The 58,653-nt window shown below is 37.9% G+C and overlaps 4 protein-coding genes and 1 long non-coding RNA gene across 5 annotated transcripts; 2 read left to right on the top strand and 3 right to left on the bottom strand.

Annotated features, from left to right (window-relative positions):
• Positions 1-4,808: 4,808 nt before the first annotated feature.
• LOC140138974 (uncharacterized) lies at positions 4,809-6,686 on the bottom strand. The gene is made up of 2 exons (XM_072160755.1): positions 6,163-6,686; positions 4,809-4,991 (listed from the first exon to the last, which is right to left on the bottom strand). Exons 1-2 carry the CDS (start codon positions 6,550-6,552, stop codon positions 4,809-4,811), a joined length of 573 nt encoding a protein of 190 aa, XP_072016856.1. The 5' UTR covers positions 6,553-6,686.
• An 11,996-nt stretch (positions 6,687-18,682) lies between these two features.
• On the bottom strand, positions 18,683-25,469 carry LOC140139882 (uncharacterized). The gene is made up of 3 exons (XM_072161644.1): positions 25,328-25,469; positions 23,610-23,756; positions 18,683-23,200 (listed from the first exon to the last, which is right to left on the bottom strand). The coding sequence occupies exons 1-3, from the start codon at positions 25,436-25,438 to the stop codon at positions 18,803-18,805; spliced, it is 4,656 nt and encodes a 1,551-aa protein (XP_072017745.1). The 5' UTR covers positions 25,439-25,469; the 3' UTR covers positions 18,683-18,802.
• Positions 25,470-25,935: 466 nt separating this feature from the next.
• Positions 25,936-28,272, top strand: LOC140139883 (uncharacterized). Its single transcript, XM_072161645.1, has 2 exons — positions 25,936-27,525; positions 28,208-28,272. Exons 1-2 carry the CDS (start codon positions 26,134-26,136, stop codon positions 28,214-28,216), a joined length of 1,401 nt encoding a protein of 466 aa, XP_072017746.1. The 5' UTR covers positions 25,936-26,133; the 3' UTR covers positions 28,217-28,272.
• Positions 28,273-28,344: 72 nt separating this feature from the next.
• On the top strand, positions 28,345-32,652 carry LOC140139884 (uncharacterized). The gene is made up of 2 exons (XM_072161646.1): positions 28,345-29,177; positions 30,128-32,652. The coding sequence occupies exons 1-2, from the start codon at positions 28,597-28,599 to the stop codon at positions 30,873-30,875; spliced, it is 1,329 nt and encodes a 442-aa protein (XP_072017747.1). The 5' UTR covers positions 28,345-28,596; the 3' UTR covers positions 30,876-32,652.
• A 142-nt stretch (positions 32,653-32,794) lies between these two features.
• LOC140139369 (uncharacterized) lies at positions 32,795-41,910 on the bottom strand. The gene is made up of 3 exons (XR_011857097.1): positions 41,539-41,910; positions 35,491-35,632; positions 32,795-33,057 (listed from the first exon to the last, which is right to left on the bottom strand). It is a non-coding gene; the product is annotated as an uncharacterized lncRNA (long non-coding RNA).
• Positions 41,911-58,653: the final 16,743 nt, after the last annotated feature.

Below are 58,653 nucleotides of genomic sequence, written 5' to 3'. Positions count from 1 at the left end.
GGACCTTTAATTGTTTTTGATATTTAAACACTAGGAGAAAAATAATTAAATTACGATGATTTTGACACAAGCAGGAGTGGGAGAGACCAGATTTTAATGTTTCTAGATATTTTTTTTTAACTTCCACGTTTTTTTCTACACATGTTGCATACTAAAATATGTATGGTTTAAATAATTTCAGATTTGTTTAGCTGTTACAGACCCTCTGTTCGCCAAAAACAGATATTTTTTCCAGACACACTCTCAGTCCTGGTCAAGTATGTCCATGTTCATTTTTGCAGTAAATTGAATCAATTTGAAGTCGGTGCGAAGGTAATGGCGGGTTTTATCCACAATGATTGTGTTTAATAACCATTGGTCACAGCAAATACAAGTATACAACTTGTAAATTCAGGTTTTTTCTTATAAAACACTAATAATGAATGAAATTTGGTGAAAAATGTTAAAATATTGCTATTATATACAATTCTGAAACTATATAGTCCGTCAACTCAGAATTACAAAGTAAATCTGTGGCATCTGGAATGGATGCTTTACGTCACACATGTTTTGCATGTTAAAGATGTGACACTTAAAGTGCTTTGTGCGCTCGCCAAGTACAAGTTGGCGCGCAAAGAAGCATTTACACACTATGCATTGTGCCGAAATAATTATTCTCATACCTCTAATTTCCTAAGTCTATTTACTTTGTACTTGGTTGACGGACTTAAGGCATCTTTATATAATTATAATGGCTTACTTTTATAACAAGTTCATTTTTGTAAGGTCTACTCTTATTTCTTATTATCACTTCATCATGGAAGAATCCTAATGTTTATGAAAATATCAGGCAACACAATCAAGTAGGCTTAGAAAATATGTGCATTTTATCAACATTTATTTTGAGATTCTCAGCTCGGTAAAAAAGCACCAAGAGTGACCACAGGTTGGTTTAAATTCTTATGGTACTTTTTAAGGCCACTGGCCCCATATTTATTGTCAAGTATTCATACCAAAGTGTATATTCAATGTATAGCCATTAACATTTCTCTTACGTGTATCTATGCCAAACATACCAAAGTGTACATTCTTTAACATTTCTCTTATCTATTTATAGCATTTTATAAAACTTTTTTTGTATTTTCAAATAAAAGAAAGTGTATAACAATTAACATTGTGACACCGACTGGTTCTGCTTGTCATTTGTTTAAAGCCATAATATAACATATGCCAAGGAGGACACCCTTAATATTTTTCAAAATTGTTTTTTTACACGGTTATATTGTACTTGCCAACATACCCTGCAAAAAATCAAGACCTAGGTGCTGTAGTTTTGTCAAAATCCGAGATTCTGATAAAACGTAGGAACCATCATTTTATTATTATGATGATGGAAATATTTAATGTTCGTAACACAGTACGCACATGGTGTGTGGGACCGTGATCTACACAACAAAGGATCGTACCATAATACATAAATACAACCGAAGGAGTGTCTAGCTTAGTTGTTCGGCTCAACAGTATCTGGACAGTAAAAGCTAACATTTCATGGCAAGAAAATACTGATCCATTTTGTATGAAAATGTTATAATATGGCTTTAAGTTGTTTAAAAATGAAAATATTGATGTACTCTTTTTTTTCTTTTTGTTATTTTTTGTTCCCCAGTCAAAATCCTATGTTTAGCCGAAAAATATCAATTTTGGCTCGCATATATCATAGTGGTGTCATTGCTGTCATATTTTGGTAATTTTGGTTCATTGTTGCACATCATTAGGGAACAACCCAAAAATATATATAATGATGTACGGTACTATAAACGAAAGTGCTTTTTTTAATAAGTTAATTGGACATTTTGACCACTCCCCTCCCCCCTTTGATAGAAGATGTCATCAAACTTGGTTTGTTCCAGTATTTATTAGCATATACGACATTTAGTACTGTATAGCAGGAAATCTTCACAGGGGTTGAACAGGCAGCCACAAATTCTAACCCCTGAAGTATTTACTACACATAGTACTTAATGTGAATATATTTGGGAATGCAAATTGAACACCCACTAAACTGTCCAGAATTGATAAAATCACTAAAAAATTAACCCAGCAAAAATATACAGTATTTATGTTAATAGTGCATACAGAGAAGGGCTGTTACAAGTGTTACAAAAAGAATTGCCTTGAAAAATGAGGTTTAAAATTGAAGCTATGATTCTGATCACAGATCCTGGATCTGATTTACCTTTCATCATGGATTATATATTATTGGAGGCAGCGCTGGAGGGAATCAAACCCATAACATCCATTCCATACTCTAATTTCTCTTTTTATTTAAACACTTGAGAATAATAATTTTGGGTGATATTATGTGTGGAGTTGTGAATTAGCCCACAAAAAAGTTGCTTGTTTGTAACTTGTACACACAACCTCTCCAAGATGGTTGGTCTTTTTCAAATTGGATCATTTTCAAAAGGTACACAAAATTTTAGTTTAATAAAAGCACCTAAATAGGTGTGAGAATTGTGACACATTAAGGGCATGATCACATCAGGCACTTTTGATGTAGGGACGTGGAGTCGACCCTACATCGAAACCACTTCCCCGTGTAGTGTGAACACAAAGTAAGTGGATTCGACCCTACATCAACAATGTGGATCGAAACTACCTGGTTGAGGTAGTTTCACCCTAGGAGGTGGGTTAAATTTAAGTAATGTGAACAGCGATAATGTGGAGTCGATCCAGATCGACTCCACATATACCGAAGTGGCCATGGTCGTCTGCGGGCGAAATGGTGAACGCCAATGGAACAAAACGAACTGTATTCACTGGGAATTGACTTCATGACATTTACATGCTAAAAATATTTCAGTCCACAGCATGCTCAACATAAGCTTACATAAATTACTTGTTTTACGAGTAGACAGGCCGTGTTACGGGCAACCCCAAATAAATGGCTTATGGTTCTGTATTCGGCGTTTTAAATCGCTTCTCTGGGGTGATGGCTTTACGAAATTTGGTATCTATGCTGCGTGGTAACGGCGCTTTACTTCCGGGTCGTTCTGACATCCGGGTATGTGGATTCGCTCCACTTACGTCATAAATAACCCACTTTCGATGTAGATTAGCTTGGTAGTGTGAATGCGAACTCAATGTGGATTCGATGTGGATCGACACCACTTCACTACCTAGGTACGAACCCACAGTGTGTAATGTGAACACGCCCTAAGTGTCACTTCATTCAGTAATTGTTATTTTATAACAGTTGACAAAAAAGTGTTACATGTAATATTATCAGGGGTGTGAGTGACCACAGATAAAAATTTCTGAAAAAGTTTGAAATTTGGAAAGCTCATTATACTTTTGTACAGAGGAAGTGCAGAAAAAGAGATAAAAATAAAGATCAAATAGTCTGAATTCAGATTTTAATCTGAACTCTCACACCCCTGTATTATAACATTTTCTTGTGAATACAATTCAGGATGTCAAAATTCTGATATTCCCAAAAATAAAATAAAAACAAACAGGTCGGTATTTGTACAGTTAAAACCTTTCCCCATGTGTACAAGATTAAGAGACAAGTGAAAAGTGAGGACAAAACATTTTTATCTTAAATGGCCTTATTTTTTTGGCGAGACCTGGATATCATAAGCAGCAAAAAGTCCTGATCTTAACACTTGCAGCTCCAGAGTTATGTTTTTCAAGAGTTCATTTTGAGTTTCCAAGTGTCTATTTTGTGTATCCATCCTTTGTAGTTTTTGTCTCTGGTACTCCGTCATGTCGTGATTGATGTTTAATTGTGTGGTTTTTCGTTTTTTATTGATCAACTTCTTTCTCGCTGTGAAATTGTAATTTGCTGGTGACGGAAAGTTTTTAAGACTTTGCTTTTGCTGTGACTCTGCCGGTGCTGTTGATGACAGTGCTGTAGATGACAGTGCTGTAAATGACAGTGCCGTTGATGACAAAGATGCTGCTGATGTTGCTATACTTTGAGGTTGTACTGTTGTCCGTTGTTCTGTTGATGTTACTTGCACTTTTATCTGAAAAAAAAAAAAAATCACCCAAAAATCACATAATCAACATCAAAACAATTTACGATTAATTCCTGCACTTACAAAACAAAAATAATTAAACCAGTGATTTTCATCACTAAAAGCGACACCTTCACATGTTTAAAAGATAGAACATTGACATCTGTTGATAGACCAGTCAGACTAGGAAATATTTTGTGTCCTTTTATAACTGAATTTCTTTTACCAGGGCATTCAAGAACCTAAAAAAGGGAGGGGTGATGACCAATAAGAACTACTTGATCACTACTGCTAACCAAAATTGCATTATAAATTTAACATTTTTACAATGTGTTGTCATTTGCTGACAAGTGCATTAGTTTCCAAAAATATTTACTTTTTGCAGACAAATGAAATCTAGGTATGGGTCTCACAGTGGCAAAGCTATGGCCCCCCGTGGTATGCTGGCTGCCCTGATATGTAAGATTTGTAGCCCTTTCTTGTACATAATACTTTTTCCCACCTTAAAAGTTGGATTGCCCCCCCACACTCCCTTTGCCTACCCTCTAAAAAATTCCTGGCTCACCCATACCCTCTAGATATGTGCACATAGTTACTTATGGAACAGGTGCCTGGTCATGTTAACATCTCTAAACGTTCGTTCATGATTCACTGAGTTGCGTTACCCGCATTGCAGTCTCTTCCTAAAATACTGCACTGCAGTTTTGCAATAAAAGTTATTTTGACAAGATTTGCAGTGGGTTGCGGCAGAAAATGATCAGTAACACAACACAGATGCAGTGAAGCATGAACAGACCTTAACTGTATCTAGACAAAAAGCATCTTGTTTATTTCTTTCAAACTTACTCTTTGTTCTGGAACGGTCTTGCCTGGAATAACTGTAATTGGTATTGACACCATATCATTCCCATGCTGTCCATTGGTCTCTTCGCCTTCAGTCATTATTTCTATATCATCCAGGACATCAGCTCCATCAGACACATGTGCATTCTGTACATTCAATCAAAAATAAATATTTACAACAAAATCAAAATTGAAATTAAAGAATGTGTCCGAGTCTGTACAATGTGTGGTACATATCCGAGTCTGTGTTTTTGTATAAAAACAGCCGCTAAATCGGCAGACTGATGAAGAACCTATCCTAGCCGAAAACTTTATTGGCATGGCACAGATCCGATCTGTGCAAGACTTGTTGAGAAGTCTAGCCAAGAATTTGCTCACCGATAGCATCACATTCTTTCTAGGCTAGAGACCATTGCATTCAAAATCTAGTCGGATTTGCTGAAGCATGACACCATGTTAAAGCAATGGAAGTTCAGAAGTAACCACTGTCGATCACGACAGGCGATTGCATCAAAAATGTTGTTGAAATTACACTTCAGCAAAATTTTAGACTGTCCAAATTAAGCAAATCTTGCTCTAAAAGATACATTTGACTCATTGAAATAATTTTCATCCAAATTTCAACATTAACAGAATAAATAACCTCCGGTGCAAAAAATTGCACTGCTGTCCGACCGAAAAACCAAAGCACTCTAAAGTCTTATTCAGATTCCCTTTTACAAATTAAGCGTACTGCTAGCCGTCCAGCGCGTATTATTTGCACACGGTCCAATGCACACGCTTGACATCGCGCGCGTATACGCGATGGTTAAGCTGTCAAATGAAATCTGAATAAGACTTTAGCATCGAATGCGTAACTATCGTGTGCAAATTCGCGTAATGCAAGACTAATAAAACCTGCCAACTACTAGCTCGTTCACGTAGCGGTTTCGTTGTCCCACTGGCCTACTACTAAACGTAGATTGCCTGGCGATCGGAGTGTTATCGTCAGAGCACCTCGGACTAGCCAACTACATGCATGGTCATGGCCTGGGCAAAGTCATGGTCTTTTGGAATTTGCAGGAAATAGCTTTTCTGGAGCATTCCACAATATCCAAGAGAGCTGTTTATTTAGACTTGAGAATAGAATGTGAGCGGAGAATGGTCAACTAAGGACTGGAGCTGGATCTGGATCTGAATGCTGTACTCCGATTAAGCAGGACAAGCCTACATCACATCAGAGGGAGCTAAAAATAACTCTCCTATATCAGAGAGCAGTTGAGAGTGATTGCTCTCTCCTCAAAAGGCAGTTCCTGTAGAAGAAGAGAGTGTGACCTACCTGTGACTGTGAGTCCCGTGAGTGTGGTATTGCTGCAGCCGCTTGATCATCATTGGGTATGTTGGAACACTCGAACACTATTTGCTCTGTTGTAATCATGTTCTGTTCTGTCTCTGCTGAGTCAGACATGTCAGAGTCTTGTTGTCTTTGCTCCACCTTTGCTATTATCGGTATTCGAGCTTTGACCCCATTCCTGGTAGAGACCGTTTTAGATTCCGGATTCGGCCGATGTAAGTCATGGAGTTGACAATGTCGCTTCACACTACGTAAGCTTAACCCCCAACGATTGCCGTATTTCTGGACGAGATGTTCAAAAACTTGTTGACGGGTTTTATTTTCGTCTAAAACGAGTTTTGCAATTTCATCATGAAAAACGTTTAGTGCTGTCATTCTTGCTTATTGAGTATCTGATTTGTTCCTTAAGCTTGTGAAGATATCGCCGTATCTCGTATTCGAACGAGTTAGTGGAGCCGAATTTTGCACCCTTGACACTGCGTTATATACCAATGTCAACACACAACATTAAAAATATTGTGAATAATAATTAGATGACATCACGTATAGGTTGCAACTGCGTACGGTACCTTGGCTGCGTGCGTACACAGAATCAATCATTTATATATTTATATATTTATTTATTTAGTTAGTTAGTTAGTTAGTTAGTTAGTTAGTTAGTTAGTTAGTTAGTTAGTTAGTTAGTTAGTTAGTTAGTTAGTTAGTTAGTTAGTTAGTTAGTTAGTTAGTTAGTTAGTTAGTTAGTTAGTTTTATTTATTTTTTATTTTTTTTTAAATTTATTTATTTATTTATTGATTGATTGATTGATTTATTTACCGTATTTATTTATTTATTTATTTATTTATTTATTTATTTAATACGCTCACCTGTAATGGGTTTGAGCACTTTTAATTCCAAAGTTAGTCACCTGAAAAATAATACTTATATTTATTTATTTATTTATTTATTTATTTATTTATTTATTTATTTATTTATTTATTTATTTATTTATTTATTTATTTATTTATTTAAGCATGTCATAAAATAAAAATTAATAGATTGTTCCGGTAGGCTAGCCAGGAGGAGTCAGGAGCGCGAACACATTTATTTATTTATTTATTTATTTATTATTTATAATAATATGACGGCCCAGGGTTTATGTTTGTACGATAGGGTAGATACCGGTAGGTAAATAAAGGAACTGAGAAAGACTAAGAAAAAAGACAGAAAGACTAAGAAATAAAGAAGGAAAGAAAGACTAAGGGGTGGCATTTTCTTCGGGTGGGGGTTCCCAAATATACTGGGGTCATACAATTTTGGAATAATAGGCGGGGTCATACAATTTTGAGGACCAAAATGTAGGAAGTCACAAGATGACCACAGATAGTGTGTTTATTTTATTCAAAAAGACTTTCATTTTAGCCTGTTGAAAGGGTAAGGTGGGTCATAAAATGTTTTGTTACCGAAATTTACTTTTTTGTAAATTTGGGACCCTCCCCCTCCTCCGAAGAAAATGCCAGCCCCTAAGAAAAGAAAGAAATAAAGACTAAGAAAAAAAGGAAAGAAAAGAGGAAAGAAGAACTTGAGAAAAGAGAAGAGAAAAGACTAAAGGCTAAGAAAAAAAAAAAAGAAGGAATGAAAGACTAAGAAAGGATGAAAGAAAGAAAAATAAAAGAGAAAAGAAAAGAACGAAAGAAACAAAGAAAGGAGCGGAGAAAGAAAGTGAAGGAAGAAACAAATAATTCATAAATTAATCAAAGAAACTGAAGAGTAGGTCTGAAAGACATCACATCAGCTTGAGTATCTCAATAAAAATTCTACGATTGCCTATACTATACCAGCTTATACCAAACTTTGCCCCTCCCCTGTTTTTTCTCAGACATTATAGCCATAACGTTACGATCTTTTAATTACCTAGGTGGGTTTACACCCACCTAGGTATTGGATTCCAGATTTTCTTCCGCTGGCAACAGAGACTCATCTATCAGGGCACAGTTCTTGAACCCCAATATATTTGTATATTCATTGAATAACCTTTGACAAATCAGAGTCTATGGACAAATTTGGGTACAAAAAAACTCATACTCTGTAACAAATTCAAAATGCTATGTCACTTGCACATATAATCATGGAAGTATACTATATAGTGAGCATGGTCAGAACAGAGATCAAAAGTAGAATCAGACTTGCAGCTGGAAGTTGATTCCCAATTGGGTAATAAAACCACAGCTTGCTGCAACTCTAATTTCACTGACCTCCAAGCAGGTGATGTCAGCCACTTACTCCGATTTCACCATTCAGAAGTTCACTGTTGTTGTGGATATTATAATGTGCAGATGATGAGCATTGATCATGTTGAGCTAGGTACTGTTTTGCTATCCAATCTTTCTTCTTTCTTCTTCTTTCTGACAATAACTTCAAATTGCTTCTCCTCCTACATGTTACATATACACCCTACAATTATGTCACTTGCACCACACAGACCCTAGAAAGTTTTATATACCTCATATATAGATTCCTGTCATCTGATTGGTTGAAAGTGCAGTCATTGAATTAACTATGCCCGCAAAATGAACTATGGACCGGTCCATGGAAATGAACTATGGACCGGTCACGTGCGTCACGATCAAACTGCGCGTTTTCCCAGCGTAAAATGATATTACGCACGCGTTAACGTTTTCACGCGCTATTACGCAGAAATCGCAGATTGTAATCTGTGTGCCGTTCGCATTGAAACTATTAATTTCTTTTCCCAAAATCGATGCTTTTAACCAAACAGATGACAAGAATCTTAAGATTTGGTATATAAAACAAATATTGACTGCTTTTTATTCGGGGCATGGTTAAAATTATAGGCCCTCGGTGATCTCAAAACCATGACTATGTCCTCGGCTACGCCTCGGGACATAGTAATGGTTTTGAGATCACCTTGGGCCTATAATTTTAACCATGCCCCTCATAGCAGTCAATATTTGTATACTATGGTCTGTGCTTGCACATATGTATCGGCTATATCCAGTGGCCATAGGGTCTAAACAGAATTGAGGTCAAAGGTCATTAAGAGGGCATTTCCGGTATTTAACCAAATACCTTCAAAATGCTTCTTCTGTCACATATTATATCATGATATAGTACAATGATGTCGTTTGCATAAATGCATTGGCTATACCACACGCCTATAACTTGCATACAGAATTGGGGTCAAAGGTCATTAAGGGGGTAAAATCTTACAATTGTATTATCTGGATATCTGTAAGGGGTGTGGGGCTCAAACTCGGTGACGACAAATCTCATGACCAGGGGAACGTTTTGCAGGGGTCAGGTCAAAGGTCATGCAGAGGTGAAATTTGAGAAATGCATTTCCTGCAAGGAGTACGGGGCTCAAACTTGGTGACAACAAACTTAATGATCAGGGGAACATTTTGGAACACTTTGCAGGGGTCGGTCAAAGGTTATCTGGGGTTAAATCTTAGGATTCACTTTCTGGATACCTGTAAGGGGTATGGGACTCAAATTCAGTGACAACAAATCTCATGACCAGGGAACATTATGCAGGGGTCAGGTCAAAGGTCATATAGAGGTCAAATCTTAAAATGTCTTTTCTGGACATCTGTAAGGGGTACGGGACTCAAACTCAGTGACAACAAACTTGATGACCACAGAAACATTTTGAACATTTTGCAGGTCAAAGGTCATCTGGGGTCAAATTTTAAAATTGCATTTTCTGGACATCCGTAAGGAAGGGACTCAAACTCGGTGACAACAAACGTCATGACCAGGGGAACATTTTTGGAACATTTTGCAGGGGTCAGATACCTCCACAACACCAACACGCCCCACCTAGGTTTGTGGTCTATGACCAACATTTGCCACTAGTTTAAATTTGATTCTAATAAACCAAACGAAAAGAGACCCTCGCAAGGATGAAATAATGAAGAGGCCCAAAACCAAAGCCTATACTTTGGGATCATCAGTGAGTCATAGTGCATGCAATAATTGATTTCAGTTTATATGCTCTACAATATCGTGCAAATCATGTTATATTTGGCAGATGAATACTACTTTATAGAGTGCTAAATATCTATGGAGGCATTGCAACAGTAGGCCTACCCTCAATTTAGTAGTAAAAGGTCATTGAACTTTGCACAGAGGGTCAAGTTCAAAATTACTCGGACCTATTCAAAACTCACACCACCGTGATCCACTGGTGGGCCTAATAAGGATTAAGAAAAAGTATAGTTTGACCTATCTATGATGTAGGCCTAGGGTTTATGGAGTTTTTTCCCCTGCTGGGGGCGAAAATGAAATTTGCTCTGATTTTGATGAAACTGGTCTCAAGTTATTTGTCTGGAATTGCAAAAATCAGAAAAAGGATAGTTTGAAGTTGAATGCTTTCTTATCCAGGTAACGCAACACTATGTCAAGGTCAAATTGATTCCGATTGAACTCAATCGCCACTCAATAGGTATTGTTGATTTTGATGTTAATAAGGAAACGAAACATCCTACATAGCATAAACTATTGGTTTTCTGATCTATCATGGAAAGGCCAATAATTTGGGATCATTTTCACCAAAATTAAAGCATTTATCTGACGTCATAATGTTACTTTTTGCTCATAACTCCATAACCGTACATCGTAGATAGGTCAAACTATACTTTTCTGAATCCTCATGACAAGAGAAATACATTGCTTGTGTTTTTAACCAAGTCCGAGACTTTTGATAAATATCAGTAAATTTGGAGTAGCATAAAGCGTAACTATGATCGACTATGACATTCGGAACATACAATCACTGAGGATTTCAATATAGGGCCTATTACGGTGTACCATCTCCGCCAGTTTCCTTTTTAATTTCCCTTTTTTTTAATTTCCCTTTTTTTTTAATATCCCTTTTTTTTAATTTCCCTTTTTTAATTTCCCCTTTTTTTTTTAATTTCCCCTTTTAAAAATAAATAAATTTGTGCCCCCACCCCCCTACACCACTCCACGCCATACATTTCACATTTCCCCAAGTAAAATTAAATTTGGCAGAGGCGGGGTTCGAACTCACGGCGCACGGCTTTGGATACTCTATGGGCCTAACGCCTTAGACCACTCGGCCACTTGTCTTATTGTTATGCATTTGAAACTTATTTGAACATATGATCGCAACTTCAACATAGGCCTACCACGTGACAAGCAAAGGCAGAAAACGTACCATATTTTGGAATTTTATTTGCCTAAAAACATTAATGTGTATTAATAGCGCTCAATTGTTGAGAAATCCGACAATAAACATGATAAATGGGCAACTATTATACATGCACAATACATTATCGATTTGAACGCGCTAGGCCGCATGGCCGCACCGGCTGCACGTGCTATAATACTCCTATAAATATACCGGGCATCTTTTCAGTCACCGTACTAGGCCCTATGTCACAGGGGAAGTTGCCCAAAGTGGTCCAGAATTGTCAAAATAGTATAAAGTTATTCCAAGTTTCACAAACTTGCTTAAAACTTCCTCGAAATTGCGGTAAGTTGCACAAAGTTGCTTTTTAAGTTTCTCAAAATCACGTAAAGTTATTCAAAATTTTACAAAATTGCTTAACATTTTCTCAAAATTGCTTAAAGTTGCTGAAAAGATGCTCAAAAGTTTTCAAAATTACTCAAAATTGCTTCAACTCCCGCGCAAGCTGCGTAAAGTGAGCGCGAATTCTATCAAATTGTCAAAAATTTTCCAGTGCAGCACAAATAGGTCATGCAACCTCACGCACTTTTGGGGAACTTTACGTAACATTAAAAAATGTTGCAAAATTTCGGACATTTTTGGAGAATTTTGACACCTTTGGGCAACTTCCCCTGTGACATGTGGCCTCATACTCCCTCTGTTTGTTAGCTTCCTGGGACTTATGCGATTAATAAACTGGTAGATTCTAAAATCAGAATTGTTCAGTATTGAAGTGCTTATATAATGACATTATGATGTTGCATTCAATATTACTATACCTCATAAATATTTATTAGGTAATCCAGACATCTAATTGGTTAATAACGCCAGCGTCCGAGTACGGTATTTTGACTACTTCCCCGCGCCTGTGCAATTACTCGCACGCGGGGAAGTAGTAAAGGGGGCGCAGCACTAATTCAGCGCCCCATAGGATAACGTGTGATTTCGGCCTACTTCAAGCGCCATTTCTGGCGTCCCTGCAATACTTGGCAAAATAAATTTGGTATCAAATTAAAGCTCTGTTTCTCTAGATTCCAAAACTTTTGTCGGCATATATCGATGACCATTGACTTTTTTCGCTAATTTGCGGTGCAAAAAAAAAGAGCTAAAAATATGCTAAACTCACCACTCACATTTCAAAATCGGGTTTTCTCTTAATCCGCCACAGAGAATTGCTTTTGAGATCAATTGTTCAGTTTTTATCTGCATGTTATCATTAAAGACACTTGTCGAATTCATATGAGCCGATATTGAGTGATTTAAAGTGAACATGTCGGTAGATATGGTCGCTGCAATCTCATATTCACTATGGACTATATTAGCCGAATTTCGTTGTTACATAAAATGCGGAGTGATTTAGTGTTGCGCCCTCTTATAAGGTGTTAAAAGTTTTCAAAATCCACATTTATTACTCATTAAGTAAACTAGAGAAAATTTGAAGCTCAACACCGAAGATTTCATGGCTCTGCGACATTCCGTTCAAGAGAAATGATGTTTTAAAGATCAGTGCCGAAATGCCGAAAATCGAATATTTCGACTTTTCCTCCAATATGCGAAAGTTTATACAAAACTCACAAAATTAGTGACAGACGACAATTTGAGCACGTCTTTGAACCAAGATTAATTTCTTTTCTAGATTATCAGTGTTGCCATTTTCTTTTGGAAAACATTTATTACTGAGTCTCAAGTATAAATACCCCCCCCCGTTCCAGTAGTAACAATTGCGATCTTTTTGAGTAGGCCTACTGAATATTCAGCAAAACGGCTTCATGCAGATTAACAATGTCTATTAACCTTAAAATCCATTTATGAACCTTTTGAGGATTTTTGGACGCATTTCTTGACTTTGAAGGCGCCTACTCGGCCAATAAAGTGTTTTTTCCAATAATTTTTCATGAGGATGACTTTTTGTAATATTTGTTTATCATCATGATGGAAATAGAACACATTTTGTGAAGCGCGTCTCTTATTTTGCGCGAAGAATGTAAAAGGAACGCGTTCATAATGACGGCCGTTACAAGGGGCGCAGCACTAATTCAGCGCCCCATAGGATAACGTGTGATTTCGGCCTACTTCAAGCGCCATTTCTGGCGTCCCTGCAATACTTGGCAAAATAAATTTGGTATCAAATTAAAGCTCTGTTTCTCTAGATTCCAAAACTTTTGTCGGCATATATCGATGACCATTGACTTTTTTCGCTAATTTGCGGTGCAAAAAAAGAGCTAAAAATATGCTAAACTCACCACTCACATTTCAAAATCGGGTTTTCTCTTAATCCGCCACAGAGAATTGCTTTTGAGATCAATTGTTCAGTTTTTATCTGCATGTTATCATTAAAGACACTTGTCGAATTCATATGAGCCGATATTGAGTGATTTAAAGTGAACATGTCGGTAGATATGGTCGCTGCAATCTCATATTCACTATGGACTATATTAGCCGAATTTTGTTGTTACATAAAATGCGGAGTGATTTAGTGTTGCGCCCTCTAAAACCTTCCGCACCCTACTACCACACGGTGTCTCGACCCCGCGAGTCACCGTTCCTTCAGACGTAACATTATCTACACAGTGGCGATTCTGTAGACGCGTTTATAGTGAAAATGGCATCTGCTGCAGTTATTTTGTCGAGATTACTGATGGATAATATCACGCGAATTTGGCATTTTATGAAACAAAATGCTATTTATGGAATGTTAAAAAGAAAATTAGAATAATATACGTCAAAATGTAAATTGATTGAACAAAAATCCTCCAATAAAATCAGGTAAGCAAAATATTAAGCTTATTTACCATGCTGGCCGGCACATTGACTGGTGTGTTGTTGACTTTTGTTTGAACGATTTTACCGTGATAGTGAAAATATTTATGAGGTATAGTAAAACAAATACAACATGTTCCATTTCGGGAAGTATTCAAAACTACTGGTCCCTCGGTGTTGGATGATTTGACTACTTCCCTCCGCTGACGCGTCGGGAAGTAGTCAAATCATCCAACACCTCGGGACCAGTAGTTTTGACTACTTCCCCTCAAAACATGTTGTATTTGTATAATATAAGCCTACGTAGGCCTATACTTTACCCCGGGACTTTACCTTTACTGTCACTATTATAATTATATAAACTTTTTCATAACCATTTTATACTAGTATTTGGATGTAATAAATATCAGTATAATTTCGAGTTCAACTGAATGCTTTCATCATGATTAATATAAACATGTTTTATTTATCAAAAATCGACTATGGCATAGTCTAGGACCTACGTAAAATTTACATAAAATTTTTACCATCAATAGAGTGTTAATTTTGACTAAAGTCAGAAAATATTTTGGCGTATATAAAATTGAAATAAAATTCTCTGCCTTGATTTATTTGTTTTGTTTATGTATTTATTTAACAATTACCGGTAATTGATTATTTGCTTATTTATGTGTTTATTTATCAATCAATGAATTCTTTTATTTATTAATTGATCAATTAATGATTTATTTTATTTATATTTATTTCTTTATTTAATCGTTTTCATTTAATAAATTAATTGATAACAACTGTTTGCTTATTTATGCATTTATTTAATTATTTTATCTATTTATTTCTTTATTAATTTATTAATTTACTTAATTTATAGGCCATAGGCCTATATTTATGTATCTATTTATTTATTTATTTGTTTATTTATTTGTTTGTTTATGTATTTATTTATTATCGAACGCTCCTGATCAGCTTTCAAGCCGCTGCCGGGACTGACCGCTGCGGTGATCAGTACGAAGTATCAGCCAACATAAAGGCGTCTTAGTCGTAGTCGTCTACACAGCCTGTTTCTAGACGTGCATTATGTTTGGCCATATTGTGATTGGCATTGATGTTGATGGCTGCGACGTAGATTACCCAGGAAGCAGAATCTTGGACAAGTTCTAGTATCCAGTTACTACCACACGGAATACAGCAAATCTATTTATAACTCGACCGAGATTCTGCTTTTTGAAAAATTTAAAAAAGAAAAAGGGGAAATTAAAAAAAAGGGGAAATTAAAAAAAGGGGAAATTAAAAAAAAAAGGGAAATTAAAAAAAAAAGGGGAAAAAAAAAAGGAAATAAAAAAAGGGAAATTAAAAAGGAAATTAGCGGAGATGGTACACCGTACTATTGTGATATAAAATTGGATCGATTGAGCCCATATTTATTGGTCGAGCTATGAGTTTTAAAATAATATTTTAAAACTCATAGCGAGACCAATAAATATTGGGCGTAAAGCATAAAATTTTATTATTATGTGTTGGATCCAATATTATCACAACTTGGATCCATCAAAACATAATAATGGGTAAACATGGTCACACTTCAAACAAATTTTCGAACGTTTTCTCCTGGTAGTGGCGGCGCCACGGGGATGCTTGGGTGGGAATGCCCTCCAGTCAGAACTCTTGGCCCCCTGTTGCCCCCCCCCCCAGTAAAAACCCAAAATTACGAAAATGTCCATGGACCCTTCCTAGATTAGCTTCTTTGGAATCTCCCACCCGGAAACCCAGAAGATGACTGGTAATAAAACACACGTTTGGTTTATCAATATCGTGTTATTATTTTTTTTTATTGTTATACACATTCAGTTGCATGCAAAAATGCATTTCATAAAGATATTATTAATATGTCATACAAACCTTAAAAATTTTGTTTACCTTAAAATTAATATTTTGTTCACTGCTTTTAACATCATTAGCCTTTTGAAGTGCTTCTCCCTCGGGCAAAAGATTACCCAAATCAAAGTACGCCCTCTCCTTCTGTGCCCGCTATAATTCAAAAAGGATTTTTGAAGTAAGGCGCATGCACAAAATTAGAGGGCGTACTTATCGTGATCGACCTGTCAGGGCGACATGCAACCCGTTGGCAAAAGCTTTGTTTCCACTGGTTCTGTTAACAACGCGTTACAATGCGATTCGTAATAAACCTTTGAGGATCTCAGAAGCCAATTTATTATTAATGGCGGTTTGTTTTATATAGACACAATTCGTATACGAACTATTTACAAAACTCATACAAATATTAAACAATATTCAATGCTTCGACTATATTTATAAATACGCCGCGTGACCACCACGCGCAGCCATAACACCTTGTAGACAGTAAGTCTCGAAGTGACCTTCTACATAGCGGGTGGTCTTCCTGCACATTTGAATGCAAAGGCGGTAAACATCACGAGACTACTGTGCAGCAAAAGTGTCTATTTTGTTTAACTTTGTGATTATATTGTAAACGTTTCCATTGATGAATATTTTTTCTGTCGGCAAATACTTTTAAAATGTTGTTTTTGATAACATATTACAAATTCGGACCCCCCCCCCACACATGTGTAATAATTTTGCTATTCAATAATACTTAAATCTGATGATATTCATCTAAAGAGTTCCTATCCTTTTCATGAAGATTTGGTCACGCTTGCTGGTCTTGATATGTCGTGCCCTTGGGTCACGTGCGTATTTATAAATACGTATTTATAATATAGTCGAAGGTAGCTGATATTGATCGGAAATTGACCTCCTTAATATTGTGGAATCAGTCAGTTTCCATAGTAGGCCTACATTCAGTATTGTCTCCAATAATTGACGTACTTTAACTTACACATTGGCAATATTGGCGAGTTCATATTCCATTTTGGGCCATTCCAATTGAAATCAATTTACCATGTTTACCCCTACATAAAAGACATGACCTTAATCTTCCACACGAATTTCAAATGGGGATAGGGGCCTTTAAAATTGACACCCCATGTGGGAGAGTAAGATGATGTCTTCTATAGGGTGTGTATGAATTTCAACTGGAATGGCCAGATAATAGCCAATTGCAAGGGAGATGTGATAGGGCAGATTCGGGAGGCAGCATTCCCGCAGCAATGAGCCGCTGGTGGAACCTGCATGCAGGATGCACGACTTATGATTGGGCAAGTACATATTGTGCCGCTTTTGATGTTGCTGTTCCTGTCGATGGCACGGGTGGTCTGCTCAGCCTTTGAGGGAGGCATGGCAGCAGCCGGGGGGTCACTCCCATTGTGGCCTGTACACCATCCGCGATAATCAACTTTTGAAAAGCACCCTAAACAAGGATTTAACCCTTGGCTAAAACGACACCCTAAACAGGGATTTCATTCCTAACATGAATTTCATACCCTAAATTTCATTTCCGCGTATTTAGAAATTGCAATTTTGCTACCCTTTTTTCCAATTTTTCATGTTTTTGACACCCTAAAGGCGATACGCGCGTATCGTGCCTACCCACGAAAAACGACCCTTTTACGCGTTTTCATTATCGCGGATGGTGTACAGGCCACAATGGGAGTGACCCCCGAAATGGCAGCAGGCTTAGTTGTAGCTCCTGCGATATAGAGATAGGGAGGCTTAGCGATACGGTATACGATGCCGGTTATGATGACACAGGTTGGCGGTATGGCAGACATGATATGGGTGACTCATGTGGTGATGGAGTCTGTTCCTTTGGCAATCGGCATGCAGCTAATTGACGGAATACCGTTTCTGATGATAGGCCACGAGGTCTGCTCCGGGCAGGTAGCTGGAGGTTCAGCCGTTCAGGAAGCAACAGGAGCGGATGTGCCTCCTGCGCATGATAGAGATAGCTAGCCTTGGTAATATAGATGTCTCATGCCGTGGATTGAAGCGGCTGCACTTCGGTCGTAGAGGCTGCTAAGGATTAGCGAATTTTCCATCTTTTTCCGGTTCTTATGAAACGGAATATGTCTACTTGGGGCAGGTTCGGAAGGCAACATGCAGCAGCGGCTGTAGCTCCTGCGATAAGGATAGGCAGGCTTGACGCAGGTTACTCGTGAATCATGGAGTCTGCTATACTTTGTCGATTTTGTCGATTCTGCATCGAGGATATAGGCATTCTGCATCGAGGATACTAGGCAGCCTCTTCACATGCTAAGTATGGCAGTGGTGGTGCTGTTGCTCCTGCAGTAGAGATAGTCTTGATCCACCAGTCTTGTTCCGCCATGTTTACTATTTCGAGATCGGGACCGAGGGACTCAGGCTAGGTAGAGATCAGATAGGATGCTTTGCGGTATGTTGGACATTATGTGGAATATCTTGTCTCTTGCAGAGGAGGCGGAAGACTGATGGATGTTCCCGTTTCTGATAATCGGGATTTAAATGCTCGGACAGGTTCGAGGCGGCGGTGGTTGTGGCTCCTACGGTAGAGATAGGGAGGCTTGGTGCTGTTGCATGTATGCAGAAGGCTTGCAGCTGCATCATGAGGTGGTATTGGTATGAAGGTGGATTCTGTAGCACTATCTGCGTTTGTAGCTCTTCAAATTGGCTGGTGGCTTGCTTATCAGTGGAGGAAAACCAAAAGACAATGGATCCTCATGTCTAATATTACCTTGATGCAGAAACCTCATACAACTCGGGCGGGACGGTTGGCATCATATTTACCATGCATGGGAGTAAGATTTTTGTTGGGATGAACCAAGATCATCTGTTTTATAAGATAACAAGTTCCTTTTGTTTCCTCGACCTCTGTTCCTACCCCGTTTATTGCGACGTCTATTGATATGCTCGTTATTTGTAATCCTGGATGAATGCCCCATGTCATCACTCATATGTATGTCATCCTTGCTGCATCGTTCCCAACAGACTTGTTCCGTCCTCCATTCACCATGACGTCTGTCATTGATATAACCTGCAATCTCCTCTTGTTCATTCCTCCATTCACCATGACGTCTGCCATTGATATAACCCGCAATCTCCTCTTGTTCATTCCTCCATTCACCATGACGTCCGCCATTGATATAACCCGCAACCTCCTCATCTACAAATCTTTGCATCCACCTTTCCGGTAACCATGGTAACCTACAATCATGATCCCGTATTATGTCGATATTATGCTGCCACGCATCCATAAAGTTGCCCGTGGTGCGCTGTTCACGATGGTGCTGTCCATAATGAAGCTGTTCATTATCTTCTCTCTTCGGCCTTATTACAATATCCATTAAACTGCGTACTTTCTTAACTCCTTCTGACCGGACTGACTCTGGTGATCGATTATATACAGCATGTACCCCTGAATTATTCGATGGTCCATTACGTGATATTCTTTCTCTTGATTTGCCAAACGACTTCTTACCATTTTTATTTGACCTGGAAACTTTGACTTCGTCTGATTTGGCTAACGGCCTAGGTAACTTGGAAACAACTGCGTTACCAGAACTTGGTATTTCTTTATCCTTCAATGATGTAAAAGATGTTCTTTTCGGCGGTTTGTCACTTGATTTCTCCCCTTGTTCTAGCTGATCTTCCTCTGTCATATCTGTCTTTGGTAATCCATTATTTGTGGCTTCAATACAAGATACTTCTCCTGTTTCAGTTGATGGTGTCATTGGTATTCTGCAAGTAGGTTTGTCGCTTGAAATCGTTCCATTTTCTTTTGATCTGGGAAGTTTGCCTTTTTCTGACCTTGCCGAAGGACTTGTCGACTTTTTTAATCTCGTGGAAGCAGTTGCATTACTAGACATGCTGGCGCTGGATACCCTCACATCGGTCACTAATATCGGTGCTATTCGTGCTGTTGGTTTATCGCTTGACTTCTTTGCTTTTTCTTTTGACGTTTGTACTTTGACCTCTTCTGACCTAGCTGACGAGATGGCTGATTGTGGACAATCCTTTGACGGCAATGCGTTACCAAATCTGGACGCTGTTGTATACTTTAGTGATTTTAAAGGAATTTTCTCCTTCATTCCATGGACCTTCTCAGCACCCTCTGCCGGCTTTGATAATCCGTTGGATACCTCATTACCAGATCCTGATATTTTTTGAGGATATGAAGTCGCACACTTTGGAGGTATCTCTCCATTTCCTTCCTTGGTACCTGGCGTGGCTGATCTTGATAATCCTTTAGACAAGTTAGTTGCACCTGCCTTGGCAGATTTTGACACTCTCTGGACTTTTGAGCGTCTGTACGTGTCCTTTAGCGGTATCTTTTTGGGATCGCCGACATCCTTAGACCCGACTGACTTTGTCTTGGATACAGTAACTCCTGCTTTGCTGGAATCCGATGACACTTTTGGGTTTCCTGAGGTTGTACCTTTAAGGGGTGTCTTTTTGATTATAGTTTGTTTCTTTCCATCTTCTTTCATCTTGGAGACGCTCTTGACATCTTTAGACCTGACTGACGTTGTCTTGGATACAGTATCTGTTGCCTTGCTGGAATCCGATGACACTTTTGGGTTTCCTGAGGTTGTACCTATAAGGGGTGTATTTTTTATTATAGTTTGTTTCTTTCCATCTTCTTTCATCTTGGAGACGCTCTTGACATCTTTAGACCTGACTGACGTTGTCTTGGATACAGTATCTGTTGCTTTGCTGGAATCCGATGACACATTTGGGTTTCCTGAGGTTGTACCTTTTAGAGGTGTCTTTTCGATTATAGTTTGTTTCTTTCTATCTTCTTTCATCTTGGAGACGCTCTTGACATCTTTAGACCTGACTGACGTTGTCTTGGATACAGTAACTGTTGCCTTGCTGAAATCCGATGACACTTTTGGGTTTCCCGAGGTTGTACCTTTAAGAGGTGTCTTTGCTGTTATAGTTTGTTTCTTTCCATCTTCTTTCATCTTGGAGACGCTCTTGACATCTTTAGACTTGACTGACGTTGTATTGGATACAGTAACTTTTGCCTTGCTGGAATCCGATGACACTTTGAGATTTCCTGAGGTTGTACCTTTAAGTAGAGGTGTTATTTTGATTTGACTTTGTTTCTTTCCTTTTTCTTTCATCCCAGAAGCTAACGTGATTTTGTCTGACCTTCTCAACTGTGGTAATGATTTGGATCCAGCTGTATTACTAGATCCTGTCACTCTTCGGGGTGTGTAAGCATTCTGTACATGGGTTATTTCAGTGTCATTTGAAGATTTTTTTCCATCGTTTGCACAGGATGATGACATTGGCTTATCACCCTCAACCGGAACCTTCGAGATGGGAACTTCCATGGTATTTAAATCAGTAATGGAACCCTCATCCACACCACCATCCGCATCATGACCAGCTACAGCAAGATCGTTTACTTTTCTCTTGGAACATGTAGAATAAACAAATTCGAGACTGGATTGCTTCCTAGCTTTTTCACCCTTCGCGGTTTCATTCTCTATGTCGCTGGTCCTTTTTCTACCCCTCTTGTGAGTATTGGTTAATGTCGTGCATTTATCTTGTGAAATAGAATTCTCTAGGGCTTCAAGTGCAAAGGCATTGAGCAATGTTTGCTTCAACATCTTGCTAGCTTCTGCTTTACGGTGATCTTTAACCCTGGTGACCTCCTGGGTCGTTCCAAGACAAACGTATTGGTCTCCTGCGTCAGACGTTTTTCTACGCTTTGAAACGTTTTGTAGACTCGAATCAGAGGATTGATTGTTTGATTGAGGATATTTAATAAACACTGAGGTTTCTTGCAACTCGCGATCAGATGATTGCTTGCTTGATTTAGGACTTCCTAGATTCTGTAGCTTCAGACCAGATGACTTATTGCTAGATTCATGCGACTTTTTACGCGCTGAGGTGTTTTGTCGCTTCATATCAGATTTAGGCGGTTTCCTGCGCACTGAGGTGTTTTGTAGACGCATTGTATACGAAGAACCATCTTCGTCCTCACTTTCAGCTTCGTTCACCTGATTGCGTCTTGTTTCTGCTAGGTGACGCCTCTTTACAGACTTTGGGGCGGGAGCGGACATAGTTTTACGCCTCTTTAAAGACTCTTGGGCGGGGGAGGATATGTTTTTCAGTTTTGCACTGTTCGCATATTTGGTCTGGGGACTTGGAATTTGGAGTCCAATTTTATGCGATCGGGTGCTTTGTACATTTGGAGGGTTTGTGCTGATGTTTGGGACTACTTTGATAGACCTCGGACAATCAGACTCTACCTCAGAATCAAACTCTTCCTCAGAGTCAGACTCTTCTTCAGACGGTGTTAAATCACTGCAAGAGGTCGTGTCTGAATTATAAATGCAAGCAGATTCGTTTTCACTGAAATTTTCATATGTTGGAGAGTTAGTGCTATGGTAACCGTTACTGGTAGGCGATTTACCATGCTCATTCGTTTCTTCATCGTTGTTACATGCCTCCTCTGGGTCCAACTGGTTTTGCCATGTAAAGCTGCAATACCCATGACCAGATATGTCATGTATGTCAGGTGCGCCTATTGTGTCTGCATCATCACCTTCACATTCATCATCACTCAAGTCTCCCACGTCAATGAAATCTGACGGACCATTCTCATCATCGCTATCCTCATCGTAACTATCATCAGGAGCATTGCTAATGCCCTTTTCATCTTCATATGTGGAATCATCAAAAACATTGGGCGTGTTCCTTTTGACATGTTTCAAACTAGAAACACTATTTGTTTCACGAGCTACATTATGAACACATGGATTTATGTCTAGTTCGGAATTGCTGTCATTATCGGAAACCTCAAGATCTCTTCTGACACGTTCCACATTAGAAACACTGACACGTTCCACATTAGAAACACCGACACGTTCCGCATTAGAAACACTGACACGTTCCACATTAGAAACGCTTCTATTGGTGTTCAAGTTAGAATTAGATGCGCTTGCACTGTGCTCACGACATGAGCGATCTTCACTTCTGATGCATAACCTGGGATTTGAATGAACTGACTGTAACCATGGTAAGCACATTTTCGGCGTAGTTGCTGAATTCGTCTCCTGTCTCGATGGAACGGACTCATCTCTTTCGAAGCAGATGACAGCATGTGGAACACAATGCCTGGGGATCTTCACAGGAACACAACCTTCGCCATACTCGTACAGAAAGATCTGGAAGACAGAAATCAAAATACAGAGAGGTCACATGATTGTATAGATTTGCCTATTTCTAATCCAACAGTACTCACTGTGGACGTTTCGAAGTCTGGCAGACTCCTTTCTCAACACTATTGTTGTTGGGACGATCTTCTGTTTACCGCAGATGATCCTGGTTGCTCAGCAACGCGGTTACCAGTTCGTTTTGCAAGAAGATCGTCAAATGCGTGACTTAGATTTTATTGCCCCTCGTCTCTGTTCATGATGTGTTCTTATTTCCTGATCTATATTGGTTCCTTTATCCAACGATCCCGCTATTCAGAATTTGACAGATTTTCTGAATAATAGGCCTTCTTCTGAGTAACGGGTCTTCTGAGTGACGGTTGCCCCCCCCCCGTGGAAATATCCAAAGAAAATAGCATACCTGTGATTGCCTGATGTGTCCCAGTAGGTTATCTTTGGCCGGGTATCTTTGTTTTAGTACATGGCACTCGTAATTTAATGCAGGCTCATACAGTTGACCATCTGCCATCGTGTGTCTTGGAAGAATTTTACACCGACCTTTTATTATCTGTGGATTTAAAGCATACACTTTTAAGTTAACTTGCTGGTATAACCAGGTTGTATCAATTTGATCAAAATGAATGGAACTCGTCAGTTTTCAGTATTATGCATGTATACACATTAATGCAGCATAGTTAAAGAATATCGATATCATGTTAAATAGGAAGCCCCACCAGAACAGTTCTTCTGACTGGGTTAACCAAAACTGCATGGTTATCAAATTAATCAGTGACAAGGTAAACTCTGAACTTGAGAGGTGTTATTGATGCAATAATATTAAACATCAATCAGCGCCTGTCAAATCCAGAGATAACCTTGTCACTGATTGCTAAGGCACCAGAAACAAATAGGTTCGATCTTTGGATCGACCGTCGATGCTGCTTCGATGCTTGTTATTAATGAACTATCAACTAATTAAGCAGAATTAACGCTTAATTTATATTGGTCAATATCCCTACAGGCACAAATTACTATTTTATCACAATTAACAATAGTAAATTAATTGATTTCATAAATAATAAGGATCGACCAAGCATCGATGGTCGATCGAAAGATCGAACCAATTTGTTTCTATTGCCTAACAAGACAGGTTTGGTTCACCCCAGAAGAACTGCTCTGGCGGGGCTTCCTCTTTAAGCCCAAGGAAATACTATCAACTGTATAGTAATATCCAGTGGATCCCCCGCATTTTAAAGCGAGGTTTTCGTATAAAACTGGTGGAGTTGGAAATCAATATCTCTCGTTTGATAGCGCATCATAGGACAGAAGGCAAATTGATCTTGATGAGAAATCGGAACATAGAAACATTTAAACATTATACAAACTAGCGCACGAGATCTCGTTATTCTTAATATCGATAAACAGGGGAAAGAAGAATTACGCCCCGCACACTAGCACAATTAAACATGAATTTACATGCATTGGCAGCCGGGATTGGCAGATATACCAGGGTAAAAACTCAGGACATACCTGTCCTTACGATGACTTGAACCTCCGCACAGGCACGAGGTTCAAGACCCGCCACGGGCAGGTATATGTCCGGAGTTTTTACTCGTCTGCCTATTATGCATGTCATGTTTTTCATGTTTAATTGTGCTAGTGCGCAATGCGTAATTCTTCTTTCCCCTGTTTAAAAGAGAATGTCTTGAAACAAATAATTCATCAGGATCGTTCGTAGTTCATTAACGTAGGAAAGGTTCTTTTTCAGATCCAAATAATCTGGTACTACACTCAGAAATATTTCAATTCCTTTCAGGATGTTTGATGAAACGGCAACACTGTTTGGTCTGTTTGGATCAGAAGCAGGGGGCGCAACACCATGAATAAAGACGAGGGGGCTTACAAAATAGACAAGATCTACGATCAACTCATCAACAAACGGCAAGTTTGGAAACATCATCAAGATCAAACAGTGTTGCCGTTTTATCAAACATCTAGAAACACCACAACAGAGCGATCAAGATTCCTGATAGGAATTGAAATATTTCTGAGTGAGTAGGCCTACCAGATTATTTGGATCTGAAAAAGAACCTATCCTACTTTAACTAAAAGAGAATGGTTGAGACGCATTGGACATACCTTGTATATAATCAAGCTGGGATTCCTGTAACGCTGTTTTCTCGCCCATTCCAGAAGCAAATCGGCATGTAAGAACAAATTCACTCCCTTGTCTACATCACCAAGAGGCATGTCGCAGAATTCGTGATTCTTGAAGCTTAAGGTGCTGTTATGACGCTATTTGCTTTCCATAGCTAATTTAAATATATATCGCTCCGCGGCTCCGTCTCCTCAATTACCCCGGCCTATTATTCGGGGCAGTTGTCAGCCAGCCATAGCCGGAGGATGAACTAAGAATATTTCGCTCATCTATTATATTATTGTGATCACTTTGTTGATGAGAAATTAAAGTTTATTTGTGAAGTTATATTTTGCTCTCCGTTTGTTTCTGTTGAGTCTTTCCCCGTCTAAGATGGAAGATCTACTAGCCATGTATTTGGTTTAATTTCTAGTAATCAGATAACTGGTTAGTGGATCTTCACATCAATTCTGAGTCATAATAAATGGTGCAGAATCCAATCTTTTCCGGTACCAAGCAAGCTGTGACTGGCTGTCAGCTGCCCCTGGTGGGAAAAACCAACCCCCAGGTAAGTTAATTTGGTATTATTATTTATAGCAATATTGGATTGATTCATTGTATATATATTATGTGATATTTTTGATAGATTAAGTGAAATACGCTTCTCGTGATTTCCCGCCAAAGTTGTTTTATGGCGCGAAGAATTTTGTTGCGTGTTTTCTGTTTTCGGCCATTTTGTGAATAATATTGCAGCGTGATATTATTGTATTGATACAATGTATATTAATGGCGAAAAGTAAATGTGATTATGGCTCCTATAGGCATACAAGTTGCCCTAGGCATGCACCGAGGCATACCAATTGCTGACTCAGAGCAGCCAGAGAAGGTAATCCATAGTACAGAATATAATGATCTTCTCCGACTCAGTCATGAAATAGTGAAATTAGTGGATACAAGTAGTAGGGCAATAGTGAATACAGTGAGAGTAGTACACGAAAACGTAGGACGTACAAACAATTGTTTTGGCGAGGTCAATGAAAGGATATTGTCCAATGAGAGGTACATTGAATCTATTGAACAAAATGTAAATGATCGATGTCATGCACCTGTAAACAGTAATAGCTGTATTGATCAGAGTCCGTATACGTGTAGAGAGGTTAATGACCGTAATATGAAATGTTACAGATGTAATACACTGGGTCATAGCTACAGACAGTGTCCTGAAAAGGAAGATGTGTATAATCGGGGTCGTAGTAACTGTTGTTATCCAACTGATGAACAGGTAAAACATGCACAAACTGTACAGAAATTTGTTTCAAATAGTTGTAATGTAAACAGTGTGACTGACCAAACGCGTCAAAAGAGCAGTAATTCTCCGTGTAATTCAGCCCAAGTTCCGCGCAATGGAAAATTTGATTCAAATTTTGCCGCGTCTGAATGCGATAGTGATAACGTTGAAACAGATTTTGATGAAGAAGTTTATATTTCTGTCACTATTGGTAGCCAAAACATTGACTGTTTAATTGACACTGGCTGTACAATGAATCTAATCGATCATGAGTACTGGCATTCTTTGGAATTGTCACACCAAATTGCAGTGTCAAGACCGCGATTAACAAAAGCCCGTACCGCAAACAAATCTGTGTTGCAAATCAGTGGTTTTGTTGTTGTTCCGTTGTTTATTGAAGGTTCAAAATTTCTCGTGCCAATGTATATTGCTCGAAATCTTAGTCAGGAAATCATGTTGGGAAAAAGATTCCTAAAACAGCATAAGGCCAGATTAGATTTTAACACACAGAAATTGCGATTGTTTAAGAAAAGTAATTTGCGTGTAATTGAAAGGCAAGAAATTCCGCCTCATTCACAATCAGTGGTGCGTGCGAGGTTATCGAATAATCTTCCAAAAGGCACAATAGGATTATGTCAGGGAGGACGGAGAGTCACTGCTTTAGGAGTATTGATTGCCAATACAGTATCAAGTGTTCAACCTATTGCTAACAAATCTAGTTGTAGTACTCAATTACTTGTGTTAAACACTAGCAATGAACCAATTGTGTTGTATCCTAGAACAAAACTTGGTACATTTACACTTGTAAATAACAGTGAAATCATTCATTTTACCGATATAGATGACTCTGTAGTAGATGAAGTACCTGTATCATCAGTCCATGTAAAGGCACAGAATTCGCCAGATCCTAAGGTACGTGAAGTTCTTTCTCAGGTCAATTTCAATGATTCTCATTTAACTGAAACCGATTCTGATATGTTATCTGATCTTATATCTGAGTATGTAGACGTTTTTCAAACCAAAGATAGTCCTAGAGGAAGATATACGAAAATTGAGCATGTCATAAGAACTGGTAATCATCCGCCAATCAAATGTCGTCCTTATAGACAACCTCCTCATGTGCAAGCAGAAATACGTAAACAAGTCAATCAGATGTTAGAAGATGGTTTAATCAGAGAATCCACCAGTAGTTGGAGTTTTCCTGTTGTAATGATTCCTAAACCTGATGGTACACTAAGATTCTGTTGTGATATGAGATTATGTAACCAAATTGTGGAAAAGAATAATTTTCCTCTACCTCACATAGATGATGCGTTAGATAGCTTAGGCGCAGGAACACCAAATTATTTTTCCACACTAGATTTAGCGTCAGGTTATTACCAAATTGGACTTGAAGAAAGCTCAAAACAAAAGAGTGCTTTCATTACACAAGATGGTTTGTATGAGTTTAATGTAATGCCAATGGGGTGTACAAATTCTCCAGCCACGTTTCAAAGAGTTATGCAAGAAGTGTTCAGAGGTTTAAATTGGAAATTTGTATTAATATATCTTGATGATGTAATAGTGTTTTCCAATTCTTTTAATGAACATGTAGATCATTTGAGACAAGTATTTCAGAGGTTGAGAGAAGCCAATTTGAAGCTCAAGCCTAAAAAGTGTACTTTTTGCTCAAGAACAGGTACGTTATTTAGGACACATTGTAAGTAAAGATGGGATAGCTACTGATCCAGAGAAACCAAAGTAGTCCAAGAGTATCCAGTTCCAACGAAGGTATCGGAAGTAAGATCATTTCTAGGTTTTGTAGGCTATTACAGGAAGTACATTAGAGATTACAGTAAAATAGCCGCACCTTTAACATATCTCACTCGTAAAGATGTTCAATTTATTTGGTCAAAAGAGTGTGCAGAAGCGTTTGAAATCCTGAAACAAAAGCTAGTAGAACCTCCAATTCTTGCCTACCCTCGTTTTGATGGTACTCAATTTATGTTGCAAACTGACGCCAGTATAAGAGGTCTTGGTTTCATTTTAGCACAGGTACAAGATGGTGAAGAGAAGGTAATTTGTTATGGAGGTAGAGCTTTGCATGATTCCGAAAAGACGTATACAACTACTGAACTTGAAGCTTTGGCTGTGGTTGAAGGGATTAAGAAATATTCCCCATACCTTCAACATACTGTAAAGTTCATAATTCAGACTGATCACTGTGCATTGAAATGGTTGTTTGGTCAAAAGCGTACAACAGGTCGCCTCGCAAGATGGGTACTGAAGTTACAATCATATACTTATGAAGTAGTCCATAAAAGAGGATGTAAGAATGGTAATGCAGATGCACTAAGTAGAATACCAACTCAAGTGTCAGAATCTTGTAATTCATGTAACTCATATCATGTTGACTCCCCTACTTCCTCAGCAACAGATTCAAACTGGACAGAATGTGGCTTGGAGACAATGACTGATGATGTTATCAATGATTCTCCTACGTCAGAGACAAAGCCAGATCCAGAAGTGAATACTGTTCGAAATCTGAGATTTCAGAGGAATAGACGACTGGATGGAGACAAAAAGTATGTAGATAATAAAAAAGTTCCTTCTTTACCAACTGATGTTAATGTGGACCATTTCAAAGATGCTCAATTAGCTGATCCTTTTGCTGGTCCCATGATAAGATTTTTGGATGAAGACATATTGCCTGATAATCAAAGACAAGCACGTGATATTTTATTGCAGTCAGATCAATACTATGTCCATGAAGGTATTTTGTATCATATATGGCACACACCCGCCAAACGTCACATGCCAGAAAGAAATACTGTGCAATTTTATGTACCTGTAACCATGATTGATATCATACTTAACAACTGTCATGATAATGTTTTAGCAGCTCATTTTGGTTTTCAGAGAACATATCACAAAATCCGCCAAAGATATTTCTGGAAACGTATGTATAGAGATGTTGACAATTGGGTAAGATCGTGTATATCTTGTGCTCAGAGAAAACACATAGACACAAAGTTAGAGCTCCCATGATGACCATGAAGGTCCCCAGTGCATTTGAACGTGTAAGTGTGGATATCTTGGGTCCTCTACCTATTACAACCAATGGTAATCGGTATGTATTGTGTTTTACAGATCACTGTACCAGATGGCCTATCTTAGTTCCAATTAAGACTATGGATGCAGCTACTGTAGCTAGAGCATTCTTTGATCATATTATATGTCAACATGGTTGTCCGCAATATTTGCTTAGTGATCGAGGTACAAATTTCCTCAGTAAACTGGTGCTTGAAGTGTGTAGAATTATGCGTACATCAAAGTTGAATACAAGTAGTTATCATCCACAGTGTAATGCTATTCAGGAACGTTTTAACTCTGTTATCTTAGATACCTTGTCACACTATGCTAATGAGTATCAGACAAACTGGGATGAGTATATTCCAGCCATTCAATTTGCATATAGGTCTACACCAGCAGACAATTCTGTAGGATTTAGCCCTTTCTTTTTATTATATGGCAGGGAAGCAAGACTACCCCTGGATGTGACATTGATGGCTAAGAGTGAATACCCAGAGAAGACAGTGAGAGAACATATCCATCATTTGGTATCTCAATTAGAAGTGTTCCGTGCAATATCTAAGCAACATCTTGAACTTAATCAAGCTAGCATGAAAGACCGTTATGATGAACATGCAAGTGATGTACAGTTTCAGGTGGGTGATACAATTTGGTTATATATTCCAGCCACTCAACCAGGCTTGTCAAAGAAGCTCATGAAATTTTGGTCAGGACCATACTTACTCGTAGAGCAAACGGGGCCCGTGAATTTCCGTGTTCGAAATCTGACAAACAATAAGTTGATGTCAGCCCCAGTGCATGTTAATCGAATGAAGTTTGCCTATGATCGATATGCCAGACCAGAAAATCATGTCATGCCCAAAGATTTTGTGCAAAGGGATCCTCTAGAAGATGTTGTAGATGCTGATTGTCCAGATGACTCGTTTGCCCCACTTATGGCATCCCAGGAATTGGATAAGCGCATATCTTTTATACCGGGTCTACCTTTGACTCCTGTTACCACAAGTAGTGAGTATGAAGTAGAGAAGATTTTACGTGGTAGGTACAGGGACAACAAGTTTCAGTATCTTATCAAGTGGCGTGATTTCCCAAGTTCCAGAAATACTTGGGAGCCTGCTGATAATTTAAACCCAGCTGCTTTGGACTTTTTGAAAAGTAATCCTGTGAAGATATCTGGCAAAAGCAGATGAATGTGTTGCAATTAAATTTTGTAATACTAATGTTGTGCATAGAGCAGATTGTAATTTATGAATTTTTGAAAACTGTGTTTATGGAATTTTGGATGTATTCATTTTCCAAATTATGTGGAGAATAAAGCAGATTGTAATTTCAATTATGAATTTTTGAATTGAAAATTGCGTGTTTATGGAATTTTGGCTGTGTTAATTTTTCAAAATTTGAAGAATTTAAGAAAGGCAGCGTGTGTTATGTTATGATGAAATACTGTATTTCATGTTATATTATATATGGTATACGGTATTCTTATGATTATGGAATTAAGAAATATGCTAAATTAGATAGTATGTATGTGTTATACTTATACTGTGTATTTTGCTTGAGTTTATATTTCAGAGAATTCGAGTCGTGCTGAATGGATTATGGAGTTCTTCGGTCATTTTCGTGGTCAATCATCTGAACAATAGGTGCATTTGGATTTGAACTTGACACAGAAGAATTTTGTTCCAGTTGGTATGCAATATGTGTGATTCTGAAATGATTGTGAATTTTCGTCAGTACAATTTTTGTGTGATTCCAGAATAAGATTTGATTCAGAAATAAAGAAATATTATACGGGTTATTAACTGTGACCTGATACATGACATCATTTCATGCAAAGAATGTTGCAACTTTAAAACCCTTTTCCATATGGAACTTTGCATACGATTTTCATGTAAGCCCGTTGTATTCTGAATCAAATATTATCCAGCTATTTGTCTTCAGATCTGAATGTCTAAGTGCAATTTCGTCGTGTGGAATTGTTTCGTCGTGTTCGTCAAGTACTGTATCTACGGGAGGAATTGCGTCTTATTTCACAATGTTGGTGCATTGAAAACCGCAATTATATGAAGAAATTAATTCGGCTGTTATTTATATTGACATCCGTCATCAGTTATCGTCTAATTGCAAAAAGCAATTTTTATTACGTCATGTTTAAAATTTTATGGAAAACATGATCTGAATCACACCGACAAATTGAGTGTCGAGTTCATCACGCAAGTGTCAAGTTCAACGTCAAGATCAGCGTCAAGTACAGCGAATGGGTTCAAGTCGACGGCGGTGGATCTACTGGCCATGGATTCAGCGATTCAAGATTATGAACTCTAGGGTTAATTTTAAGGTGTAGTTTAAGGTGTAGAGTAAGATCTTCGCACTTTCTGAAACACATGGAACTTGACATTGTAAATGCCCAGTTTGGGGATTGTGCAAGGTCTTGGTCGATGTCTTTCAGAATTGTGTTAGTTTGTCATCCCCTTTTCCCCTTTTCCTTGTCTGCTGTACGAGCTTCAGAGTTTTAAAAGATGTTGTTTTTAAAAATAACTTTCTCCCTATCAAATCGTGTTTTGGAGTTAAATGTTTCAGATTAAAAAGAGGCAGTTAATTATTAGTCATGCTGTTACTTGATGAATGTTATGTCTGATGTTAAAGTTTGTGTTAGAAAGATATATATATATTTTAAATCATAAGTTGATCAATTCAAATTGCTATTTTAAAGTTATATTATTAAAATTAGAATTGTCAGGCGCCAATTCCAGAAAGGCAGGGCGTGTGTTATGACGCTATTTGCTTTCCATAGCTAATTTAAATATATATCGCTCCGCGGCTCCGTCTCCTCAATTACCCCGGCCTATTATTCGGGGCAGTTGTCAGCCAGCCATAGCCGGAGGATGAACTAAGAATATTTCGCTCATCTATTATATTATTGTGATCACTTTGTTGATGAGAAATTAAAGTTTATTTGTGAAGTTATATTTTGCTCTCCGTTTGTTTCTGTTGAGTCTTTCCCGTCTAAGATGGAAGATCTACTAGCCATGTATTTGGTTTAATTTCTAGTAATCAGATAACTGGTTAGTGGATCTTCACATCAATTCTGAGTCATAATAGTGCTGCAGACGACATCTGCTAGAGAGTCTTTTCTTACCAACCCAAATGCATATCCGACAGGGTATGGGACCACACTGGATTCCCATGATGAGGTCGATCGTAATTCTCTGCGCTTTTCATGGAATTTTCCCGCCCATTCTGGTTGGTGTACTGTTGTAATTGTTCGCTCCTTCCAAAACCGCGGAATTACACGATGATTTAAGCATGACTGTTTTACTATGTCATGAAGATCTGATCTTTCTCGCATAGATTCGACAGGATGTCGATTTCCTGTAAAAAATCAATCAATCAATCAATCAATCAAGTGATGAATCAATCAATCCATATTATATTCCATCTATCCAGCCAAGAAAAATAACCACAAAACTCCAGCCACCCCATCATCCAACCATTCATCCTTTAAATCAATCAATCAACCAAATAATCAATTATCAAAAATCTTCGTAACAATTTTATTTAGTAAGCAATCTACTTCTAACTCAGGTTAATGTAAGAATAATAAATTTATGTAATTAAAACATATACAAGACCCAAACTGTGGTCAAAGTCCACAAACCTGGGTCGTGTTGGTGTTTTTCCCCGGGTATAGAATATTGTTGGTCAAAGGCTAGCTAGCGGCCAAAAAAAATCGATGTTTTGCAAAAGTTCATTCTACAAATCATGTACTTTGAAAACTTGCTTGATTTATTGTGCTCATTATGAGCTACCCTATTTTAAATTGTTGCGATTTGGTAGTTCACAGCATCTTGCGAATGGTATAGTGAGCTTGGGCAAAAATTGCATTGATCATATTGATAGCGTTTAGCGAACGAGTAGAAGAATTCAAATATCACAGATTGTGATGGTATGTATGATTCAGATCACCATTAAAGTGGTGGTCGGCCCTGATTTGGTAAAATGATCTAACTTGAAAGTTGGACATCTTGAGATAAATCCATATATTGGGTAATGTCAGGGTGCTCTTTCCATTGGTGACATTCTCAAATCACCACCATGCTTCATTTTGAAAATAGCAGAACCTATCTAGTATCTTGACACTTTTTTGTCACTTTCCGTGTATTTAATGTGGTAAAATGAGCTATCTCAAAGTTAGATCATTTTACCGCATTAGCCACGATCCTCTAGAGAGCGCCAGACAAACCCTCACACATTAATGATAACATGGCAAAACAACCTATCTCAAGATAGATCATTTTACCAACTTAATGAGTCTCGTTATGTTTATTATTGTTACGAGGAAAAACAGTTTAAAAGAATCTAACTCCCTAGAAATGGTTATTATTTCAAAATTACTCAACCAAATTAGCCAAAATTTTGCATATAATAAGGTTTTTATATTTTCTAAGATATTAGATGGGTTTAATAATTTATCTTATTCAAAAAGAAAAACGTCAAGTGTTCAAACTTAAAAGCTGTTTTTCTCAAAACAGTGATTTTCAAGTTAGATCATTTTACCAAATCAGGGCCGTGGTGTCCCTTGAGATGGTCTAAATCTTGGAAAAGGGATGGCTTTGCCAAATTTTGTAGGGGAGTTAATTAATAATATATTCTGACGTGTTAATTCCTTGGCCAAGACCACATTATGATTATTTGGTTAGATAGTCGGAAAAATTATCTAATTGACCATTATTTTTGAACATACCATCTGTTTTGGCCCCGGGGGTCACTCCATTGTGGCCTGTACACCATCCGCGATAATCAACTTTTGAAAAGCACCCTAAACAAGGATTTAACCCTTGGCTAAAACGACACCCTAAACAGGGATTTCATTCCTAACATCAAATTTCATACCCTAAATTTCATTTCCGCGTATTTAGAAATTGCAATTTTGCTACCCTTTTTTCCAATTTTTCATGTTTTTGACACCCTAAACGCGATACGCGCGTATCGTGCCTACCCACGAAAAAACGACCCTTTTACGCGTTTTCATTATCGCGGATGGTGTACAGGCCACAATGGGAGTGACCCCCGGGGTTTTGGCAATTCACCTTTTCGGTAAATCCATAACCCTTTGCGAGTACACCTGAGAACTCGTCATACTGTGTCGCGCCGATGCGCACATCGTTTATCGAACATCGTTACTGCGCATTACAAGTCGGCGTGACGTCAAATGACGAGTTCTCAGGTGTACTCGCAAAGGGTTATGGGATTTACCGAAAAGGTGAATCTTATATGGTCATATGTGAGAAATTTCACTTTCTCACACCAGAAAGTTAACTCTATATTGGTGACTTTTTAACTTTCTCTTTGAATCCTTTTATAATTATTATATATTTATAATGAAAACAAAAATCTACTTTTAACATGAACACATTATAAAGAGCGAACAAATATAAATAACAAATTGAGTTATTTATCAAATATCTCCCTCAATTAGGGGTTATACGATGTCACACAGATATACTTTGTAGGTCCTGTGGTAATTGTTCTTGAGTTATGTTGTAAAGAGGGCTGAAACAACAACACTTTTGTAAAACATACATAGGCTAACTCATTAACAACAATAAATCAAGCAAGTTTTCAAAGTGTATGATGTGTACAATGAACTTTTGCAAAACATCAAAGTGTTATTTTTCAATATAGGCTATGTTGATTTAGATAATGAAAATCTTTTTTTTTTGGCTGCTTCGACCAACAAAACCATGTCTACACTTAAAGGGGCTAAGCCTATATATCTAATGAAGATGATAAAACTCTACATACCTTCTACAGAACTTGCCAAGTTCTTTTTGGGGATGATGAAGGGACGTTCCATATCGATTAAGCACTGTTGTCCACGTTTATTGTCCACGTTTTGATTACTGTGCGTCAACCAATCTGCTGGAAAGTGGAAACTGGTACAATTCTATTAAACCGGGATATAAAGAGACAATCGGAAATTTAATATCTATAGGCTATAACCATAAGATGTTAACGCGTCAAATCTTCAATACTACTGGTTGCATAAGATGTTAACTCGTCAAATCTTCAATACTACTGGTTGCATAAGATGTTAACTCGTCAAATCTTCAATACTACTGGTTGGTTATAACATAATAATATAGGCCTACTATACTAATATTCTTCCATGTTAGAATATGTGTGGGAGTAGATCATATCACTCTTTATTGGCCCAAAATTATGGTATGTGAGCAGGAACATAATAAATTTCTGTCTGTATATTCACTGAACACCAAATATGGTCTAAGATGTTGTATGACAAAAATGATGATGTCAATGATGCCAAGGTTATGCATTGTTCTGAGAAATCACAATTCCTTGGAACTGACACCTTCTAGTACAGGTTTGACGATCACGTGACAAATCGAATCTGTGACGTCAGTATTAATATCGATATCAATTTAAGGCTGTTCTAGTTAAATTACATACCCATTGGCATTTTGGCTGTTCCATTTAATTTACATACTCAACATTTCCCTGTGCACTTAGTCCATGAATTGATCCTGATTTGCATTGTCGTATAGAGTTATATTTTTGTACACAACAGGGATGTTACTATTGTTTTAACTAAATGAAGCATATACTTTTGCTTTTATCTTTCTTTGTCCTTTATTAATTATAATTAGGTGATTTAATTTAACAATAACTACTAAAATTATTTTGTAAATCGAATTTGGGAAAAATAATCAATATAAGATGGAAAAATTATTTTGTAAATCGAATTTGGGAAAAATATTCAATATAAGATGGAAAACTTAGTCAATTACATAATGAAAAAATGCGGAGGAAAAACAATCAATCAAATAAAAAGAAAGAAAGAAATGAGAGAGAAAAAAAAGAAAGAACGAAAGAACGAACGAACGAACGAACGAACGAACGAACGAAAGAAAGAAAGAAAGAAAGAAAGAAAGAAAGAAAGAAAGAAAGAAAGAAAGAAAGAAAGAAAGAAAGAAGGGAAGAAGCAGTGAGAGAGGTGAGGGGTCGGGGAAATAGAGAAAAAGAGAAAACATTGAGGCCTTTGGGGGGAAACTTATATATCTTTAATACGGTCCAGATACGGAAGGTCAAAATTTCCCAATGATTGACGGTTTTTCATCCCAGCTACATGCACAAATTTATACATTTTACTTCGAGGACTGTTAAATATCAAAAATATAAAAAATGTTAATTTTTAATAACTTGCCATAAAATTTGTTATAGGCTATATCGCGAACTTCACAAGATCAAAATTATTTGATATGGCCATGCGTTTTAACCTCGCCGACTTTTCGTTACACACTGATTTTTAAAATTCGCGACACTCTTTCACCTTCAAATGCCCATATTTTTCAAACCATACCCCTAGCATGATAAAAGTATACATTTTCTGAAAGGAAATTAAACAAGGAATCCAACAAGAGACTCAGATGTAAGGTTCTAATGCTACATTTATGTGAATGAGATAAAACATCAACTGACAGGGGTATAATGTCACTAACATTTCTGTGATACCCCTGCATCTTATTTTATGTCATTTTCTAATAGATCAGAGTAAGGGCTTTCCTGCAATATATAAATGTATGGGGGTTATCACTTTCGTAAAATTATACAACCCTTCAAAAAGTGACCAAAATAGAATTAATTTTTCTTATTGTCTTGGAGAACATTGGCCTATCATATAACCTAAAGCAGCTGACTATTTTAACTTTTTACAAAATAAAAGTGTAGATAATAATGTCAGCTTTCTTTTGATACCAAATTTAATGATAAAAACTCATTTTTAGGAAAATAGCAACACATTTGCACACCGACAACGAGGCTCCCAAAATGAAAAACTACAGTTTTGTGCAGAGTGCCCCGCTACCTCCATAACCCCTGCCTTGGCCAATTGGATTGAGTCACCTTCTATAGATGTTCAAGGTATCTTATTGACACCTTTCCATAATTAATAATTGATGTTTTAGCTGTCATTTGATACCAAATTTACTGTCAAATATTTCTTTATTCCAATGATACATTAAAAACACTAATGACCACACTGAAAAATGTGATGCCACTCATCCATTTTAGATGGCGAGTTCAAAGCACATGCCCCTATCATTAGCTCAAAGGCAGTTTATTATTTCAACTATTTTACAGTATAAAAGTTCAGATAACAATGTCAGCTTTCTTTTGATACCAAATTTATTGATATACACTAGTTTTTAAAGAAAATTTCAACATGTTTGCACTGCGAGGCACCAAAAATGAAATTTCCCATTGAGTTTGTACATAGTGAGCCGATGCCACATGAGCCGCTGCCGCCACCACCCCTGACTTGGGTCATTGGATTGAATGCCATTCTGCTTCTCTTCAAGATACCTTCAGGTAACTTTCCATAGTTCATTACGAATATATTAGCTTTCATTTGGTACCAAATTTATTGCTATAGCTTCTTTACTTGCAAAGATATACTCACAAAACAAAACGATCATGGTGAAAAGTGTGACACCACCACCCTTTTTGGGTGTTCAGTTCAAAACGCATGGCCATATCAAAAGGACGTTCCTCGTATTTAGAATGCAAATTGATGTGTCTCTCATGCCCGACAAAAAATACTGTGCAAACGTTGCTATCCGATTCCTTAAGTGTGAAGTTTAGGTAACCGCTTTGATCGATAATAATTGTAATTTCACAAATGCATCATGGGATGGGAAGGACATTTTGTGGTCAAACGATGTGAAAAGAATAACGATGTTTTCAAGCTCGGGCATAGGCCTAATCAATGAAAACTTGGGTTGGTTACAGTTAGCAACCTGGACAACGGATTCTTTTGTTCTGCAAGGCTCACTCAGTCATTTAATGAGGCAATACAAACGATCGAAATTGGTGTTGAAATGAGCAAAATTTTGAGTTACACCTTTTCAGTGTAATTTTTTTTTTCTCAGCCACATGAAAAGCAATAATTTTCATTTTTTCAGTAAATGGCTGGAAAAACTATAATGCTTGATACTGATTTTTTTTTTAAAATCCTGGTGTTAAACTTAGGCCTGAAATTCAGTCATTTAGTGTAAGATATTCGATTTTTATAGGCTTCAGCTCGGCCCGCGAGCTTTTTCTTGGATCAACCTTTTAGCTTTTCAAAGTAATATAGTTCGCTAATGAAGGATTTTCCCCAACTTTCTAAAGCACATCACCGTGAGCTATATATCATAGTTTTGTCAGAATTTCCGTTTTGATTTCACCATCTTTCACTGTCGGCTGAAAAAACACGTGAAATCTAAAGGCTAGTACTAGCATTTTGGATCGATATCCCTGGGTTTAATAGGAATACCGGCATGGCTATAGTGTTGCCAGAACTTCAATATAGCAAAGAAATTCCCAGACCTATAGCGCTCCTACTGATCATGTTTAACCAGAACACCCAATTGGGGATTTAGTCGCTGGTCGGGCAATTTGCTTTCAATGAAAAATTGACCTGGATAACAACAAAGGAAATATCGACTATTTCTACTGGTTGCTCTCGAGATAAAAGTACTCACCATTGCCTACTTTTACTTAGTTTGACATTTTCGGAGCATAAATCGAAAAAGGGTAAAACAAAAACGGAAATTCTGACAAAACTATAACATATAGACCCACACGATGTGCTTTACAGAGGTGGGAAATATCTTTCTTTAGCAAACTATGTTAGTTTGAGACGCTAAAACATGAATTCCGTAAAAAGCTCGCAGGCGAATTCAAGGCCTATAAAAATCAAAAATATCACACTAAAAGACACAATTTGATGCTTAATTTTAACACCAGGATTTTAAAAAATGTATATTCAAGCACCAAGTTTTTAACTGACATTACTGAAGAAAAAAAATATTGCTTTATATTTGACCGAGAAAATTAATTTCATAGCAAAAAGGTGTATCTCTGAATTGTGCTGATTTTTACATGTATCGATCGACTTTTAGCGCGACTAAGCATTTCTAAAGAATTGGTTGTCCAGGCGGCAGACTGGTTAATTCAACATAAATAGTCCAAATAAAGCGTAAACACTATTGCATGGATTTTGTTTGTCAACGGCGATGAGGACCAAATGCAGCTATCCAGGCGTTAATAATTGTTAATAAAATCCTAATATACATAACAAACCAACAAAACTAGGCCTAAAGCAGTATACAGACTTTTTATTGTACGTACAATATTGTATGTACAATATGTACGTTATTTAATCTATTGCCATTCTATTTCCAGTAATGTTTAAGTTCTAACGAATGTTTGATGACGTAAAATCGATATATTTCTGCTAGATATTGTATGTAACATATTATCAATTTTTCGTCATCAAACATTCGTTAGAACTTAAACATTACTGGAAATAGAATGGCAATAGATTAAATAACGTACATATTGTACATACAATATTGTACGTACAATACTCGAGTCTGAAGCGCGCGCGACAGCACACGGACCGCTAACATAAACTGCATAAACATATTATAAACCGAAGTCTATAAGTCTGGTATGTAAATGAGCCTAAAAACAAGCCACTTGTACATGTATTTCAAGTTGTATAGGCCTATATATCACATCACCCGCGTATAAAAACAAGTAACTCTTTTAGGCTAGGGGGTATCAAAAACAAACTGCAAAAATGGGAAAAGGATACTTCTAACAAAAATCGGAAAAACAGCCACATACTTGCTCAAGTTTACAATGAAAAATACTTGCTTTGGGTACTTTAAAATTAATAATAACTAAATTCATCACGTGATCAAGTTATGAAATTATAGTTACGATATGCCTACGGCTAGGGCCTAGGTCACAGTGTACAAAATACCAATTGTTTTTGGTTAATATTAAGATAATTTATTAGACTGGCGATGACTGAACAACAAAGTTCATAACGAAAGACGAGATAGTAGTTCTGGCCTAGATTCAGTAGATCGGAGGGAGAGGATTTGAAGACGGGTCTTCTCCCGATGGTGGTCACAAATCAAAGACACTGGGATCTCCCCTGATTTTTCAGACCAGGGTGTGTCAGGCCATCTCCTGATCAACTTTTAGCCAATCCAGTGGCCAATCACGATAGGGTAAAGATCCCAGGGCCTAATTGCGGCCACCAACGTTAGTTTTATAATCCCATTAAGATAATTGTGGGATTATACATTTTGATCCCTTCACAATAAGGAGGAGAGACAAAATCTTAGAATTGGTGATATTAATGGAGTACCTTTTATGGTTTGATCAAAATGATACCTAATAATAATAGAAGAGTGGATGAAGGTGCCGATAAACGGTGGACAAACACTTGAGATAAATGGCTTGATTATGATAATATATTTTTGTGGGGTAAACAGAATGATTAATATCTCCTAGGGCTCTCTTCTCCAGATATTTCCTTATTAATTGCTGGTTAATATTAATAATCCTAAAGATAATGTTTTCTCTACCATAATCCTAAAGACAATGTTTTCTCTACCCGTCCATTCTGATCTCCTACACACACCTATCATTCACGGTTAGGGTTTTTGATTCAGTAGGGTTAGGGTATCATCCCGGGGGTATCATGCGGCCCATAGCATAGGTTTGGTTCGAACCCCGTCCTGGTAGAATTATTAATTCTAGATTTAAAATCTATTTCGTTTCTTTTTGATAAATAATGGCATTTATATGCGGAATGCTATGTACATTGTACATTGCGGCACGGACAACATTGATGAAAAACGCTGCTGAAGTTAGGCTTACTTTGTTGCCATGCTAAATCGAGTATCAAGTACGAGTAAAATTATCCATGGTATCGAATACGGCCTATACCATAAATTATTATTAACATAATAAAAAAAAAGTAATGTTTCTTACCTACAGCTGCAAGTAGAGATACGGTTTTACTCGATAAGCAACAGGTACCTAAAACCATGGCAAACTACAGTAGGCTTTAATACATATGATGAAGAAGAAATTTGTATAGGTCTCTGGTATCAACCCTCGTCGAATCTGGAATATATCAAGTGTTATACAAAACCCCTTCTTTATGAGCCAAACATGCAGTGGGGTCAAAAATTCAACCCGTTTGGTGATGCTCATTAATATCTGACATATCGCAGCTACTCTGCTGTTTTCGACGAAATAGTGACTCAATATCACACATGTAGGCCTACATCATACACAGCCCACGGAAAATAGTTACGGCTAATACGGTATGGGGTTTCCCGGAGTTTTTATCGATGGGTGCACAAGTTCCAATCACATAAGTTATTCCAATCAACAATAGTTCTTGACAAGACTTTGAAAGGATTGTTTGTTGCTGTTCTTATTTGCCGTGTTTAATTTACATGTTTATACACTTTGGGAATATGTCAAAAAGCCGTCAAGATGCTATTACCATAATAGGGCCTAGGGTCAAAATAAACATGACTGACTTGCCTTGGATAAGAAAGGTAGGTTCAACATTTTCCCACAATGCACTTCGGTACCGTTGTATAATGTAAGGCCATGTCGGGTCGTGTGCCGCTGTTTAATAAGCGTTGTTCTGATAAAATTATTATCATTTATTATACCAACAAACTCTCTTTATCAATTATTGTCACTTTCTTCAGTTCACCTCTACAATTGTTAAGGTATCATTTTGATAAATCCTAAAAATGGAGAATAATACGGTAAAAACTCCAATTCTGCTTTAATACCTTTCTGTCATATCATAAAATCCTATAATGGGCTTAATACATGTATAATGTTGGTACAATTAGGCCTCGGGATCAAATCCCTGGCGTGATTGGTGGAAAGTTGATAAGGGGATATCTTACCACAGTGTGGTTTGAGAAACCTTGTTAGATCCAATGGTTATTCAGTTTGTTTAAATGAGCAAACGTTAGCCGGTGAATTCAAGTTAATCATTCGAGGTGATGCGAGGAAAACGCGGTAATGGGACCCAGTAGTAGATACAGATCGGGTGAGAAGGTGAATGCATGGTGATACGAATGAATCTCGCCGTCAACCGTCAATGAAGTGGGTAATAGTCAGTGGTGAATGTATAGTACGCGGTAATCAGTAGAAACAGTTATTTGATGGGTGACACAGGAGGAACTAACCCACTACAGCGCGAGCATTCAAAATCTGACTTTGAATGTCACAATGTGCTCTTCATAGATAGCACGTTATGTGGTCGATTATATAATGTGCTATCTACAGTAGATAGCAGGTTATGGTTATTATTCAAAGTGCTATCTAGTAGATACGCATAGTTACTGAACAATATATGTGCTTTTCAGTAGATAGCACGATATATCACTCCGAAACAATGTGCTATCTATAGTAGATAGCACGATATAGTTATTAAACAATGTGCTATCTAGTAGGTAGCATGATATGGTAAACAATGTGTTATTTACAGTAGATAGCACGAAATGGTTATTAAACAATGTGCTATCTCAGTACGTGCAGTAGATAACACGTTATGGTTATTATTCAAAGTGCTATCTATACATCAGTAGATACGCATGGTCACTGAACAATGTGCTTTACAGTATAGCACAATATAGTTATTAAACACTGCTATCTACAGTAGATAGCGCGATATGGTTATTAAACAATGTGCTATTCATTTATTCATTCATCTTTATTTCATTCAAATATAAAATATAACAGCACAACAATTAAACACATACATTGAATGAGGAGGTTCTCGGAAGGCCGGTTGGCCTGTATTAAGAACCCCCTGTCCTAACAAAAAAAGTTTCAAAATAACAACAACAATAATACCGCAAAATGTCAAAAACTCCCTCCCCCTCATTTACCCTAACAAACACCCAAAGAGCCTGTTTTGTGATCAAGAATATGCAAGAAATTACAGAGATAAATTCAATAATACATTAACCATATTACAGATAATACGATACAAAATTAAATTACTTTAAGCCGTACAAGGAAATTAGATAAAATACTAAATGTAATTAAGAATAATATTATCTTACACTTTGGTTTTGAAATGCTTTGGTTTTGAAATGCTATCTACAGTATATAGCACGATATGGTTATTAAACAATGTGCTATCTACAATAGATAGCACGATATAGTTATTAAACAATGTGCTATCTACAGTAGATAACACGATATGGTTATTAACAATGTGCTATCTACAGTAGATAGCACGATATAGTTATTAAACAATGTGCTATCTACAGTAGATAACACGATATGGTTATTAACAATGTGCTATCTACAGTATATAGCACGATATAGTTATTAACAATGTGCTATCTACAGTCATGACAGTAGATAGCTCGATATGGTTATTAACAATGTGCTATCTACAGTAGATAGCACGATATAAACAATGTGCTATTTACAGTATATAGCACGATATAGTTATTAAACAATGTGCTATCTACAGTAGATAACACGATATGGTTATTAACAATGTGCTATCTACAGTATATAGCACGATATAGTTATTAACAATGTGCTATCTACAGTAGATAGCTCGATATGGTTATTAAACAATGTGTTATCTACAGTAGATAGCACGATATGGTTATTAACAATGTGCTATCTACAGTATATAGCACGATATAGTTATTAACAATGTGCTATCTACAGTAGATAGCTATGATATGGTTATTAACAATGTGCTATCTACAGTAGATAGCACGACATAGTTATTAAACAATGTGCTATCTAGTAGATAGCATGATATGGTTATTACACAATGTGCTATCTACAGTAGATAGCACGATATGGTTATTGACAATGTACTATCTACAGTAGATAGCACGATATAGTTATTAAACAATGTGCTACATGCTATCTAGTAGATAGCACGATATGGTTATTAAGAATGTGCTATCTACAGTATATAGCACGAAATGGGTATTAAACAATGTGCTATCTACAGTAGATAGCTCGATATGGTTATTAAACAATGTGCTATCTACAGTAGATAGCACGATATGGTTATTAACAATGTGCTATCTACAGTAGATAGCACGATATGGTTATTAACAATGTGCTATCTACAGTATATAGCACGATATGGTTATTAACAATGTGCTATCTACAGTATATAGCACGATATGGTTATTAACAATATGCTATCCAGTAGATAGCACGATATAGTTATTAAACAATGTGCTATCTACAGTAGATAGCTCGATATGGTTATTAAACAATGTGCTATCTACAGTAGATAGCTCGATATGGTTATTAAACAATGTGCTGTCTACAGTAGATAGCACGTAAACAATGTGCTATCTACAGTAGATAGCACGATATGGTTATTAACAATGTGCTATCTACAGTAGATAGCACGATATAGTTATTAAACAATGTGCTATCTAGTAGATAGCATGATATGGTTATTACACAATGTGCTATCTACAGTAGATAGCACGATATGGTTATTGACAATGTACTATCTACAGTAGATAGCACGATATAGTTATTAAACAATGTGCTACATGCTATCTACAGTAGATAGCACGATATGGTTATTAAGAATGTGCTATCAGTATATAGCACGAAATGGGTATTAAACAATGTGCTATCTACAGTAGATAGCTCGATATGGTTATTAAACAATGTGCTATCTACAGTAGATAGCACGATATAGTTATTAAACAATGTGCTATCTATACATCAGTAGATACGCGTGGTTACATAGCACGATATAGTTATTAAACAATGTCCTATCTATACATCAGTATATAACGCATGGTTATCGAACAATGTGCTTTACAGTTTAGCACGATATAGTTATTAAAAACTGTGCTGTCTACAGTATAGTAGGATAGCACGATATTGTTATCAAACACTGTGCTATAGTATAGCACGATATGGTTATTAAACAATGTGCTATCTAGTAGATATCTACAGTAGATAGCACAATATAGTTATTCAACAATGTGCTATCTACCGTAGATAACACGTTATGGTTTTTATTCAAGTGCTATCTATACATCAGCAGATATATACGCATGCCGTTACCGAACAATGTGCTTTACAGTCTAGTATAGCACGATATAGTTATTAAGCAATGTGCTGTCTACAGTAGATAGCACGATATGGTTATTAAACAATGTGTTATCTACAGTAGATAGCACGATATGTGGTTACACAATGTGCTACCTACAGTTGATGGCACGATATGGTTATTAAACAATTTACTATCTAGTATATAACATGATATATAATGTGATATCTACAGTAGATACACGTTTATGGTTATTATTCTAGGTTTTTAGGTCTATCTACAGTAGATGGTCACTGAACAATGTGCTCTAGTAGTAGTAGATAACACAATATGGTTATTAAGCAATGTGCTATCTAGTAGATAGTACGATATAGTTATGTGCTATCTACAATAGATTGCATGATATGGTTATTAAACAATGTGTTATCTACTGTAGATAACACGTTATGGTTATTATACAAAGTGCAGTCTACAGTAGATACGCATGGTCACTGAACAATGAGCTTTACAGTAGATAGCACGATATATCACTCCGAAACAATGTGCTAGCTACAGTAGATAACACGTTATGGTTATTATTCAAAGTGCTATAGGTCTATCTACAGTAGATAGTCACTGAACAGTGTGCTCTAGTAGATAACACGATATAGTCATTAAAGAATGTGCTGTCTATGATAGCTAGCACGATATGGTTATTAAACAATGTGCTATCTAACGTAGATAGCACGTTTATCAGACGAATGCAAATCGATAATATTAAGACATTTCTGGTCTGTATACGATTTTTTTTGGTGAATTCAGCGTCAAAAATCCGCAAGGCCTTGTTTCTTGGATGAGTCGACACATCAAGTGTATGTAAGTTTGATATTTACACAGACTTTGACGAAATCTGTGATAATAATCATGATAATTATCCATATTTCATGGTTGGGACAAAACATTAAAAGTTGAGTTCAGTGGCCCTATACATGCTATATGCGTGTACGTGGTGACTGGCATCAGGGACTGGCACTTCGAAACGAAACGGTATCCGTCAAAATAATGAGGGAAAATAACGCATAGCTTGACCAATGAAGTGATGAAATTAATTTGCAGGTACGGAAGGAAACTTATGAAGAGGATTATATTTTGTCTGATCTTGGCAAGTATTATTTATTAACCAATGCTTCACGTACCTACATTTTTATTTTCAATTCATTCAATCTGGATCTATATCACTCCCGGACACTACTGTCTGCTAAATTACGAAATCACTAATACACCGATATCGTGATATGTAGAGTCATTCCAAGTCAACTCCTGGGATGTGCACCGCAGCACCTCTTCAATTTTTTGTGTCAGTTCCTGCAGAACTGACACCTTTAGTACAGGTTTGACGATCACGTGACAATTCGAATCATCATATCGAAATATCACGTGCTCTGTAAAAATATCAATATCGATATCGATACTATTCGCCAATTCAGCCCCAAATCAAATCGCCCACATGCCAATTCGAACCCTGTATATTGATGTACAAAAAAAGTTGGCCAAATTGAGGCTATTTCGTGATTTTCTCCATAACCGTTGTTTTTACACCAAATCTGTATTATTTAGATGAATTGATGTCTTGCATTCGGTCACAAACCAATTCGTTGTACTTTGTGCAATAACCCTCTATCTTTTAAACCAAATATCCTAAAGAGTCGTGCGATATGTCGAACTTTTCCTCTGGTCATAAAGAACAAAACAAGTCAGCGTTCGCGTATCTGTACGTAGCCGCAGTTTGTGGCCCTCACAACACGGGCTTCCGGTCCTAGGAAATGGAACATTAGGCCTAATGATAAATATATAAAGATGGCAAAATCAGTAAACCAATTTAAGTTACAAATAAAGAAAAGTCTAATAAAAAATTACATCTAATATTTAGGGATTATTTAATGACCTCACCCATCCCACCATCTCCACTCCAACTATCAATTTCTTGTGTGGACTGTGGAATGTCTATATGAAATGTTATAAATATTTATATTGGAGTCTTTCTTTGCATGTTCTTCTCCTCTTTCTTTTTTCTTTTTATTTGTTAACTTTGTGTAATTGTATGTTGTAACTTAAGGCAGTGTAAGGGGTGCTCGCTTCAGGCCTTTGGGCCTTTTGAGCATCTCCTCATTCAAATGTTGTGTCTTTTATATTTTGTATGTTGATTTGAATGAAAATAAAATGATGATGTATGATGATGATGATGTACATCATTTCCCACAGAGTCGTGAGATATGTCAAACTTTTCCCTTGGTCATAAGGAACAAAAAAGGTCAGTGGTCGCATATCTGTAGGATCATTGGTTAATAAGATATACTCACTTTTTTTTTTAACCAAATATCCTAGAGAGTCTGGCCATATGTCAATTTTTTCCTCTGGTCATAGGAACAGAAAAGTCAGTGGTCGCATATCTGTAGGATCATTGGTTAATGAGATATAGTCACCTTTTTTTAAAAATTTTGTGCACTTAACCCTCTATCTTTTTAACCAAATATCCTCGAGTCGTGCCATATGTCGAATTTTTCCTCTGGTCAATAAGGGAAAAAAAAAGTCAGTGGTCGCATATCTGTAGGATCATCGGTTAATGAGATATAGTCACTTTTTTGTACGTTGTGCACTTAACCCTCTTTTTTTTTACTTCTGGATATCGTTTGGAGTCAAATGATTTTTCATTTTAAAGCTTATGATATATTTTCTAAACAAGAAATAAAACAAAATTGACCGCGAGCCGACTTTACAGCTGTTTCGAGATGGACGGTCACATATATTCATTAACATATTAAATCGTTTATCCCTTTTGGTCAATATCGAATTGGTTTGTGGCTGACTTAGCTTGGGGCCAAATGCATGAATTGGCATATGGCCAAGTCAACTGTGGACGAATTGATTTGGCCGAATCGACCTGATACCAGGAAGTGCCGAAAAATTACGTACTTTTACAAGGCAAAAAGCAACTTTTCTAGGCATTGTTGACATGGTGCCTTCGCCCAAAAAGGTTTCCTACTATAAAGACCTAACTTTTGAGATGGTTTGTATGTTTGAAGGTGCAAAATTAACAATAAGCTTAAAATCATGGCCCGGTTTACCGCTGAGTTTTGCAAGTCATCATCAGATGACGTCAGAGGACAACTTTCAAACATAAGTCTTGATAGTAATACGCTGTTTTACTTAGCCTATATCTGGTGGCAGCAGCATTTTTCTACAATCACGTGATAATGGCGCCGGCGGATAATACACGGGGGGAACTGACGGTGTCCACATCTTTGTTTCTTTCTTTCTTTCTTTCTTTTTCAGTTTTTTGTATTTTATCAGTACTTGGAGCTGGTGGGGGAGAGAAAGCATTAAAATACATTCAGGAAAAAATACAACTCGAACCAAAGATGAAGGCTCCATTTCAAAATCAAAATTACAACAACAAAAAAAAAAAACACCAGACAATGAGCAGGTTCAAAGACCCACAGAAGGAAGATGACAAAACAGAGTCCTGACCCTATCCGAATCCTATTTTGACCTTTACACAAATAAACCACCAGCCCCTTCTTCATCACATACAATATTTTTATAAAACATCCAGCATGTTTTTGTATTGCGCTGGTATAGGAGTTGCAAGGGCCTGATACTTTGCTGATATCGAATGATGAAATTCGCCATCTTCCTCCTGTGAAAAAATTTGAAGAATAGAAGGCTGACGTTGCGCCAAAACACGCAGGCCTATGTAAGTGTATAATTAGGCCTATTTAATGATAAAATGAACTACCACTAAATGTTCTTGTCAGTGCTGCAGTGCAAAACTTCTCTTTAACATTACATGATAGTTACATTTTAAATGGGAACTGACACCAATTTTTTTCAGGAATACTTGTTTCTTTTTCTGTGTGGTGGTAGATATTGATGAGAAAGTAAAATCCTGAAAATTTGAACTTCATACGCTATTTTGTTTTCCCGTGGCATCAATTTGAAATTTAGGGGGATCAGCGTAAAAAATGTGTCGCAACGCGAAAAACGGTGTTTGGAGGTCCATAAATGTATAAAGGGAACCCCCTACAACTTTGAAAAGTATGTATCCTGGGGTACTTAATTGTGTAGAGTTCAAATCTGGCATCAGAAAACTTGTAACTCCTTTACTTTAAAAGATATAGGGCCCTCAAAATGCAACTTTGTCCATCCAGGACCAACTTCGGGGGGTCAGAACTCCAAAAGTAAAAATAATTCAACGACGCGGCTCGAGAGAGCAAAAAGTGGGCGTCTGGGCCAAATTTTGACAAGCCATATCTCCCAATATTTGGAGTTGAGCATTCTTTTTTTTTTTTCCATTGTTCATTATGCTCATAGAGGTATGCTAGAAATGATTTTCAGCCAAATTTGAGGGGATGACCACTGACCAACCAACCCTTTTTGTTGATGTGGCTGGAATGACTCCTATCATAAGTAGGCAAGCCTAACTGATGTTTTTAATGCAAAGTCATCATGCATATCAAGACCCCAAGCCACTATTTCTCAGAAATGTTGTCCAAGAACATATTTTCAACATACCTAAAGTTGATGGTGGGGCAAAATGTCTGACATTGGTTTTCAGGGGGTCAAAATGTGCAAAAATGTACTATTGGAGTTTTGCATGGGTAATATCTCAGCTAAAATTATTCTAATTGACTCAATATTGGATAAGAGTAATGTCCTACCAAAGGGTTCCGACTGGCAAAAAAATGGACAAAAAAATATTTTTACTTTTGGAGTTCTGACCCCCCGAAGTTGGTCCTGGATGGACAAAGTTGCATTTTGAGGGCCCTATATCTTTTAAAGTAAAGTTACAAGTTTTCTGATGCCAGATTTGAACTCTACATAATTAAGTACCCCAGGATACATACTAGTGTATGGGGTTCCCTTTATTATACATTTATGGACCTCCAAACATCGTCTTTCGCGTTGCGACACATTTATTACGCTGACCCCCCTAAATTTCAAATTGATGCCACGGGAAAACGAAATAGCGTATGAAGCTCAAATTTTCAGGATTTTACACTTTCTCATCAATATCTACCACCACACAGAAAAAGAAAAAAAAATGAAGAGGTGCTGCGGTGCACATCCCAGGAGTTGACATGGAATGGGTCTATAGCGCTCCCAAATAGTACACTGCTTGTTAATTTCCCCATATTCATACTTTTATTAAGAGAGGGCTCCCTTTAATGTTACTGTTAAAATTGAGCATTGCTCCTGTCCACAAAACGCTCCATGGCATGGCATCCAGACAGGCCCCCGAAAAATATGACGATACCGAGAGCGAACACAAACTTAGCGAGGGCGGGGCGGCCAAGATTGAACTGAATTTTGACGTCGTCATTGGTTAAAAATCAATTGCGTCCAACGTCCATGGCATGCACTGAGGTTTTATCGTGATATATATTTTTGACACTGGAATAGTGTGATGTCATAATACAGCCTGTATGCCTACTTTGGTTCAAGGACATGTTCCCAGTCATGCATGGTTCCTATTGAATTTGTGTTGAACAGAAGAAGTTTACATCCACCTAAATTGCATTATCTCAAAAACTACATAATTTTAAGAGCTAAAACTCATCCAGTTATAGTGATTAGCTAAATAAATCATAATATTCTGCAATTATGTCTTAAAAATATACAGTTTTGTCAGAATTTATCATGTTCTTTTTACCAATTCGTTGGTTTCCAAAAACATGATGCAGTCATGTCTACAGTAGAATTCATCTCGACCTTTGCAGGACTTAACCCCATTAAAAGCTATTAAACCAAGATAACACTCATTGAAACAGCTCAACTGATTAAATCGGATCTTCTCTGGCTGTGCACATGTGACTGTTTTCATGTGCGATATCGCAATAAAGTTTGCGTATTATAGCTTCAGTTGGGTAACCGATTATAAAGGAAACGAAAGGAAACAATGGTATGTGTACTTTTGTTCACGAAATGAGACAAAGACCTGCTTTTTGTTAACCAGCATTCTTCAAAATGAGCAACATAATGATTGTTGACTTAACACGGTTTGGAAATAATTTCTTCATATTTTTGGTGTTATCTGTCGTTTACATATCCTTCCTAAAACACAAAAGTGCGACCCTCTCCAAACATCTAAATTAGCTAAAAATTTAGGACATGTTACAAAACTTTATTTTCTAGAACCTATTTAGAATAATTTAAATGTAGCTTTTACCGTTTTTTGTGGCATCCTTCAGAAGTGAGCGGTCCGATACCAATATTTTCGGTCAAATCTCCATTCAATTAACACGGGGAGTTGGCTAGCTATGCCTTGCCCTCACTCATATTTTACAAAAGTGCGACCATTTCTGAACATCTAACCTAGCTGTAATTTTAGGTCATGTTAGAGAAATATATTTGCTAGAAGTTTTGGAGAATAAATAAAATATTGGCTGGTTATTTTTCACACAGTGATGTTAACTAGGCAAGTGTCCATTCTCCCAACATACATCATTTGTACAGGTCACGCGTCAATGGTGAGAGCACTGTGTATTGTGTATAGGAAAACGGACAGTAACTGCAGTATGATCCAATTAGTCATACTGTGTGAACATGGTAAACAGGGGACTGTCCTTGAGAGCTGCTTGAACCAAAACACTTCAAATTGTATGCATGGCTGTCTTTATCCAAGGTGTTGATGTAATGACTATTCCAGCGAAGGTCCGTCAATCGGTAGAAATACGCAACTCAGCAATCTTTTGCAGCGTGCATGGCACAGAGGTTTTATCGTGATATATATTTTTGACAATCTATACTGCTCCTCCGTTATGGTCCGTCAATCGGTAGAAATACGCAACTCAGCAATCTTTTGCAGCGTGCATGACACAGAGGTTTTATCATGATATTTATTTTTAACAATCTATACTGCTCCTCCGTTATGGTCCGTCAATCGGTAGAAATACGTGACTCTGCAATCTTTTGCAGCGTGCATGGCACGGAGGTTTTATCGCGATGATATTTTTAACAATCTATACTGCTCCGTTATGGTCCGTCAATCGGTAGAAATACGCGACTCAGCCATCTTTTGCAGCGTGCATGGCACGGAGGTTTTATCGCGATGATATTTTTGACAATCTATACCGCTCTTTTATGGTCCGTCAATCGATAGAAATACGCGACTCAGCAATCTTTTGCAGCGTGCATGGCACGGAGGTTTTATCGTGATATATATATATTTTGACAATCTATACCGCTCCGTTATGGTCCGTCAATCGGTAGAAATGCGTGACTCTGCAATCTTTTGCAGCGTGCATGGCACGGAGGTTTTATCGTGATATTTATTTTGACAATCTATACTGCTCCGTTATGGTCCGTCAATCGGTAGAAATACGCGACTCAGCAATCATTTGCAGCTTGCATGGCACAGAGGTTTTATCGCGATGATATTTTTAACAATCTATACTGCTCCGGTATGGTCCGTCAATCGGTAGAAATACGCGACTCAACAATCTTTTGCAGCGTGCATGGCACGGAGGTTTTATCGTGATATTTATTTTTAACAATCTATACTGCTCCGTTATGGCCCGTCAATCGGTAGAAATACGCGACTCGGCAAACTTTTGCGGCGTGCATGGCACGGAGGTTTTATATATATTTTGACAATCTATCGCTCCGTTATGGTCCGTCAATCGGTAGAAATACGCGACTCAGCAATCTTTTGCAGCGTGCATGACACGGAGGTTTTATCGTGATATTTATTTATAACAATCTATACTGCTCCGTTATGGCCCGTCAATCGGTAGAAATACGCGACTCAGCAATCTTTTGCGGCGTGCATGGCACGGAGGTTTTATCGTGATATATATTTTTGACAATCTATACCGCTCCGTTTATGGTCCGTCAATCGGTAGAAATACGCGACTCATCAATCTTTTGCAGTGCATGGCACGAAGGTTTTTTCGCATATATATTTTTGACAATCTATACCGCTCCGTTATGGTCCGTCAATCGGTAGAAATACGCGACTCAGCAATCTTTTGCAGCGTGCATGGCACGGAGGTTTTATCGTGATATATATTTTTGACAATCTATACCGCTCCGTTTATGGTCCGTCAATCGGTAGAAATACGCGACCCAGCAATCTTTTGCAGCGTGCATGGCACGGAGGTTTTATCGTGATATATATTTTTGACAATCTATACCGCTCCGTTATGGTCCGTCAATCGATAGAAATACGCGACTCAGCAATCTTTTGCAGCGTGCATGGCACGGAGGTTTTATCGTGATATATATATATTTTTGACAATCTTTACCGCTCCGTTATGGTCCGTCAATCGGTAGAAATGCGTGACTCTGCAATCTTTTGCAGCGTGCATGGCACGGAGGTTTTATCGTGATATTTATTTTTGACAATCTATACTGCTCCGTTGTGGTCCGTCAATCGGTAGAAATACGCGACTCAGCAATCATTTGCAGCTTGCATGGCACAGAGGTTTTATCGCGATGATATTTTTAACAATCTATACTGCTCCGGTATGGTCCGTCAATCGGTAGAAATACGCGACTCAACAATCTTTTGCAGCGTGCATGGCACGGAGGTTTTATCGTGATATTTATTTTTAACAATCTATACTGCTCCGTTATGGCCCGTCAATCGGTAGAAATACGCGACTCGGCAAACTTTTGCGGCGTGCATGGCACGGAGGTTTTATATATATTTTGACAATCTATCGCTCCGTTATGGTCCGTCAATCGGTAGAAATACGCGACTCAGCAATCTTTTGCAGCGTGCATGACACGGAGGTTTTATCGCGATGATATTTTTGACAATCTATACCGCTCCGTTATGGTCCGTCAATCGGTAGATATACGCGACTCAACAATTTTTTGCAGCGTGCATGGCACGGAGGTTTTATCGTGATATTTATTTATAACAATCTATACTGCTCCGTTATGGCCCGTCAATCGGTAGAAATACGCGACTCAGCAATCTTTTGCGGCGTGCATGGCACGGAGGTTTTATCGTGTCGATCATCTTGACCAACACTCCCTCCGTTTATGGTCCGTCAATCGGTAGAAATACGCGACCCAGCAATCTTTTGCAGCGTGCATGGCACGGAGGTTTTATCGTGATATATATTTTGACAATCTATACCGCTCCGTTATGGTCCGTCAATCGATAGAAATACGCGACTCAGCAATCTTTTGCAGCGTGCATGGCACGGAGGTTTTATCGTGATATATATATATTTTGACAATCTATACCGCTCCGTTATGGTCCGTCAATCGGTAGAAATGCGTGACTCTGCAATCTTTTGCAGCGTGCATGGCACGGAGGTTTTATCGTGATATTTATTTTTGACAATCTATACTGCTCCGTTATGGTCCGTCAATCGGTAGAAATACGCGACTCAGCAATCATTTGCAGCTTGCATGGCACAGAGGTTTTATCGCGATGATATTTTTGACAATCTATACCGCTCCGTTAGGCTGCGTTCACATAGAAGTATACTATTCGGGTATACGGTGCACGTTTTACAGCTGCACGCGTATATAGTTCAATCGAGCAAGGCAATTTCATAGTACCGGGTCACATAAGGCTACGATCGCAAAGAAGTATACTATTCGGGTATACGATGCACGTTTTGCAGGTGCACGCGTATAGATTAAATCGAGCAAGGTAATTTCATAGTACCGGGTCACATAAGAGCTATTCGAAAAGGCCGTATACCTGCGTATAGTATAGTATAGTGGGAATCGCGCGTGTTTGATTTTAGTGCAGCGTATACCGTCGAAATTAAAAAAACCTAAACCATATGTGGGCAAATTCATTTTTTTAATAGATGCACTATCTAATTCTGCACATTATGACACCTCATTGAATGCAATGTGACCTCAAGAAGTAAAGTTACAAGCATTTGATAAGACGAAGAAAATGGGTAAACTGACATACTCGCTATTCGCTATACGAAATACGCTCATTCGATCAGGCTGAGTTCACATAGTATACTCCTATATGAACTCAGCCTGATCGAATGAGCGTATTTCATATAGCGAATACCGTATACCGTATACTTCTATGTGAACTCAGCCTTATGGTCCGTCAATCGATAGAAATACGCGACTCAGCAATCTTTTGCAGCGTGCATGGCACGGAGGTTTTATCGTGATATATATATATATTTTTGACAATGGCGAATACCGTATACCGTATACTTCTATGTGAACTCAGCCTTAGGCTGCGTTCACATAGAAGTATACTATTCGGGTATACGGTGCACGTTTTACAGATGCACGCGTATATAGTTCAATCGAGCAAGGCAATTTCATAGTACCGGGTCACATAAGGCTACGATCGCATAGAAGTATACTATTCGGGTATACGATGCACGTTTTGCAGGTGCACGCGTATAGATTAAATCGAGCAAGGTAATTTCATAGTACCGGGTCACATAAGAGCTATTCGAAAAGGCCGTATACCTGCGTATAGTATAGTATAGTGGGAATCGCGCGTGTTCGAATTTAGTGCAGCGTATACCGTCCAAATTTTAAAAACCTAAACCATATGTGGGCAAATTCATTTTTTTAATAGATGCACTATCTAATTCTGCACATTATGACACCTCATTGAATGCAATGTGACCTCAAGAAGTAAAGTTACAAGCATTTGATAAGACGAAGAAAATGGGTAAACTGACATACTCGCTATTCGCTATACGAAATACGCTCATTCGATCAGGCTGAGTTCACATAGTATACTCCTATATGAACTCAGCCTGATCGAATGAGCGTATTTCGTATAGCGAACACCGTATACCGTATACTTCTATGTGAACTCAGCCTTATGGTCCGTCAATCGATAGAAATACGCGACTCAGCAATCTTTTGCAGCGTGCATGGCACGGAGGTTTTATCGTGATATATATATATATTTTTGACAATCTATACCGCTCCGTTATGGTCCGTCAATCGGTAGAAATGCGTGACTCTGCAATCTTTTGCAGCGTGCATGGCACGGAGGTTTTATCGTGATATTTATTTTTGACAATCTATACTGCTCCGTTATGGTCCGTCAATCGGTAGAAAATACGCGACTCAGTCATTTGCAGCTTGCATGGCACAGAGGTTTTATCGCGATGATATTTTTAACAATCTATACTGCTCCGGTATGGTCCGTCAATCGGTAGAAATACGCGACTCAACAATCTTTTGCAGCGTGCATGGCACGGAGGTTTTATCGTGATATTTATTTTTAACAATCTATACTGCTCCGTTATGGCCCATCAATCGTTAGAAATACGCGACTCGGCAACCTTTTGCGGCGTGCATGGCACGGAGGTTTTATATATATTTTGACAATCTATCGCTCCGTTATGGTCCGTCAATCGGTAGAAATACGCGACTCAGCAATCTTTTGCAGCGTGCATGACACGGAGGTTTTATCGCGATGATATTTTTGACAATCTATACCGCTCCGTTATGGTCCGTCAATCGGTAGATATACGCGACTCAACAATTTTTTGCAGCGTGCATGGCACGGAGGTTTTATCGTGATATTTATTTATAACAATCTATTACTGCTCCGTTATGGCCCGTCAATCGGTAGAAATACGCGACTCAGCAATCTTTTGCGGCGTGCATGGCACGGAGGTTTTATCGTGATATATATTTTGACAATCTATATCGCTCCGTTATGGTCCATCAATCGGTAGAAATACGCGACTCAGCAATCTTTTGCAGCGTGCATGACACGGAGGTTTTATCGCGATGATATTTTTGACAATATACCGCTCCGTTATGGTCCGTCAATCGGTAGAAAAACGCGACGCAGCAATCTTTTGCAGCGTGCATGACACGGAGGTTTTATCGCGATGATATTTTTGACAATATACCGCTCCGTTATGGTCCGTCAATCGATAGAAAAACGCGACGCAGCAATCTTTTGCAGCGTGCATGGCACTGAGGTTTTATCGTGATATATATTTTTGACAATCTATACAGCTCCGTTATGGTCCGTCAATCGGTAGAAATACGCGACTCATCAATCTTTTGCAGTGCATGGCACGGAGGTTTTATCGTGATATATATTTTTGACAATCTATACCGCTCCGCCAGAGCTCTGCCGCTCCGCTATGGTCCGTCAATCGGTAGAAATACGCGACTCAGCAATCTTTTGCAGCGTGCATGGCACCCGGAGGTTTTATCGCGATGATATTTTTGACAATCTAAACCGCTCCGTTATGGTTCGTCAATCGGTAAAAATACGCGACTCAGCAATCTTTTGCAGCGTGCATGGCACGGAAGTTTTATCGTGATTTTACCCCGGGGGATATAGGTGTAGGGCTGGCACTTTCGCACTAAGGGGCATTCGGTGAGAGCAAAATGTAAAAAATATGGGGTCATTGGGTGCGAGCATGATTTTGGCATTCGGTGAGAGCAAAATGTAAAAAATATGGGGTCATTGGGTGAGAACATGACTTTTTTTTATTTTATTTTTTTGGGTGAGAACCGAAACACCGCCACAAAACCTCGAAAATCGAATTTCTAGTTCGAAATGGCTTCAAATTTCATTGTTTTTTCAAAATAAGTAACAAAATCAGTGATAAATGAAAGTTGCTGTTCAAATTGAACTTGTAAGGGTCTTTGGGTGACAGATCAAATGGAAAAATACGGGTCTTCGGCCGTGACAGAGCATGTGTTCGTAAAAAAAATATGGGGTCTTTGGGTGACAGCGATGCTGAAAAAGGGGGTCTTAACAGCCCTACATACGCGTCACCTCAAAAGTTGGAGTGCCCTCCCCCCCGGATATTTATTTTTGACAATCTATACCGCTCCGTTTATATGGTCCGTCAATCGGTAGAGTACGCGACTCAGAAATCTTTTGCGGCTTGCATGGCACGAAGGCTTTATCGTGATTCAACACTGCACCAGTACACTGCTGTCACCTGGTCGCTAACTTGCTATGTAACAGTATTTTCATACCACAGTACGTTATTGCTACCACTGGCCGCCCGCGTGGTCAATGATCGCTGACCAACCAA

This window comes from Amphiura filiformis, chromosome 18 (genome assembly GCF_039555335.1).
Source record: "Amphiura filiformis chromosome 18, Afil_fr2py, whole genome shotgun sequence".
Taxonomy (NCBI): Eukaryota; Metazoa; Echinodermata; class Ophiuroidea; order Amphilepidida; family Amphiuridae; genus Amphiura; species Amphiura filiformis.
This window is presented reverse-complemented; position numbering and strand designations above follow the sequence as displayed.

Bases quoted from the DNA above. Each gene is read 5' to 3' on its own strand.
- LOC140139884 (XM_072161646.1), top strand. From the start codon at position 28,597: ATGTTGCAAACTGACGCCAGTATAAGAGGTCTTGGTTTCATTTTAGCA. The intron at 29,178-30,127 runs GTATGTAGATAA...ATTATATGGCAG, and splicing joins CGACTGGATGGAGACAAAAA to GGAAGCAAGACTACCCCTGG.
- LOC140139882 (XM_072161644.1), bottom strand. From the start codon at position 25,438: ATGCCTCTTGGTGATGTAGACAAGGGAGTGAATTTGTTCTTACATGCC. The intron at 23,757-25,327 runs GTATGTCCAATG...TTAAATCCACAG, and splicing joins CCAGCTTGATTATATACAAG to ATAATAAAAGGTCGGTGTAA. The intron at 23,201-23,609 runs GTATGCTATTTT...TCTGTCTTCCAG, and splicing joins GACACATCAGGCAATCACAG to ATCTTTCTGTACGAGTATGG.
- LOC140139883 (XM_072161645.1), top strand. From the start codon at position 26,134: ATGGCTCCTATAGGCATACAAGTTGCCCTAGGCATGCACCGAGGCATA.
- LOC140138974 (XM_072160755.1), bottom strand. From the start codon at position 6,552: ATGACAGCACTAAACGTTTTTCATGATGAAATTGCAAAACTCGTTTTA. The intron at 4,992-6,162 runs GTAGGTCACACT...TTGAATGTACAG, and splicing joins CACGGGACTCACAGTCACAG to AATGCACATGTGTCTGATGG.